This window comes from Magnolia sinica, chromosome 11 (assembly GCF_029962835.1).
Source record: "Magnolia sinica isolate HGM2019 chromosome 11, MsV1, whole genome shotgun sequence".
NCBI classification, from domain to species: Eukaryota; Viridiplantae; Streptophyta; class Magnoliopsida; order Magnoliales; family Magnoliaceae; genus Magnolia; species Magnolia sinica.
Window position 1 is genome coordinate 84309016 of NC_080583.1, and position 72089 is coordinate 84381104.

At 40.6% G+C, this 72089-nt stretch overlaps 3 protein-coding genes across 3 annotated transcripts; 2 read left to right on the forward strand and 1 right to left on the reverse strand.

Moving 5' to 3' along the window:
* Window positions 1-5805: 5805 nt before the first annotated feature.
* Window positions 5806-30505, forward strand: LOC131219579 (transcription initiation factor IIF subunit alpha). Its single transcript, XM_058214803.1, has 9 exons — window positions 5806-6054; window positions 6676-6834; window positions 11757-11902; window positions 12465-12835; window positions 20503-20618; window positions 25407-25550; window positions 25971-26177; window positions 26345-26554; window positions 30175-30505. Exons 1-9 carry the CDS (start codon window positions 5884-5886, stop codon window positions 30265-30267), a joined length of 1617 nt encoding a protein of 538 aa, XP_058070786.1. The 5' UTR covers window positions 5806-5883; the 3' UTR covers window positions 30268-30505.
* Window positions 30506-41968: 11463 nt separating this feature from the next.
* LOC131219580 (indole-3-acetate O-methyltransferase 1) lies at window positions 41969-48183 on the forward strand. Its single transcript, XM_058214805.1, has 4 exons — window positions 41969-42160; window positions 43402-43815; window positions 46354-46629; window positions 47764-48183. Exons 1-4 carry the CDS (start codon window positions 42047-42049, stop codon window positions 48115-48117), a joined length of 1158 nt encoding a protein of 385 aa, XP_058070788.1. The 5' UTR covers window positions 41969-42046; the 3' UTR covers window positions 48118-48183.
* An 8971-nt stretch (window positions 48184-57154) lies between these two features.
* Window positions 57155-64942, reverse strand: LOC131219581 (65-kDa microtubule-associated protein 1-like). The gene is made up of 10 exons (XM_058214806.1): window positions 64921-64942; window positions 63298-63393; window positions 62975-63178; window positions 62063-62320; window positions 61719-61934; window positions 60708-60863; window positions 60300-60611; window positions 59406-59493; window positions 58220-58368; window positions 57155-57633 (listed from the first exon to the last, which is right to left on the reverse strand). The coding sequence occupies exons 1-10, from the start codon at window positions 64930-64932 to the stop codon at window positions 57319-57321; spliced, it is 1806 nt and encodes a 601-aa protein (XP_058070789.1). The 5' UTR covers window positions 64933-64942; the 3' UTR covers window positions 57155-57318.
* Between the last annotated feature and the right edge of the window lie 7147 nt (window positions 64943-72089).

Here is a 72089-nt window from a genome sequence, read left to right on the forward strand (position 1 = left end):
AAGCTCCATACGTCCAACCTTCCAAAGCAATTCCAAGAGCAACAAGTGTGGCCCATTTTCCCACCCTCTCATCTTTCATCCACACCATCAAAAGTCCATCATCCACCGTTAAAAGTTGAGCATAGAGCAAAGGAGTTCAAGGGATCAAGAAGGAGGCCAACAAGGTGAGTGATCTACCGTTGTTTTCAATTTTAAGGGCCACTCATTGTGGGACCCACTTGATGTATGTGTTGTATCAATGGAGGGCCCATAGTGGCGGGGTTCCTCCTCTCTATCACCGTATATATATATATATATATATATATATATATATATATATATATATATCTCTCTCGCTCTCTCTCTCTCTCTCTCTTTCTCTCTCTCTTTCCTTCCTCTTCCTAGAATGAAGTGGGCCCCACCAAATCATGTTAAATCGACTCCATTCATCAATGGTGAGGCCCACCACATTTACCGTCCGGTAGGAAGTCCCACCTGCAATATACATATATATATATACACACAATATATTATATTTATATTATGCTATTATATTGATATACACATATATATACATATAGTTGGTGGGCCACGTCCATGTGGGACCCACCACCATGCATGTGTTTATCCATGCCGTCCAGCGTCCCTGGACGCTGGATGGACGAGACTAACATGGAGTGTGTACATTGACGTGGGTGTGTAAAAAAAAAAAAGAGAAAAAAAGAAAGAAAGGTTACTTTTTGGGTGAACCATTTAGGTAGGCCCCACCTTGATTCATGTACTTAATCTAGGCCGCCCATCCTATTTCCCAGATCATTTTAGGCCTTGAACCGAAAAATGATCTCAATTCGAATTTATGGTGGGCCTTAGCATAGCAAACAAGTTTCCTAACATTGAAATATACCCCGATATTGCTGTACATCAGAAAACCATTCAATATTGGTCTCGATAGATTTGCATCGAGCCACAGGGGCCAATGGCTGGAGTGGATCTTGCTGATGCGGGCCCCATCTACTAAAAACCGTAGAAAATCATAAAATTAAAAAAAAAACAAATAAATATTTATAAGTGACCTTATAAACAGGTTGGACGTCATATAAGTATCACGGTGGGCTCCTGCTCACGTGACTAGCCACAGATTGGTGGCAAATAAATATTTTTGTGGGCCCTACCCCTGGTCGTAACCCGTGAACAGCCTGGACGGCAAACAAACATTACTGTGGGCCCTACCCTCCTGTGGTCCACGTGACCTTATGAATAGATTGGATGATAAATAAATATTACAGTGGGCCCTACCCTGGTCCACATGACCTTATGAACAGTTGGTTGGAAAATAAACATTATGTTGGGCCCTAGGTTGCTTGGAAAATAAACATTACTGTGGGCCCCGGTTTGAATGACCTTATCAATGGGTTGGATGGGAAATAAACATTATGGTAGGCCCCGCATGGGACCCACTTATGTATTTATTGTAAACCATACCCTCTATTAGAGTGGGCTCCATCATGATGCATGTGTTTCATCCAACTGTCCAACCATTTTGGAGATAATGTAAGGCCCATTGTTGAGGCCCATCTTGATGTATTGGTGGTCCTTGTTGAGGCCCACCTTGATTTGTATAGGGCCCATATTATGAGGCCCATTATGATATATGCAAGCCCCATGTGACTAGGCCCATGTTGATGCATTTGTGGCCCGTCATTAAGGCCCACCTTGATATGTACATACGAGACCCATGTATGAGGCCCATTTGATGTACTGGAGGCCCATGTGTCAAGGCCCAATAGGACGTACATAAGGCCCATTGTAGTGTGATTCCACCATTGTATATGTATTGATTTTATAGTGGGTTATACTTTGGGAGCAATGATGGTTTGACGTCCACATTGAATGGATAATATTGGTTAAATGTCCGCATTATAACTCTCCCTAAGGCCCATTGATAGGCCCATAGTTGTGGTAAGTAGGCCGTCTAGGCCCATCTCCGTTATACACAGAGCCCATCTCTTTATACATGTTTAGTATAGATCCATGATTCATGATCATTCGCATCATATGTATGCCTGATGTGAGGAGTGACCGATCATAGCATATGCCTCCGGGCGGATTGTTTATGGGCTCCCTAATAGGCGGAGTTACCCCATATGAGTGCATGGTACACGCAGGACTGTTGCATGACTGATAGTGTGACTTATGCACTTGCATTTGTGTGATTGTAGTTACTGTATGCCGTAGCGACATCAGGGCCATAGCCTCCACAGACACATTGTGGATGGTAGGATTGGATACCGAAAATATTTGGTTCTAGCATACGGGCGTCATAGATGTCCCTGGGTGAAAATCCCTAAACCCGATGGTATCAGAGGATGACTCCAACGTCGAGACCGAGTGGATACACGAGCGCGCGAGGGCCGTATACCAGTAGGCCGCGTCTCCCACTGTGTCGTGGTCGGTTGGAAAGGGGTGTGACCTTACCCGCCTGAGTGAGGGGGCAATTTCTAGGTTGAGTTTGACCAGCTTGAGGAATTGGTCTGCTATCGACGAGCCGGACCCGATATTGGCAGGCGGATAGTGAGGTCTCTTCCACCCTCCTAGTTGTGCATTCGGATAGGGGCGACAAGCTGGCGTAGAGCGTACTTGACCCCGGTGATTATCTATACTGAGAACCGCACTGATTTGATGTTTTAGTGAGGAGCTGCATTGATATGTGGATGAGGATTGACATGCTTGACTTGCATTTTGCATCGCATGGCCTTGATGTCGTCGATCGTATTCATGATTTGCACCGCATGGCCTTGGTATGGCTGATTGCAGACATGTGTTCATCCACATGATCTTGCATTATTCTGACATTGCATTCTGAGCACGCTTATATTGTGCACACACTTACACCACCCCTTAAGCTTTCTATAAGCTTATGCACGATTGATACGTGCAGGTGACGCCAGGTCGCAGCCATAGCATAGCAGCAGCAGGAGTGTGCAGTTGAGACCTTTGGAGTTTTGCTATCTTGTATTTCCCTTCAGACGCATTGTACTTAAAGTTTTTGATCATAGTGGATTTTGTGATGATGTTCTTATGGTTATTGTTCGTGGATTATGCTTTTGGTTATGCTCATTATAATTGAACTGATGATTTGAAATCCTCCTTGTAGCATCTCAGGATTGGAACCTGGTGTATAGGTGCCGGGAGCTGAGAATGGGGTACTATGGAGGCTGTCGGCGCCAGATTCGGCGATCGAAAATTTTGTGAGCCCGGTTTCCGAGTTTGCGGCATGACATAGAGCCCTTAAGATCCCGGAGATCTTTTTTAGATCACAGACGTCCGAGATCTCCAAGATCCTGACTTTATTTCTCAAGATTTTTAGGTCATTCGCTTCAGATAAGACCAAACGTAGTTGGGAACCGATGGGCCCACCGGATCCTTAAGAAAGGTCAGATGATAGATAAAGCCTCGGAGGCAGGAGGTCGTACCGAGCTATCAGTAAGTCTGTATTATCTCAATGTTGAGTAGCATTTAGCTTCCGAGCCTAACAATTCTCATCAAGTCGTTGTTTTAAGAAGTTCGTCGAATGTCATGCTGACCTATGGTCGTGCCGACCTATGGTCATGTTGACCTACAATATTGTTGGCCCTTTTTCGCCAGTAATTATCTTCCAAGTAGCTTGACTCATTGGTCCATGCTGATTGTTAATTCGCCCTCTTGTCACGGGTTACTCTATTTTTTCCATAATAATAATGATACCTACTAATGAAACTTTGATAAAAGCCCATAGTAATATTTACTTGCCAACCAATCCATTCAAAAGATTAAAATGGAGTTGGATGAACCTTAATAAGGCTCGTAGTAATATTTTTTTAGCTTCCTAACCCATTTAAAAGATCTCGTGCATTTAGATGAATGGATTATACATCAGTTTCATGAAAAAAATTATGACCCTCGATGAGTTTTTAACAACAAGCATTTAATATCCATCGTGGTCCACTTGAGCCTTGCGTCCTCCTCATTTATTGGGCTTATACCTCAATTGATGGGCCAAAGTGGATGGACAGTGGGGAATACACATCCCATCCCATTCAATAAAGGCACGAGCGTCGAAGCGCGGCCCACCTGCACTCCGGCACACGTGCTTACATATCATCAAATGTACCACACCGTTCAGCTTTTATGCCTACCGAACAGGTCTTTTCACACCTTGCGTCGACTATAGCAGTCAAAACAAATGTACCCCTAGATCAAAATTGTTTTAACGATCAATTCACTTCTCTTTTACTGTGGCCCATATGACGTCTCCACCGGCCTGATATTTGAATTATAAGATCTAAATATTTTTCCCAACCATTTGGAAAATCACGATCTATCACACCGGTTCCATACTGACAAGAATACCTGCGTGTGGACCGTAACTTTCCACACGCGCGTTGAATTACTGAATCTCCTGTATCTCCCGGCGAAATGGAAGGCGCGGATTGCGTACTGCCTTGTCTCTACGGACTCGGTCCTGGCAGGGACTCTGTGGGGACCACCGTGGTGTATTCGTTTTATCCACACCGTTCATACGTTTTGAAAGATCGTTTTAATGCATAAGCCAGAAAAGGAGGCAGATCCAATGATCAAGTGGGCACAAAACAAGAAGCAGTAGTGATAATTTTCCACCGTTGAAACCTTCCTAAGGCCCACCGTGATGTTTATTTTCCATCCAATCCGTTCAAGTTCACATTGGACGCAGGGAAGACACAGATATTAGCTTGATCAAAAAATCATGTGGTCCTAAGAAATTTTCAACGGTAGGCGTTCAATACTCACTATTTATTTTAGTGTAGCCTACTTAAGCATTGGACATGTCTCTTTTATAAGATCTTGCCTTAAAAAGATCCATTAAAATGGACAGACGGTGTGGATAAAACACATGCGTAACGGTGGGCCCAAAGAGCCCCTGACAGCATCCAGCCCGTCCTCACGTCACGGTGTAGGAGAAGGGATGCTCTTGTACAACAAGCAGGGCAATCGCTTATGTCCAACCATCGGATAGTTTCTAACCAATCATGCGTATGATAAAAATTTTCAGGCCATCAGGATCATCTATGAAAAAATCATATCTTTCTGCTCATTGGGTGGGCCATATCATAGAAAACGTTCAATATCCATTTATATAATAAAAACATTGTGTGGTCCATATTTTAATTTTTTCGATATAATTATTTAGGAAATAATTCAAATGGAAAGAAGAGTATTTTTGACGGGATGGATTTCATGTACACTGACAAAATACCAATTATCCTTTAATTGGACGCTACATCAGTGGTCCAGCCGGTTGGACACAGCATCTCTCGGAAAAACCAGGGAAAAGCTTTGATACTCTGACAGCGTCTGATAGATGATACGCAGGCACTTATAAACCACACAGAAACTCCATACGAGGCTTACAATGAGTCAAACTAAACCGTCCAAATTATGGATCCCAGGTATATCATGAACAAAAGGTCATGATTTATTTGATCATCTGACGATAGGATTGGTGGACATCCAACGGACGGTTAAAAATGGAAAGCATCAGATCGGCCTATTTAAACAAGCAAGTGTCCTTAAGTGAGAGGTCAGGATTGATTTTAGAGAAAGTGGGTCCCACAATCTAGTCTGTTAAATGATTTAACCTGAGGTAATGGGTCCCACGTGTACAATGTCCAAGTGCCTGCATATCAACGGTCAGACGTGGCCTGAGTATCGTATAATTCTCCCCCAAAACCGATTCTCTTCTTAAAACCTCTCTCCTTCGTTCCTGCGTCTTTCAGTTTTCTAGTTTTCCTCGGAAAATCTCCAAATCCTCAGAAAATCCCAATTCCTTCTATCCTATTCCTTCAGAAAAAAGGAAGAAAGAGAAGAGGAGAGAAATCGAAGAAGAAGATGTCATTTGATCTTTTCCTGAAGCCGTCGTGCGGCGGCTGCGGATCGACGACCGATCTCTACGGCAGCAGCTGCAAGCACATGACCCTCTGCCTCTCCTGCGGCAAGACCATGGCCAAGAGCCACACCAAATGCTACGAATGCGGAGTACCCATCTCCCGCCTCATCCGCGTACCTTCTCTCCCCCCTCCTCCCTCTCTCCCTCTCTTACTAATTCCTAAATTCAAAGATTTAATTCCAATTCTGCACTTGGCGGAATCTTTGCATGGTGCGATCTGGAAGGCGCAAGCCGAAGAACCTCACTGATTGGATGATAATCAATTGTTGGATTGAATATGGGCCGTTGAACAGTATCTATTAACCTTCTCTTTTATATATGCGCGTCTCATTGTTAGGATTGTTCAATGGATGCCATTTTCGATCTGGGTTCAATCAGCAATGGGCCTGGCGATTTGGACGGTTCAGATTTTGTTGTTCTCGCTTGACGTGTGTACATTGGATGCATCGCTGTCATGTCTTTTATATATGCCCGTTGGATTGTAGAATTGTTCAATATGGGTTCCATCAGTGATGGGACATTTTTTTGATGACGTCAGTGTGTCCCCGCCCCATTTTAAGCTGAGACTATTCCCTGTGGATGCACACAATCACCCGCAAACATGGGCATTGGGTAATCCCAGGGAGGGGAATCAAACTCATGTCTGTGGGGATGGGGGAGCACAAGCGATGCGTGTGTGGTGGATGGATCACTGTGATCACTTTTAAATTCAAAATGTTGCAAATTCTGTGCAGGAGTATACTGTGCGAGCGAGTGGAAGCACCGACAAGACTTTCTATATTGGAAGATTCATTACAGGCTTGCCGAATTTCTCAAAGAAGAAGAACGCTGAGAATAAGTGGTCTCTTCAGAAAGACGGGCTTCAGGGGCGTCAGATGACGGATGCTCTGCGGGTACTTGTTTATCCAGTTTTTGTTTCTACGTTGATTTGAAATAGTGGCCAATAATGTCTGCTATAGTGATGCCCACTATCGTTAATTTCTCCATTTGGGATTGCAATTCTCCAATTTTTAATTAATTTGATTGCAATATTGTTGAACACAGCGTTGATTTGCATGATTCAAGTGCATTTGTGGCCCACCATGATTGCCATTTGTTGAGATTTGTTCCAAGAAGTGGCACATCCAAACAGTATCTTAGATAATGGAAAAGCTTGAGAATTCCACAATTACTACAAGTCTTGTTAGTGGTGCTGAATCTGTTTCCTTGTTGGGTGAATTTTGGACCGTCTTCTCTTGTGTTGGAGTGGAAACTCACCTGCTTTTCATTGATGACTCTATGTTTTTTTAAAAAAAGGCAACGAGATTTTATTAAAGAGAAACCGGAAAAAAGAAAAGACAAAGCACTGCTGAGATAGCAGAAACAACAAGAGAAAAACAACAAGCCTAAAAACAACAGATTAAACTTGTTCAGCCCAACAACATTAGCCGCCCATTCGATGACCAGATTTTTAGCTCGAGATCCCACAGAAAGAGCCGAAGCGTGAATGTCATTAAAACACCTATTGTTCCTCTCCTCCCAGACTGCCCACCAAATGGCCAGGATGGACATTCTCCAGATCCTGGTTTTATATTTATCCGTCTTGAAACCATGCCAGATGCTAGCAAGGACGAAGCAGTAAGCGGGAGACATCCGTTGATGTTGAACCTATTGAAGAAATCCAGCCAATTTTGGCCGATGAACGGGCAATGAACCAGTAAATGATCGACGGTTTCTTCGTTTGCCATACAGCAGAGGCAGATATTAACAAGCTGCATACCACGCTTCTTGAGGTTATCTACTGTGAGGATTCTGTTTTTGCCAACAAACCATCCGAAGCAAATATATTTAGGGGGGGGGCTGGGTATTTCCAGATGAAGGGGGAAACAATGCCCACTGGAGTGGGAGAGGGGAGCAGGTAAGAGTAAAGGGATTTAACCGAGAACACACTAGATTTGTCCCTATTTCAAATCAACTTATCTGGAGTGGATGGATCAGGAACCATATTAGCGATACAGTTCAGCAGCCCCACAAACTCATTAACCTCCCAGTCATGAAGGTTTCTAGTACACTTTACGTCCCACACAATTCCCGCAGCAGTCTGCTCGTAGCATCTATCGATCGGGATGTTCCTGTCAGGGGCCAGACTGTATAAATTTGGAAATTTGTATTTCAGCGGAGTATCACCCACCCACAGATCTTCCCAGAAGCAAATAGATGACTCTATGCTTATAAGGTCAGTTGGATCATGATCATGAAGATAGAGATAAGGTATATGTCCTATAAGATGGATTATTCACTGCAAACTAAGTTTCCAGAACTGTTGTTTTTCCTTATGTAGTAAGAATAGTTTTTGCTTGGTTTTACTTTCTGCTGTTTGAAATGGAACACCACCCAAATGTAATTTGACCTGTGAATGTGTTGCCTTGAACATTAAAGTATCCGGCACTATTGTCATTGTTTTGGAGGGCCTTACCCTCAACATATCTTTTTTTTTTTTTTTCATGTGAGCTTGTATATGAGGTAAATGCTTACAAAAGTTCCTGGTTCCTTCTTCCTAGAGACTTGCTGCCGCTTCTGTAATCCCCATGATGCTGATTTGAGAAACCAATAATAGAAGGAAAAGGAAAAACATGGACTTATTGCTTCCTGTTGTTGAGATCAATGTGGAGGGTGGGTCCCTTGATGAAATAATGTTGAAGAGAAGAAAATAGTCAAAAAACCCTTTTGCAGATAAGATGGAGCCTGTTTCTCTGGTGGGAAGACAACTAGGGCTTTCTATAGGTGTGGGTTGGGTTTATATTGAATTTCCATACATTCAACCTACTTTGATGTTGCCAGAGTAACCATAGTTGGTGTGTGTCAAACATGTTAAAAATTGCCATTCAGACCCTTACTTCACCCCCCATGATCTACCAGTACACTACAGCTCTCCCTCTGCAATTTGAATATCTTTTGTTGTTCACAATACCATGCATATCTGAAAATAAAAACTCTTTAAAGCATCTTTTTTTTTTAAAAAAAAAATAATAATAATTTTTTTTATAATTTTTTATTTTATTTTATAAATGGATGACTGGGATTTTATTAAGGAAGAAAAAAAAAAAAAAACGAAAAAGCAACAAAAGAAGGGCCTTAACCTAATAAGAGTTGAGACATCAAATGCACTTTAGAGGCCAACCAACTGCAAAAATAATAGAATGCTTTCCAGCAAAGCCAATCAGGAAACTATCTCCTATAGCTTTAGTACAAACATGTCTCTCTAAGCACCCTGTTTAGGTAACACATTCTTCAGAATTTACCTCATGGTGAACATGAGAAAAACAGGCCACAATGTGATTGCACATGTGACAGATGTGTCAGTTGTATTTGCCAAACTACAAGGGCCCCTTTTGGATTTTGCCCACCTGACCACATTACTGGAGTTCCCTTCAATAGTTATAGGGACAGATGAAATTCCATTGCTACCTTAACTTTTTTCAAAGTATCTTATCGATGCAACAAATCACTAAGACAGTTCTACAACAATTATACCACCTTTGAACAAAATACTCATAACAGATCAATCGAGTTATAGACTGACAAAGTTTCATGATCACTAGTTCCACAACAATACATACCACATGTGAACCAAATTATCCTCATGACAGATCAATCAGATTGAGTGGTAGATTGACAAAAGTTTCATGATCACTTGTGAATAAATTTCTCATGAACGTTGCAATGTAGGAAGTGATGATTGAGATTTGAGGGGCTCCGCTTTTCTGCACTTGATGTGCATGTTTGGAGTCATTATATTCCTCTTCCAGAGAATGTTAGTTGTAAGAATCTTGTTTGCCATGGCAATCCATATGAAAGTTTGCACTCTTGGAAGGATGAAAAATTTCCATCCTTTGTAAACGGGGGGACTCGCTTCTCACCAACATAGATTTATAAAAAGATTTGAAGAGAGCTTTGCCATTTTCAACCAAGTGCGTACTCTCGTCTTCCTTGGCCAGATTGATATTAGAAGTGCACAACATCCTTATAAGGCTACGAAAATCTTCCAACTCTTCTTTCCTAAGATTCCTAAGATAAGAAAGTTCGGAAGTGGTCGAAGGATGGAATCTTTGACTCAAAAGTCATTTCTTCTGATTTGTGCCAGGTGATGGATCATCTCCTTTCACTAAAGCATTGGAGGCTCTAAGTATCCTAAGGTGCGAGCATTCCCCTGGTTGGCAATGGGCAACAAATTGACAATCTGAAGAAGAGGCCCATGTGTTCCCCCAATGTGCAGTCTTTGCTCTAAACAAGAGGCACATGCTGTCAGCTGTTCACCAATATGCGTATTCTTTTTTGGGGCAATTGGGAAGTGGTGGATCGTTTGTTTCTCCATTAAGGACTTTATAGGAGGTTTGTTTTGGGGTTCATTTGCATCTATAGGAGGCTTTTGTGGAAGATATTTCCATGTGCTATTTTGTGGGGGTTGTAGAAGGAAAGAAGTGATGGGATTTTTAAAGTAAAGCGGCCTGGTGGAAAGTTTCAAGGAAAAAATTGGCTATTTGGTGGTCGACTAGTCATTTCCAAGAACAGAGTTTAGGGGATTATTTGGTTTTGAACACTCTCCTGGTGTTGAAGCCTAAAGGGGGTCCATGGAACAGAGAGCAAGGAGGTAACTGGCCATCTGCAAGCACAGAGTTTAGGAGATTTTCACTTTCAAACATTCTCCTAGAGCTGAAGCCTGAAGGTGGTCCAAGGAATAGAGAGCAACAAGGTGGATGGAGTAAGTGAAGTTAAGCCTATAGTTGCACGAAGTGTGAAAGGAAAGTGGCAAAAAATTTGGTTGCGGAGCAGGCAAGTGTCTATTTCAACATGTTGACAAGTCAAAACAGCTAGCACACGAGTCTAAAGTGTAATTTGAAGTGGGAGGCTGGGAGTGGCACCTTGATAGAAGTTCTTGCAAGTTACAACTAAGTTTAAGCCCATGTGGGTGCCAAATCCTGCTAATTTCTTCAAGCCTAATGTTGATGGTTGCTCGCAAAGTTGTTGCTGCCCCTCCAGTGTTGGAGGGGTATCAAGAAATGATTATGAGAACTGATATCAGTTTTCTCAGAGTCATGTGTTGATGGGGGGCTCTTAATGCAAAGATCCTTGTGTTAAGAGAGGGTCTTAGTATAGTCGTTGCATCCTTCCAGGCTTGTAGTAGATATGCTCTTTTTTTTAAAAAAATAATTAAATTTTTAATTTTTTTATTTGAAGATTTTCATTAAAAAGGGTTCAAGCCCATGTCCATACCGTATTCAACATTGAGGTCTCGGATTCTAATACATATCTATTTAAAAAAAAAATCATATAAAAGGTTGTTCATTAATTTTTCAATTTATTGTTATCTATTCTACTAGAAATATCTAATTTCTAGTTTTTTTATCCTTTTTTTTTGGTAACGCGATAATATTTGACTGATCCTTTTGCTTCCTGAACTCTGAATATAATTTCCATTGGACAACTAGATATTGATGATTGATGAAATGCTGCTTTCAGATGCCTATCCTTTTTTCTTTTTTTTTTTGGTGGATACGATACTAAACAAGTCACAGTTCTTGCATTGTTAAAAATGGACTAGAAGCAAGGTAATCGTACAAAACACTACTAATGGGACTCGTTGACATGGATGTAGTGCAAGTTCTGACCATTTTTGCATGGTTTGTTGAAGTAGATGTGTGGTTCTCTTTTCGTAGTTGAGTCACCTGCATATGCTAGTTTGACTGCAGCTAAGAAAACCTCGACCCCACATTTTCTGTATATTTCATTTTATTTGTTTGATATTTCACTGACCAGCGTCCATGCCAATATCTAGGAGAAGTACAAGAATAAGCCTTGGCTTCTGGAGGATGAGACAGGTCAATATCAGTATCAAGGTCAGCTTGAGGGCTCACAATCTGCTAATTATTATCTGCTGATGATGCAAGGAAAGGAGTTTGTCGCTATCCCTGCTGGCTCCTGGTATGCCTAACCAACACATGCCAGCATCCAAATTATTTGCCATGGAATTTTTTTAGCAGTTCCTATGCTCGTCTATCTTTCATCTGTTGTGTCGTTATCTCTGCCATCTCTGAGAATTTGTTTGTTAAATGGTACCGTCAATATCAAACTGTGGTTCATTAGGTTTCATTCTCTAATTTTGGTGGAATTCTTGTATGCTGCAACACTAAGCTAGTTGATGATCCCAATTCAAGCTCTCTATCCTTATGCATGGCAGCATATGGATTTGAAATTCCTTATTGCCATAGATGGTTGATAATTCGATTTGGGAGCTATAATCCTTTTTTATGTGTGTGGTTTTTTTTTTTTTTTGGCGGGGAGGGGACTGGTTGATTTGGTTACATTCTCTGATTTGGTGGAATTTATCTTTGACACGCTAAGCTAGTTGATGATCCCAATTCAAGCCCTTTGTCCTTATGCATGCCAGCACTTGCATTTGAAATTCCATATTGTTGTACACAATAGAAAATTTGATCCAGGAACTGTAATCTTTTTCTTTCTGGGATGGTTGTTTCATTTGTAGGTACAACTTTAACAAAGTAGCCCAATATAAGCAACTTACATTAGAAGAAGCTGAAGAGAAAATGAAGAATCGGAGGAAGAGTGCTGAGGGATATCAAAGATGGATGATGAAAGCAGCAAATAATGGACCTGCTGCCTTTGGTGATGTGGAGAAGAATGATGGCAACACTGGTGGGGCTGAGGGTGGTCGTCGCAGAAAAGGAAATGGTGAAGACGAGGAAGACGCTGCTCACTCGGATAAGGGGGAGGAAGATGAGGAAGAAGAGATGTCAAGGAAAAATCGGTTGGGGCTCAACAGAAAAAGTGGGGATGACGATGAAGAAGGTCCAAGAGGAGGGGATCTTGACTTAGATGATGATGACATTGAAAAGGGTGAGCAGCTGTCAATTTCATACCTTATATATATTAATATATATTTATAAGAATCCAGATATTTTTCCTTTCTATATTATTCTTTGATGCATCCACACAGTATCCTTTACTCATGCCAGAATAAAAAAGGCATCTGTTATCTGTCCAGTTGCTGGACAAACAAAAAGCTTTTGTGCTTTATTGCTTCTGCAAGAAAATGATGAAATCTGCGGCAATGGAGGCTGCAGGCACCTGAACCTTGGTAGTGACAGATCATTATTATCTTTTCTAAAAATTCATTAGTGGCTGTTCTTTTCATTTACTTACTAGTTACTATTGCTGGTGAAAGCATGTATGAATTTTATGCGGTTACTACTACTGCCACTACCACCAACTACTATAGTTTTGGGAAAGAATGTCGAATAATAGAGGGGTTTGATGGCTTCTATTTTTAAACACAAGCCATCCATGCTAGGGCACATGAGATAGATGGACCCAATGGATACATCTTGATACCATGTATACTCCACAGAGGTAGCTCTATACCATATTTTGGTTTTCGGGCTCTAACGTATCCATCTTCCCTAGTTGCATGGCCATGAGGCAAATTCTTGTCAATCCAGTGCATTGTTAGCCATTGTAAATTTCTAGTTGTACACACCAATTAAATGCCAGTGGTGATTCAACATGGGGCCAGTTAGATGAGGGGTGGAAACATGTCAGAAATGTAGGCATACATCACATGTCAGAGGTCCAGCCATTCATCGGGTAATGCACACTGTGAAGATATTGAATATGAGAAGTCAGGGCATTACAGTCGTCGAGTGACCCACAAATGTACATTGAATTTGGATGGTTGGCTCGAACCTCTAATAAATGTGCCGTATGAACAGATCTCTGACACGTCTTCTTCCTCCACATGAGGCTCCTCCATTGAATCATGACTTGGTATAATGCGTTGAAGCTCTTCTAGACTTCTACTCTTCTAGATCACATGGCTCCAAACATTTTAAAAATGGCAGCGACTCTCCAACTGTGTGCATGACTTAGGTGTACGGCAATCCAGATCGTCCAAATTGCTGTTTCAGTTGCGGATGTAGTACAAACAAACAATGCATTAAAATATGCGAAAGTAACCATCTGATTTTTCCCTTGAATTTGAACCAGTTATTAGTTATAATCATGTAGTACAAACATGTCTCTCTAAGCACCCTGTTTAGGTAACACATTCTTCAGAATTTACCTCATGGTGAACATGAGAAAAACAGGCCACAATGTGATTGCACATGTGACAGATGTGTCAGTTGTATTTGCCAAACTACAAGGGCCCCTTTTGGATTTTGCCCACCTGACCACATTACTGGAGTTCCCTTCAATAGTTATAGGGACAGATGAAATTCCATTGCTACCTTAACTTTTTTCAAAGTATCTTATCGATGCAACAAATCACTAAGACAGTTCTACAACAATTATACCACCTTTGAACAAAATACTCATAACAGATCAATCGAGTTATAGACTGACAAAGTTTCATGATCACTAGTTCCACAACAATACATACCACATGTGAACCAAATTATCCTCATGACAGATCAATCAGATTGAGTGGTAGATTGACAAAAGTTTCATGATCACTTGTGAATAAATTTCTCATGAACGTTGCAATGTAGGAAGTGATGATTGAGATTTGAGGGGCTCCGCTTTTCTGCACTTGATGTGCATGTTTGGAGTCATTATATTCCTCTTCCAGAGAATGTTAGTTGTAAGAATCTTGTTTGCCATGGCAATCCATATGAAAGTTTGCACTCTTGGAAGGATGAAAAATTTCCATCCTTTGTAAACGGGGGGACTCGCTTCTCACCAACATAGATTTATAAAAAGATTTGAAGAGAGCTTTGCCATTTTCAACCAAGTGCGTACTCTCGTCTTCCTTGGCCAGATTGATATTAGAAGTGCACAACATCCTTATAAGGCTACGAAAATCTTCCAACTCTTCTTTCCTAAGATTCCTAAGATAAGAAAGTTCGGAAGTGGTCGAAGGATGGAATCTTTGACTCAAAAGTCATTTCTTCTGATTTGTGCCAGGTGATGGATCATCTCCTTTCACTAAAGCATTGGAGGCTCTAAGTATCCTAAGGTGCGAGCATTCCCCTGGTTGGCAATGGGCAACAAATTGACAATCTGAAGAAGAGGCCCATGTGTTCCCCCAATGTGCAGTCTTTGCTCTAAACAAGAGGCACATGCTGTCAGCTGTTCACCAATATGCGTATTCTTTTTTGGGGCAATTGGGAAGTGGTGGATCGTTTGTTTCTCCATTAAGGACTTTATAGGAGGTTTGTTTTGGGGTTCATTTGCATCTATAGGAGGCTTTTGTGGAAGATATTTCCATGTGCTATTTTGTGGGGGTTGTAGAAGGAAAGAAGTGATGGGATTTTTAAAGTAAAGCGGCCTGGTGGAAAGTTTCAAGGAAAAAATTGGCTATTTGGTGGTCGACTAGTCATTTCCAAGAACAGAGTTTAGGGGATTATTTGGTTTTGAACACTCTCCTGGTGTTGAAGCCTAAAGGGGGTCCATGGAACAGATAGCAAGGAGGTAACTGGCCATCTGCAAGCACAGAGTTTAGGAGATTTTCACTTTCAAACATTCTCCTAGAGCTGAAGCCTGAAGGTGGTCCAAGGAATAGAGAGCAACAAGGTGGATGGAGTAAGTGAAGTTAAGCCTATAGTTGCACGAAGTGTGAAAGGAAAGTGGCAAAAAATTTGGTTGCGGAGCAGGCAAGTGTCTATTTCAACATGTTGACAAGTCAAAACAGCTAGCACACGAGTCTAAAGTGTAATTTGAAGTGGGAGGCTGGGAGTGGCACCTTGATAGAAGTTCTTGCAAGTTACAACTAAGTTTAAGCCCATGTGGGTGCCAAATCCTGCTAATTTCTTCAAGCCTAATGTTGATGGTTGCTCGCAAAGTTGTTGCTGCCCCTCCAGTGTTGGAGGGGTATCAAGAAATGATTATGAGAACTGATATCAGTTTTCTCAGAGTCATGTGTTGATGGGGGGCTCTTAATGCAAAGATCCTTGTGTTAAGAGAGGGTCTTAGTATAGTCGTTGCATCCTTCCAGGCTTGTAGTAGATATGCTCTTTTTTTAAAAAAAATAATTAAATTTTTAATTTTTTTATTTGAAGATTTTCATTAAAAAGGGTTCAAGCCCATGTCCATACCGTATTCAACATTGAGGTCTCGGATTCTAATACATATCTATTTAAAAAAAAAATCATATAAAAGGTTGTTCATTAATTTTTCAATTTATTGTTATCTATTCTACTAGAAATATCTAATTTCTAGTTTTTTTATCCTTTTTTTTTGGTAACGCGATAATATTTGACTGATCCTTTTGCTTCCTGAACTCTGAATATAATTTCCATTGGACAACTAGATATTGATGATTGATGAAATGCTGCTTTCAGATGCCTATCCTTTTTTCTTTTTTTTTTTGGTGGATACGATACTAAACAAGTCACAGTTCTTGCATTGTTAAAAATGGACTAGAAGCAAGGTAATCGTACAAAACACTACTAATGGGACTCGTTGACATGGATGTAGTGCAAGTTCTGACCATTTTTGCATGGTTTGTTGAAGTAGATGTGTGGTTCTCTTTTCGTAGTTGAGTCACCTGCATATGCTAGTTTGACTGCAGCTAAGAAAACCTCGACCCCACATTTTCTGTATATTTCATTTTATTTGTTTGATATTTCACTGACCAGCGTCCATGCCAATATCTAGGAGAAGTACAAGAATAAGCCTTGGCTTCTGGAGGATGAGACAGGTCAATATCAGTATCAAGGTCAGCTTGAGGGCTCACAATCTGCTAATTATTATCTGCTGATGATGCAAGGAAAGGAGTTTGTCGCTATCCCTGCTGGCTCCTGGTATGCCTAACCAACACATGCCAGCATCCAAATTATTTGCCATGGAATTTTTTTAGCAGTTCCTATGCTCGTCTATCTTTCATCTGTTGTGTCGTTATCTCTGCCATCTCTGAGAATTTGTTTGTTAAATGGTACCGTCAATATCAAACTGTGGTTCATTAGGTTTCATTCTCTAATTTTGGTGGAATTCTTGTATGCTGCAACACTAAGCTAGTTGATGATCCCAATTCAAGCTCTCTATCCTTATGCATGGCAGCATATGGATTTGAAATTCCTTATTGCCATAGATGGTTGATAATTCGATTTGGGAGCTATAATCCTTTTTTATGTGTGTGGTTTTTTTTTTTTTTTGGCGGGGAGGGGACTGGTTGATTTGGTTACATTCTCTGATTTGGTGGAATTTATCTTTGACACGCTAAGCTAGTTGATGATCCCAATTCAAGCCCTTTGTCCTTATGCATGCCAGCACTTGCATTTGAAATTCCATATTGTTGTACACAATAGAAAATTTGATCCAGGAACTGTAATCTTTTTCTTTCTGGGATGGTTGTTTCATTTGTAGGTACAACTTTAACAAAGTAGCCCAATATAAGCAACTTACATTAGAAGAAGCTGAAGAGAAAATGAAGAATCGGAGGAAGAGTGCTGAGGGATATCAAAGATGGATGATGAAAGCAGCAAATAATGGACCTGCTGCCTTTGGTGATGTGGAGAAGAATGATGGCAACACTGGTGGGGCTGAGGGTGGTCGTCGCAGAAAAGGAAATGGTGAAGACGAGGAAGACGCTGCTCACTCGGATAAGGGGGAGGAAGATGAGGAAGAAGAGATGTCAAGGAAAAATCGGTTGGGGCTCAACAGAAAAAGTGGGGATGATGATGAAGAAGGTCCAAGAGGAGGGGATCTTGACTTAGATGATGATGACATTGAAAAGGGTGAGCAGCTGTCAATTTCATACCTTATATATATTAATATATATTTATAAGAATCCAGATATTTTTCCTTTCTATATTATTCTTTGATGCATCCACACAGTATCCTTTACTCATGCCAGAATAAAAAAGGCATCTGTTATCTGTCCAGTTGCTGGACAAACAAAAAGCTTTTGTGCTTTATTGCTTCTGCAAGAAAATGATGAAATCTGCGGCAATGGAGGCTGCAGGCACCTGAACCTTGGTAGTGACAGATCATTATTATCTTTTCTAAAAATTCATTAGTGGCTGTTCTTTTCATTTACTTACTAGTTACTATTGCTGGTGAAAGCATGTATGAATTTTATGCGGTTACTACTACTGCCACTACCACCAACTACTATAGTTTTGGGAAAGAATGTCGAATAATAGAGGGGTTTGATGGCTTCTATTTTTAAACACAAGCCATCCATGCTAGGGCACATGAGATAGATGGACCCAATGGATACATCTTGATACCATGTATACTCCACAGAGGTAGCTCTATACCATATTTTGGTTTTCGGGCTCTAACGTATCCATCTTCCCTAGTTGCATGGCCATGAGGCAAATTCTTGTCAATCCAGTGCATTGTTAGCCATTGTAAATTTCTAGTTGTACACACCAATTAAATGCCAGTGGTGATTCAACATGGGGCCAGTTAGATGAGGGGTGGAAACATGTCAGAAATGTAGGCATACATCACATGTCAGAGGTCCAGCCATTCATCGGGTAATGCACACTGTGAAGATATTGAATATGAGAAGTCAGGGCATTACAGTCGTCGAGTGACCCACAAATGTACATTGAATTTGGATGGTTGGCTCGAACCTCTAATAAATGTGCCGTATGAACAGATCTCTGACACGTCTTCTTCCTCCACATGAGGCTCCTCCATTGAATCATGACTTGGTATAATGCGTTGAAGCTCTTCTAGACTTCTACTCTTCTAGATCACATGGCTCCAAACATTTTAAAAATGGCAGCGACTCTCCAACTGTGTGCATGACTTAGGTGTACGGCAATCCAGATCGTCCAAATTGCTGTTTCAGTTGCGGATGTAGTACAAACAAACAATGCATTAAAATATGCGAAAGTAACCATCTGATTTTTCCCTTGAATTTGAACCAGTTATTAGTTATAATCATGATTAGCCATCCATTTGGTAGCCGTCACTCAGAAATGCTCCATCCATGATTTGCCTAACAACCTGGATGGTTTAGATAGCTGTAGATGAGTGGCACGTGACAGATGGGATGATACAACACCATTTTGGAAATTTTGGTGAACTATCACTTGGAATCTGGCTCGCAAATCACTCATCCACCTTTCACCTCACATAATGCAAATTTAAGACATATCTAAATGGGGCCATTTGTAGAGATGGTTTAATAATCACAACTGTCTAAAGTCCGGGCCCCTCCTTTGAAGTCATGTGGTCTAAGAAAAGCAGCCTATTCAATCATCAGGGAAGTCACAATGTGTAATATAAATTGATAGTTAGAGAATTGATTTCTAGCCCTCTAACTGTTACTGCCTTGTGTGGTCAACCCGAATTGTGAAATGGCTGGATTTTCTGGTTGGAAGATCCAGTTTGCACCTTTTGATGAAAAAGTCAAATTTGGCACTTGCATTCCATATGCACCTTTGTTTGGATGTGGAGGGCACCAACATGTGTGATTGACCTTTGGTGTAAATTTTGAAATGTTGAAAAGATTAAAATCTATTGAAGGGTACTTTTGTCATTTTTCTGAAAGGATCATTTGACGTTGTTAGAGGTCAATTGAGAAAATCCTTGAGAATCTTGAGAGAAATGACATATTATCTAGTTTATGGGGATATCAAATAAAACAACCCTAGATATGTAGTCATTCCACAGTGTTCCCCATAATTTTGTTTCCATAAGAATTCATTAGAGGGGCTGTCCTTTCCATCTACTTACTACTATTGGTAAAAAGGTTATATGAATTTTACACAGCTATTGCTACTGCTACTACTACTACTATGACTACTGCCACCATGTTCATAAACATTGTTTTTTGGTGTCAGACGTAAGCATGGCATCATCATGTACGACATGACTTTTGGTATCTGACATGCTTGTGGCATTATTATATACGACACTCAAAATTTAGAAATGATTTCTTACAGTGGCCAAATTATTTATACATCTGCTTGCCACGGAAAGGTCATTAGATGCCATTTGTGTATTATGGAACTTGCATATTTGGAAGGGGTTGGAATGTTTGAGTGTTCTGCTTTAGGTAAACGTGGCACCTATATATACAACACTTATCAATTAGGAATGATTTTCTTACTATGGCTACATTGTTCATAGTTAATACAACTGCTTGCCTGTAGTAAGGGGCATCAAGTGCCATTTTTGCATATTAAAGAACCTGCATATTTGGAACAGTTTGGAACTTTTTAGTTTGCAAGTAGGAATGATTTTCTTACTATTGCCACATTGTTCATACAACTGCTTGCCTGCAGAAGGGTCATCAAGTGCCATTTGTGTATTACAGAACCTGCATATTTGGAAGGGTTCGGAACTTTTGAGTAGTTTGCTTTAGGTGTTGGTTTTCACCCTACCTGTGGAAATAAGCTCAAAACAAGCGTCACTTGATTTAATATGTTGAACATAAAATTCTTTTGTATGAATCTGTTACATACGTCACCATTGATCTTTTATATTACATCCAAATTATCCCAAAGGCTGCTACTAGTTGCTCTATAAGACAAAATAACAAGGATTTCATCTTCAACTGAGTGCCCTATTTCGGATTTTTTGTTGACTGTTATTCCAACCCTTCCCAGGCGACGACTGGGAGCATGAGGAAATTTTCACTGATGATGATGAAGCTGTGGGTAACGACCCGGAGGAACGGGAAGATTTGGCTCCTGAGGTTCCTGCACCTCCAGAAATCAAGCAGGTTTGATTGGGCAATAGCTTTGCAACATGCATGTTTTAAGATTCTTAATTTGTGAATATGCTATTTGTGGCTTTTTTCCCCATCTCGGAAACACAAATTTGTCTGAAAACCATCTTTTCAGGCAGTATTTGATACCTTTGTAGATCTCCATTTTCATAGAAACTGATGCACTACCTGTCATTATTGTAAAGATATTGTTTGTGCTTTTCAAAGGGCGTGAGATATCATATCCCGTGATCTATATTTCGTGAAATCAACTCTCCATAGTGTTCTGAAGAGTTTTTCTAGTCGGCCATGCTAATCTCAAGCCCTACCTTGCGACCAATTTGTTTAGCCAATATACACTGGGTTTTGTGAAAGTTATAGCTTAAATTCACAGTTAAGGCATAAGTAAAATGTTCCTTATGCGGAAGGTGGTGGCTTGTCACTGGGATTCGCTGTCGAGATTTACCCCATACATATTTTGCAATTGCAATCTGCGGATGTTAGTTTTGTTTGTTGTGACACTTCTGCGCTCCAAACGGAAAACCTTCAAGTCGGTTCACAGATGGTTGGAAATGATATGTGATCCTCAGGGCAAGTGCTTTGGTAGGATTGAGAATCCATTTGGATCTTGAAGACTGCTCCCCATCCATCACTGGTGCAAAAATATCCTCTTATGTATCTGGGTCTCGTTCTTGGGGCTAAACAAAGATTTTTGGCATCAAAATGGTGGAAAAGCTTCAAAAGATATTAGTATTGTGGATGTGCATCCTGATTTCATTGGGAGTCATATTATGCTTGTCAAATCATCCTTAGCCAACCATTTGGTTGTTTATGTTTCCCTTCTCAAGATTCCAATCTCCATAGCAACAAATTAGGAAGAGCCAAAGGAATTGCCTATGGTAAGGCAAGGACAGGTTTTGGTGTCACTGATAAAGAGAATAATTATAGGCAAGGACAGGTTTTGGTGTCACTGATAAAGAGAATAATTATCTGCAACCAGCTGTCAACCAACTTAATCTACAACCCATTTGTACAAACATTTTCCCCTTAGAAACTAATATTTAGAAGGCATAAAAATTGGGTCGAAACATTCAACCACTTGTAGGCAATCGGTATTCATTGATAAAGTGGGTACAGGTTCAATAATCAAAGGAGGCTTGGGAATCAATAGAGCAAGGGACAAGAATTGACCCTTCTCTGTTAGCGGTGGCAGCATTCTGGTTGTGAGAACAAGATACTTTGGACGAAAGTAATTATGAATAATATTGGGGTTGGATTGTCTATGTCTAGGATGCCTAGGTCAGCTTGTCGCCGGTCTGTTTCTGTTCTGGGTTTCTGTTTTTTTGGGATTGTATTCTTTCCTTGCGTTTCATGAGTTTTTTTTAAAAATAAAATTTCCTGTTATCTCTGAAAAAATAATATTGGAGTTGGAATCTTAAAATAAATAAATATTGGAGTTAGGGAGAGATGTTGGAACCTATGGATGAGTAGAGGAAGTGACAGGGGATTGAGGGTGTGGAAGGAGCCTCCCTTATGTAGATTGTGAAATAATCTTCCCTTCTTCAGTGGGCGTTGGTCTTTGAAAGAAAAAGTTGCTGATGTTTTCCTTGTCCTATTATGGGGCATTTGAGAAGATGGGTGTTTTGTATATTCGAATGATAAAGTTTCTCTGTTGCATAGGGTCATAGCGGGGTTTAAGATCTACCTAGCTCGGAACAATTCATTTAGTAATTGTGGTTGACTTAAGGTCAACTTGGCTAAATCCGAAATCCTGGGTGTCAATTTATCCTCCTCTAAGTTGGATTGCTTTACCTCTTTGCTTGGGTGTTGGGTAGGTTCCTTCCCATCTTCTTACTTAGGTTGTCCTCTTTGTATAGGGAAACCTGCTAAACACCCTTGGGACATAGTCATTGAGAGGATGGAGAGAAAGCTGTCTTCATGGAAGAGTAAGCTTCTCTCTTTGGGAGGGAGAATTAGTCTCATCAAAGCATCTCCGACTCTCTGTTGAATCTTCTCCTCTATTTTTTGTCTCTGTTTCTATGTCCTAAATTGGTTATTGACAGAATTGATTAACTTAGGAGGGATTTCCTATTGCATGGTACGACTTTTGGTGAAAATGGAAGGAAGTCTAGTCCCCTTGTTCCGTCGGAAGATCTGTGATCAAGAGATTGGATGAAGTCAACTTGGCCTTGTTGGGTAAATCGACTTGAAGATTTGGGAAGGAAGAAGACAGTTTCTAGAGGTCTATCATTGTAGCTAAATATGGTACAACTGCTAAGGGATGTTGGATCAAGGAATCATATCCCTTTATCGCGGGTCTCATATTTGGAAGGCTATCACTAAGGTAGCCCCGTTTGTTCATGAAGGGCAGATGTTCGCCATCGGAAACTGATCGCAAATTAGATTTTGGGAGGACTATTGGTGTGGAGAGGTCCCATTTTCTTTCCCTTGCTGCCATTTCTTCTATTCCAAAGATCTCAGTTGTTGACTGTTTTTGTGGTTTAGAGGAATCGGGGGTGTGGCTCCCCCCTTGCTGGCGTGACCTTTGGGATGAGGAGGTGGATCAATTGGTTTCCCTCCTATCCTGCATACAGGGGATATGACTGGTTTCGGGGATGAAGGACACTTTGGTTTGGAAGGACCACCCTTCCGAAAACTCTTCAGTGAAATCCCTTTACTCTAGGATCTCCTGATCGTCTAGCCTGAGGAATGATCGTCATACAAGGAGGCCTGTGTGGTATGTGGGTGCTCCTCCGAAAGTGGCCTTCACCTGGTTATCTGGAAGGAATCGCATTCTGACCATTGATAACCTTTGTAAACAATTGATGATTTACCGCCATGTTTGCCTGCTTGTTACAAGGATGTGGAGTCAGTGGACCACATTTTCATTCATTATTCCTTTGCTAGGGAGGTCTGGAGCAGCGTTCTTCAGTTGTTCAACACCCTCTAGGTTATTCCAAATTCTATTGAAGCGTTGTTTCGCTCGTGGCTTGAGGTTGGAGGGAAGAGCAATAGGAAATCTAGGTAGAGTTTGTCACTCTTAGCAGTTCTTTGGAGTATTTGGTTGGGAAGGAATGATTGATGCTTCAATAACAAGGCCAACGCTTCTTCTGGGGTTTTTGGCAAGGGTGATTTCTTTTGTGAGGGGGTGGCCACCTTGATTTTTCTAGGTTGGGGAGCTGAGAGGCTGTTGTATTCTAGACTTCCTTTTGGTTCTTTTGTTTTGTTTTGTTTTTTTTTTTTTTTGTTTTGTTTTGTTTTGTTTTGTTTTCTTTTTTTTTTTTATTTAAATTTTTTTCCTGGCCTTTAGCCCTAGATAAAATCAGTATCTTAAAAAAAAAAACAGTGGCTGACTTATTAGCCAAATGGAAACAATTCTCGAGTCGAATTATCGAAGTGCTGGAGTTATCCAATGGCTGATGGTTGGAAGTTGAATTTTGATCTAGGATGGATGATAAAGAAAATTTTGCCCACTACAATTCAAAGGGTTGATTTTGTAAGATTTTCTCCCCCCCTGCAAGAGAATACTTTATCTTCATTGCCATACAACATCTATGAAGAAATATATAAAGATTCAATTATTCTAAATTAAGAAAAGAACAAAAAATACTACACATATGGACCCAAATCTCTCTCTTCGTTTTATTCTCGTATTCTTGTCTCTAACTTATTTTTTAGATCTCCCCAGATATTAATGTATCTTATTAAAGATTTAGATGCCACAATGTATTGATGTATCATATTGAAGATTGTCTAAGACTCGAATATCTTAAAATAGAGAACCAATATGACTTAAAATCCCTCTAAAGATCCTTTGAAATCTTTACTAAATAAAGGCCTCAAAGAATCACGCTAGACCCATTCAAAGGATACTCATCTCTTAAAAATGTCTAAGCATAACACAACATATGGGGTCCACATGTTTATTGCACACTTCTTCATTCTTGCATTAGAGTTTTAGGGGTTTCTCTATCCCTATTGGGTTCATCTAGTGTGAGGGGCATCCTTGGAGAAGTTGGGGGAATATCAAAATTGTGTTCTCGGTCCTGCATGGGTCAGCGTCTTAGCAATCACAATGATGCCAAGTCTGAGTCTCTTTGTGAGGGGCTTTGGATATTTTCCAATTCTTACCAACGCTCATTAGTTGCGGAGGGAGCCTTGCTGAATGTTTTGAATTGGGCGTCGAACAAAGCCTTGGAACTTCAGAAACTAGCATTCATTATTGATGCCATGCAATCGAGGACATTGCCGTTAGGACAAAACATCTTGTTTACCTTGATCTCAAATGATGCAAACTGTCTGCTCTTGTCCTTGTGAAAGAGGGGTCCAAGCAAATGTCGATTTGTATTGGGATTCTTTCCCTTGGACGTAGCTCTTTTTCTCTTTGTTAATAAAAGTCATTCTATATGTTAAATTGCGATGTAGGCTGGTAAAGTTCAGTTTGTGTTGAGCTTGCTTTCCAAAATAAACAAGGTAAGATGCTTGTAGCATTTTCACCAATTAAGATTTATGATGCTTTTTGCCTCCTCTTTTTCATGTCCCTTTTGGTTCATATTAAAGATGTCAAACACATCTATTTTCCTTCCTTTTCAATAAATTAGTTCAACATATCATTATTCCTGTGCCTTCAAATTGGGGTAATTTCCATATTTTCATGGGTTTTCAAACTGGTACTGAGTTTCATATTCTACAGTTGAAATTGCTATGCTCCTAGTATTGAATAATTTTACACTTTTTAACTTGTTAGTTTCAGGGGTTCTGGGTGCTTTTGTGGAGGTTCATATGATTTTCTCTTGCTTGCAGGATGAAGATGATGAGGATGAAGGCGAAGAAGGGGAGGGAACTCAGGGAAAGCTGAGCAAATCTGGGAAGGAGTTGAAAAAGCTGCTTGGACGAGCTGGTGGACTAAACGAATCTGATGCTGAGGATGACGACGACGATGATGATGTAACTTCTTTTGTCCCTGTATCTCAATCACTTGCTCGCATATATTATTGACTACCATTATTAATGAGAAAATGTATATGAAGACCAACGTGAAAGTTATTCCCTTAAATAAGTTGCTGTCTTTGCATTTCATCGCAGAGGTAACATTGTTGAGAACTTAGAATGACAGTCCGTGTTGCCTATGTTATTAGGGAATCTTTAAAAAACTGGTAGTTCACTAAAGCTTCCCTGTATCTGCTTTCAATCAGTATGAGCTTTTAATCACTGTGGAGTTTTCAGTTTAATTATGCACTGAAAGTTTCAAGAGCTTAATCAAGTTGAAGTTAGAGGATGGACATCATCCACTGGCTAGTGTTTTATGTACGTTTTTGTATTTGCTTCCTTTTTTGATCCTAATGATTGTTGTTTCTATCCGCACAGATGGATGATGAGATTGGCATGTCCCCTGTACTTGCTCCAAAACAGAAGGATGCACCTAAAGAGGAACCTACTGACAACAGCCCCTCTAAACCAGCACCTGCTCGAGGAACTCCTCAATCCAAGTCATCTAAGGCAAAGAGGAAATCAAGCAGTGATGACGCAAAATCAGCTAATGGTGCACCTTCAAAAAAAGCAAAGGCTGATAATGTATGTCATCACCTGTTGGACAGCTAGATTTTTTTCTTCCTTCATTTGTACCCCCTCCTCTGTCTTCAGAGATGATCCTTCCTAATTATGCATTGTGGAAGAACCACACGTGGTGTCTATTTTCTCCTTTCTTCTGGACTATTCACCAAGTATTTGTTTTGGTTCAGGACTCGAAGCCATCTGTAAAAGATGAGGCCCCCTCTGCTTCCAAGAGTAATGTACCTTCGAAAGGTTCATCAACCTCTTCGAGAACTGGAGCAACACCATCTGCAGAGCCTGTCACTGAGGATGAAATTCGGGCTGTTCTGTTGCAAATGGCTCCAGTGACAACACAAGATCTTGTTGCGAAATTCAGGGCAAGACTAAAAGCCCCACAGGTACACTTATATCTTTTATTTTATGTTTGATAGGATAGTTATATGACCTTCCGTGCTTTATGGAACGATGGGGAGTTAAGGAACAACATGTTGATAGGATAAGCATAGCTGAAATGAGGATGTTGAAATGGATTAGTGGCAAGAAGAGGAGGGATGAAATTAGAAATGAATGCATTTGAGGGAACTTAGGAATAGCACCAAATAGGTAATAGGATTAGGGAAAGTAGACTCAAGTGGTTCGGCCATGCAGAGACCAAGAACTTTACTGGTTGTGAGTGAGTTGGTTCAAGTTGAAGGCTCCAAAAGGGCAACAGGATGGCCCGGAAGGATGTGGGACAGGTGGAGTTGGTAAAAAAAGACTCAGTGATCTATGGTCTGACTAAGGATATGGTTCTTGATAAAGTTGAATGGCGGAACAGGATTTGTCTAGCCAAACCCCAACTAGTTGGGTTACAGCTGGGAGGAGGATGATGATTTACGCTGTTATAAAATAATGTGTTTCCTGCTGTATCATTCAAAGATGATGTCTTTATAACTGTCATGATAATGTTGTCATGGAAAACAATATTATCCCCATTAAAGCTTGCATTTCACATTTGAGTGTGAATGCTTATTGAATTCATGGATTTAAAATAGGATGCTATGCATTTTAGCTGTAATGTCTGTAAAGTAGTGAGACTCAAAGTGAATGTGCGGCTCTCCTGATAGTATATACACATGTCAACTTGATGAGGAAAAGACTGAATGCCAATTATTATTTTTACGGCAGTACAAATTAATGAGTGACCACTGTAAGCTCGCACCAGGGGTTGGCATTGAGCCTGTACCTTTTTGCATTGGTTATGGACGAGTTGATGACATCATTCTGATTGACAAGATGAGGGAGGGAATAAACACAAAGCTAGATTTATGGAGGGGTGCTTTAGAATCTAGATGATTTAAAATTACTTGGACTAAAACGGAGTGAATGGAGTGCAATTTTAGTAACGATAGGAGCAAAAACTGAATTAATTAAATGTTGCTGACCAGAAGTTTCTCAAATGACCACTTTCGATACCTTGAGGTAACTCAAGAGAGTGGAGAGATTGAGAAGGATGTTGCCCATATAGTTCAAGCTAGATGTAAAAAATGAAGATGTGCCTTTGGAGTCTTAAGTGATCCTTGTGTACCACTTAAATGGAAAGGGAACTTTTATAGGATAGCTATAAGATCAGCAATGCTTTATGGGATTAAACTGTTGGACAGTTAAAGAACAATGAGCTCATAGGATGAGTGTAGCTGAAATGAGGAGGATGTTGAGATGGATGAGTGGCAAGATGGGTAAGGATGAACTTAGGAGTGGCACCAGTAGGTGATAAGATGAGGGAAAGCATACGTAGTTTGGTCATGTGCGGCGGAGACCAAGAACCGTGCCGGTTAGGAGTTGCTGGTACTAGTTCAAGGCTCTAAAAAGGCAATGGAGAAGGCTCAAATGGACGTGGGCGGAGGTAGTAAGAAAACACTCGATGACCTTATGGTCTAATTGAAGGTATTAATTGGGATTCATGTAGCCAATCCTAATTAATTGAGTAAATTTTAGATGGTGATGACGACAAATGAAGAGACATAATAATAAATGCAGAGTGGACGAATATGCTATTGGATTGAGAATAAGTCCTGTAAAATGTAACCAGTGAAATATCTATCATTCCTGTTGTGTTGTAGAAGTTCAAACCAATCACCCCCCTAGCATCGTTCCTAACTTCTCTTAGGGGCCGTTTGGATAGAAGTAAATGGAGGGAATTGAGAGTAAATGAAGGTAAATGGTATTTTAGCTGTGTTTGGATGGAAGTAAATGCATGTAAATGAAATGAAATGGAAGTAAATGGGCTTGTGAATGAAATCCTATCTACAAGAGAGGATTTGGAAGTGAATGGGGTGAAATGCCTTTTTGAGCTCCCTTGGAGAGTCGCGTGACTAAACAAAGGTGGCGCTACAGACATGTCCACCATATACATGACATACTAGTGATGCTCCAAACCATTAAAATACTGGCTACATCACTAAAATCACACCAATAAAAAGATCCAAACCGTTTAAAGGTTGGCCATCTAAATGGACGGTTAAAAAGCATTGGTAAGTTGCTTGTTCGTGATCCTTATATTTGTGGCCCACCCGATTCAAGAAATTTCTTTTGGGCTAAATTATATATTTCAATGGGCTTATTACACTCAATCTACTAAATTTCACATATGTACACTAATTTGAGATATTAAAGCTGTTTTTGGATACCACATGTTACTGTGAATATATTGAAAAATTACTGTGAATATATTGAAAAATTCCAATGCATTCCAAATCCTCCCATTTACTCCTATCCAAACAATATATTTGGATTTTATATGCATTTCATTTACTCCCATCCAAACACATGCTGGGTAAGCCATTTACTCCCAATTCATTTACCTCCAATTTCATTTCCCATTTACCTCCATTTACAAGCTCCCAAACAAGCCCTTATAGATGTTCAGAATTATTCTTTTCGAAACATGTCTGAATAAATCTGTCCATTGCTTCTTATATGGCTTTTTATTGAGATTTAATTACTTGTATTCAGCTTATCACTAAGGAAAGAGACCATCACATAAGTTTGCTTCTTTGGTGGAAATCATGGTGACATTCTCATGCTAACATGAGTGTTGCTGGAATACACAGTTGCAACCCAAATGGAGTAGGATGGCGGCAACCTTACTCTTTCACTAATACTCACTATACTATTCAATTTGAGTGGTGGATACACAGACCGACAGTTGTGTACGATGCTTATTCGTATGTAGTGAACAAGAGCAGAAACCGCAGACCAAATGGTTTATGTTACCCCTTGTTTGTCAAGGGACTTTGACAAGTCCTACCAAGAGCTGGGTTCTCCTATGTGGATTTTCAGGGACTACAGTTGACCACTGCCAGAATTTCATTGTGCCTGTTGTATATTGTTTCCCACCAAAGAGGCCATGGAAAAAAAAAAAAACTCCATTTGGTGACATGAAGACAAGATGTAGTTAAACACCAATTACATAATCCAGCAGTGCATACTTAAAGAGGACACAAGTTTTCATAGTACTCGGTACATGACTTCAGTTCCCTCTGTTAGAGTGTTGCAAGAGTTTGTTTTTCCACCCCTTTTTAAGTTTTGTTCAGAATCGTTTAAGAAAGTTCTGAAAACCATCTGAAGAGGCGTCAGCCACCTTCATCCATAGGTGGCCTTAAGGATGAATGGACATCTTGTTTGGAATTCTCTACCCTGCTAAATCAGTGTCATGAGCTTAAAACAAAACACTGGCTTTGGAGCTCAAATGTCACCTCTTATAGTTTGATTACGGGGTATTCCTGGATCCCCACTAGCTTTATTGTTAGGTTCATTGGTCCAGCTCAGTGTACCATGTTCGGAGAAAACTGTGGTGTGAGAGCTGCACAGCCAGGATTTGTCCATATGATCTCCCATTTAATGTTGTAGAGAAAACCGCTTCTCCTTGTTTTAGAGAATTCATTCATACCAGCAGCAGTTACTAAACATGCTCCTGACAGTCTATTCACAGAAGTGTTCTCTTGTTTTGTTAATCCATAAAGATTCAATTGTGCAGGATAAGACGGCTTTTGCGGAAATTCTGAGGAAAATATCTAAAATACAGAAGACAAACAATGGACCAAGCTATGTTGTGTTGAGGGATAGATAAGTTGCCCACATTTGTAATCTTATTAACCTTTTCTAACGGTTGTACCCATAATCATAAAAAGTACAATTTGTATAATTCTCACTGGGTTGAATTCAGTCGGAAAAGGGGAAAAATGAAGGAAAATATGTTGTATTGGTGCCTTAGAGCAGGTTCCCTTGAGAAACTGAGTTTACATATTTAAGCTTGTTTGGTCTTTCTTGTCTTTTACGGATCAAAGTAAGGGATTCTATGCCTGGAAGTTCTTATCTTATGCTCCTTTTTTCTTGAATTGATATGTTCACCCTATGATTTGTTCTACATTCGGCCCTCGGATAATGCTAAAAATGTACTCTTCTAATATTAGTATCATTCCTGTGTTCACGTGTATTGCACTCCTACACACACTTCCTAGTCAGTTTGGCTGGTTAACATTTCGAAACAGATGGTTGCCCACTCCTGCACCTGATTTGCTGCCGCTTTCATGCACGCTTATGTTTATGAATTTTTATTCCAAAGTAAAGGGAAAAATATATGTATGTATGGAGGATTCCGAAAGTTGCTCTTTTATTCAAAAGAAAACGGAAAACAGTAGGATAACAAGACAAACAAAATCTCCAACTCCTAGATCAATAACCCAAACCAGTGAGTCCCTTGGATGCTAGCAGCAGTGGCCCGTTCTGAAACCATCCTTTTAGCTTCAAGGAATACCGCGCTTGGGGGACACGTCTAGTTGTTAAAGGAATGAGCGTTAGGTCCAAGCCAGACTTACCTTCCTAGCTTTTGATCTGATATCCCCACCATGCCAAGCCTCAGGAATGACTGAGGCATCTCATCCTGAAATATTGGGAGAAAGAGCCCCTAATTCCTCATTTCTGAGAAACGCAGAACATCCATTTACGATAAAACATATCTCTCTTCTGCACTTGTGGGGTGGGGGATGCGGTGGGGGAGCATACAAAAGCAAGGATCCAATGGATTTGTATTTTGAGCTGAGTAAATTATGATCCGAAGGAGTATCGACTAGCAACCCAACTGTCCCAAGGGCCCCTGCAGAGGTTGATCTGATTCAAGTCTCCTAAGAGAAACGGAAATTCACTTCTCTTCATCCTTCAAATTCCCCTGTGGACTCGGCACTACCCTAATGTTCTCAAGTACCATGAATTGGGAAATGTAGCCATCCCTGTCTTAAGGATGGATTGAATATGCATGGAAGCCTTTCCTTCAAAGGCAAGGCAAGTCTCCATACCATCTGTTCTGCCAGAAGTTGATCCGAGTACATTCTGTGATCTCAAAAGAAACTTCTTTAGAGAAAGCTCCTCACGACTGAAAGAATTGCTTTCCGAAAACGGCAGCCATGGGAACCAGCCCTCTTCTGTCGCCTGATACTTACATACAGTAACACGTCTCCAAAGGCTATCCTCCTCGTCCCTGAATCTCCATAGCCACTTATCTAATAATGCTTCATTCACTACTTTCAATTGTCTAATTCCCACTCCCTCATCGGCAATCTTGCAACCTACTCCCATCTCACCAGGTGAATCTTCTTCTTTTGCTTTCTGAACCTTACCAAAAAAAAAAATTCTCTATGAATCTTTTCTAACCACTGAATGATACTATTTGGGCACCAAAACAAGGACATAAAGTAGATAGCCATGCTAGCAAGAGCTGCCTCGTGAGAGTGATTCCCCAAAGAAAGGTAGCAACTCTTCCACTCTGATAATTTCCAAAGAAAGGTAGTGACTCTGCCACTGATAATTTCCTTTCCATTCCTTCCATAGTCGAATTCCATAAATGTTTGGGATTCTTATTATACACAGCGGCAGCGCCAAAAATTTTCGCATCAGGTCTTCTGCACAACCCCACAACTATTTTCTGTCAGCTGGATTTATACTCACACCCCTTCGAAGTATTTACAGAGCTAGGTCCATGAGCTGAATCCCACTGTGATTTTGCCTTGGCAACCCACTCATCGTGTGGTCTTACACGAGTAAGAGGAAGATGGGCTGTTAGAAAAATGATTAACCAACAGCCTTTATATTCAACTTGCACACAGAGCCCACTTGATGAATGGACCATTTTAATCTTTGGGTGAGAACATGTTGACAATGCAGCTGGACCTGATGAGCGACCTGGCTCTCACATCCATGCTGTGTTGGCGTCGCCTTGATAGTCTCAGGCATCAGGGACTGTATTGCTTTAGCATCTCTTCTGTACGTATATACATGTATATACACAAACATACCCACCCACCCACCCACACACGCACACACATATGTACACAACTTAGCTTCAAATTAGGTTGGGACCTTGACAACCTGATTGGAACTCGGGTTGAGTCAATCTTGTTTGAGTTGATCCAAACCCAAGTTGCAACCCTAGTGCCGATTCAGCTTAGCTAAAGTATTCCAAGCTAGTCTCATTTAAATGTGGACCTATATTCATTTGTTTCTAAGGGCCCGTTTGAATTCATGAAAAACATGAGAAAGGAAATAATATTTCTTCTTATTTTCATGAAACTGCGAAAAAGAAATATTGTTTTCTTAATTGTTTTTCAACAAGATTTGTTTTAACATGCTTCCACACACCCCGCACTCACACTACAATAGGTACTGGAACCGGTATCCTTGTGTTAAAACTCTTGTCAGTCTACCACCAAGGCATGATTAAGGACCTACATGTGCTAGATTAGAACATGTTGTACATGTTGGATGCTTAGAGATGAAAAATGGCACATGTGGCATGCACGGCGTATGTGGGCACTTTAAGTTAAAATGCGACACGCATGGTACGTGAGATGTGCGTAAAATTGTATATTAGCACATGTGGCACAAGACATACATTAGCGCATTTGACATGTGGGCACTAAAGCTAGATGATAACACTTGTGTACATTGACTAAAGATGGACACAAGATAAGATGGATGGTGACACAAGATAAGATGGATGGTGGCACATGTGGTGTAATGGCACGCTTGAGATATGACTAAAGATGGATAATGTCTGGCGCAAATGTGACACATGTAAGGCAATTGAACATGGATAATATAGATAAAAGCGCAAATGAAGAGTGTGATGGTCCATATGCAGGCATTAAGGAACTGTACATGTGGCATACATCAGCGTATATAAAACTATCCACATGTCACAATTTGTGTTGGCTGGTGTATATCTGAACCGTACATGGACCCCACCAAGTGAATTAGGTTCAAATTCATGTACGAGATCACATATCAAATCTAAGGTGGGCCCTGATTCTTTAACATTAGAAGAATTACCTTATATAAAGGTAGTTCATTTTTTGGACAGACAATCAATCCATGATATTCATTAACACTCAGGCCAACATAAATCCATTTCGAAATCTAAAATATTTCTTTCGATTCAATCCATCTCTAGTTGGGTTTTTAAATAAAAAAATATAAATAAATAAGGGATCGAATTGAAGAAGAATAAAAAATAAAAAAACAGGATTTATAATTGAAATCCATTGACCTGACCTAATCCAACCATCCAGATCCTATTATTTTAAGTCAGATTTTCATGTATCCATGGATCTTGATACCCAATGTCTGCTACATTCCAAACTGTGGGCCCCACCATCGACAGTGCCTGAAAATTGATCTCATTCAATAATCGTATACTTCAGACACTCAAAATTTCCTTTCCAACCGCCCATTTGACACCTATCAACTAGACGGTTAGGATTGCCCAGTAGTCAACGGATACATCAGTTCCTAGCCCACCCACATCATGTCGCTCAATTTAGACGGTCTGGATTTCTGTGTTTAAACCCCACATGCATAAACATCCCTGTGGCAAACGCACACTACTCTCCTATCCGTCATAGAATATACAGTTCTCCTCCTCGGTGTTGTAAATCCAATCAATCCCAACCATTGAATAATTCAAAACCCTAAAATCCATGCAAGTGTGGCCATTCCCAAGACCACTCAAGCCACGTTCTCCATTTTCAATACATCTAGGTGTACGTAGATTGTTGCGTGCAACTTCCACCCTAGAGTCGTATGGCTGATAGAGTCTACACGCCTCGTCATCAGCACCGTTGATTACGGTCTCCTTATGTTTAGTTAATATAGTTAATATTCTCCAACATACGATGATGATGTTGTAACCACTACCGACCAGCTTGATGGCCCACATTTGAACGGTTTCAAGTGGTGGTGGGGCCCACTATCGGAAGGCTTTCCATGAATGCTATCCATTGACCATTCAAAATGCATTTTCCTTTTTCTTTTTTTGGAAATTATTTTGTAGTCATGCGGAGTGGGAATGATCATACACATGCACTTATGAAGTGTACACCTGGTATATATGTAGATCTATCCTAGCCGTCAAAATGCTGGGACTCGGTGTTGATGGCTCATGAAAGAAAAATTAGAACGATCTGACGGTCTAAAGTATCTGATTAATGGAAATTCGCTTGCTGAGTCTGAATTTGGTTGTCAGATAAATGGGAAACTGAAGGACGGTTAGGATTAATCCATTCGTTGCGATTTTTTGGTCGTCTTCGATTAGATGTTGGGGGCCCAAAATTTGAATGGTTTTGATTGAGGTGCATATATCTCACGTGGAATGCATGCCATGCTCTTGTGGAGTGGTATAGGGTGCCTTTGACGAAAAAGGTTAGTAACTTGATACTCTGGAAGAGTATGAATCTTTATACGCATGAACTCAAAAAAGTACACGTGTCATACATGAACTCAAATCACAACCCTCAAATAAGATTAGTTTAACATCGCTACCATCTGCTCTGTAGACCCTTGGTTATTGAAATACAACCGTTGGATTTTTTTCATTTTTAACCGTCCAATAAATGTCTAGAAATCCGATGGTCAGATAATCAAAATATTTCTGTTCAAGATACATCTGAGCTAGGCCCATAGTTTGAACGGATTAATTTGAATTACTTGTTTGCCACGTATGCAATTTCTAAGTGCCTGCGTATCATCTATCACATTATTCCAGAGTGTCAAAGTTCTTTGTCTCGTCAAAATCATCATGGCCCACACAAGATTGATATATGATATAGAGATGGCTTTTCAAAATCAAGATGGCCCACCTAAGATTGAGATAATCAAACTATTTAATCCATAACTAAGATGGATTAGTTTCAATACATCTTATTTTATTTTTTAGTAGTTAGTACGAATAATACCCGTGATCAACCAACGGTGGGCCCCACACATCTAGATTAGAGATTTTGAGACAATGAACAGTAATCGCATGACTACCAATATCATATGCATATGCACTTCTCCACATGCTACCATGGCACACATGCAAGATCTGCACCGTTCATCATACCCTCCATGCCATTGATTTTCCTTGGCCAAGAAATCCAATTGATATGATCACCAGATGGGATACCCGTTTACGAATAAAAATGGACACTTACGGGTATTGGTACGTGTTCAATGTACATTTTTCGTCCAATTGATAGGTGGATCAGGCTCATTTTTTAGATGCAGCTCAATCACCGAGTGTCCCAAGTAATGAACGACTCGGATTTCACAAGGACTCGCTATATCTGGATGTACGGCTGCAAATAGCATCCCTAATATCCTACAGCGACAAACTTCGCAATGGAATCAATCGCAGCCGACATGAGCACACCATATACAGAGTCTTTGTGAAAACAGAGTAATTGTAGAGTCCTGCTTACTACAGCAGGACAGTGCACTGAGAAACATTAATCGTGCATGTATGGACATAATCTGTTCATCCAAACCGTTGATCTGATGGAAAACAAAGCTGATTAGAGTTATTTTGAAAATATTCAAGATCTGATGGTCATAAACTTCAGATCAGTGTCCAACAAAAGGAGGGTTTTGGAGACACTTCATATTCAATGAAAATTAGTTCACTGATCAAATGGTAAAAGAATTCCAACGTAGGAGATGATTTTAGGGTTTCTCAGCCACAAATAGGCCCATCGTTTAAACGGTTTGGATCATTGAAATAAGTACTCACACGTATGCAATCTTGCGCAACGTGTAAACAGTACTTTTGCTAATTAACAAATGGTCTACGATAACAGATATCATGTGTTTTTTCAACATTTCTTAAATGGTGGTGGCACATTCGTTGTACACGTGGCATAACTAATGAAAATCACGACCGTCCAAATCATGACTCCCGTTCCTGGATGGAGCACAGTTCGAAAATCTCATTGAGCGAGACAATAATAACCGTCCGATCTCCGACATTCAAATATCGGACGGTGAGCAGCCAATTTCAATATCGGATGTCGGGTTGTGCTCCATCCAAGAGGCCCACGGCTTCGGCTGTCAGGATTACCAGAGCATCTATGTATGCCACGTGTACGGTGGATGGATCACCACTGTTTAAGAAATAGTGGACCATGCGCGTATATAGTCCATCACGTGAAGACAAATCGCTACCGTTAAAAATTCCACGTCAGCAACTACGAACCAAATCAACTCCGTGTAAAACGTAAAAGAGACCTTTTTATCAAAATACTTAATATCCGTTCATCAGAGGTTTGCACGTTAGAACCGTCAACACTTTGTTTCCTAAAATGTTCTCACTCGTGTGGAAAATCCGAGCCGTGAAAGTGGTAGAGCACACTAGATACTATCACCGTAGCAAAAATCAGAATGACCCAATCGACAGACAGGCCACACTGTTGAAATAAATGGAAAGCTGATGGTTCTAATCCAACGGACAACGTTTTCCATTCTAATCACTGGATTGTTACAATTTTGGCCCCAGGTGATCTTTATGATGTGGTCCACATTTTTCACGGCTCGGATGTTTTATATAGTGACACATCAGCAGGGAAAAAATGGATTGTATGTGAACATTTCTCCATGCTTAAAATGTTGGAATTGTATGGGGGAGATTTGAACCTCTTTTAGAATTCAAAGGGTCTAGACATAGGCCGGTGCACTCAAATGTTTGTTCGCCACCAACTAATAATGGTACACGTGGACAGAAATCTGAACCGTACGAATGGTGGGCCCATCATATATTGGGGCATAAGAAATATATCACACTGATCAGAAAATCACAACCGTCCGATTTCTGCCACTAAATTTGTTCGGTGACAATCATCCCTTACCGATCCATTGGATGGCCCACTGAGTATGGTCCATCCACGATCCACCCCACAAATTGGACGGTCCATATTGGTTGGTGCTTGCTACAGGTAGAGTGGATGGTTGACACAACTAAATGCCTACCCTCCAATGACATGCACTGTTCTCATCTTTCAATTTTGCATAAGTGAGTCCCATAGTTCAGTGATCTAGACCGTTGATGTGATGGATCCCATCTCGGGAAATCCATACCCCAAACATCTTCCAGATCAAACGACCATATCCTTCAATCAAACCGAAATTTACGGTTCAATCTCAACAGGTGAAATTATACTTTCAAGTTCGTCCAATCCGTGCGATTTTTGAGATGCAACCAATCTACAATAGGGCCCACGATGTGGACGGTTTTGATTATCGTACATGTAAAAACAATATAAGAGTCTAGCCCTAGTTTTAAAATATTCAAATAAAGTGAGAAGAACGGCCTAGGATCACGTGAAACGGCGTCTATCACGCCGTGAAGACCACGACGTTAAAAAAAAGCACTTGTATGGGAGAAAGGTGAGAACAAAATCCCGGGTCTCTTGTATCCACCGTTCAACCAGTCTTCTTGATGATAGATCCTTCTCCATCATAATCTGATAGATCCTCTCCCTTAAACCGTCCACGTCACAGAAAATGTTGGATCTGTACCGTAGATCTAGTAAATCCCATCATGGATGATCAACGGTTAAAAATCTGCGCTAAATAGATGATACCACGCATCCAGTGGCTGGTCTTCAAATGGACAGTGAATGGGCAAAAAATTTAACGGCTGTGATTCATTTTCGGGAAGGTGAATGCAAGGGATGGGTGTGATTTTCTTATTAGTGTGGGTTTTTTGAACTATGGGCCATCCTTGTCATAATCAGGTATGTGGATGGTCAGGATCTACAGTTTCCTACCAGCTTTACGGTGGATGGTGGGGATGAAGTATTATGATAGGGGCCGATCTATCATGTCATGTCCCAAAATGCTTGACTCAAAAAAGACAAGAGTGTTAGAAAGGAAAAGGTGAAAAGGCCTTGATTTTAGGGTTGATGTTTGATGGATGGGAAAAGAACAAGTGAGATTTCTACCGTACACATGGAATGTATCTTGAAAACGAACGGCACAAATGGTGGGGCCCACTCTAGATTAAACATGTCCCTATAATGGATATTCATTAGACAATCCGTACCTCTGATCAAGGGAAGTTTGTCCGTTGAATTTGGACCGTTTAATACTATTTTTCTTTTGGGATCGACCAATCGGCGACTTGGGTCGGCTACCGCAAAATGGGTGGTTCAGATTCGAGGTAGATGCCACGTGTACGGTTGGGGAAATTCCCCCTACACCATGTTGTATAAAAATACAGCACCTTATTATTTCTCTTGTCTTAATCAATCTCGCTAATCCAAATTGCTTCTAAAAGTACCTACCTCATCACTTGCAAACGTATTTGTCTCTGGTTTGTGTATGCACTTTCATTCATGTGCATGCCGGTGTATGATTGCGTACGCCCGTGTAACAATGAGAGAGAGGGGCAGATAGTAGATACGTGGAGGGTTTCATGCATATCTCATGCAACGTACGGATTCTTGCAGTAAGGTGGAACCGTGGAATTCGCTACAACACCTGTTTTATGCACCCAAGAGTCTAGGGCCCACCTTGTTGTATATATGATATCCTATCCGTCTATCACGTTTTATAATGGATTTTAAAATCTAGGGACAAAAATCAGATGAACCCATCTCTCATATTGACCACACGATATGGAACAGTGGGAATGAGATATTAAACTTAGGTTTTTGGTTGGTACCACCATGGTGTGTATCTTTTCTAAGAACCCACTTATCAAGTTTAAGTCACTAAATTGAAGAGAATTTACAAAAATTCACCTGATGGAAAGCTCAGGTGGGCCACACTGCTTGAAGTTAGCGTTTTTGTGACTAACCGTACATTTTCCACATTGGTGTGGCCCGTTTGATTTCTTTTCTGACTTCAAATTTTTTATATACGATCCAAATAATGGATCCCACCGGATGGACGGAGTGGATTTCACATACGTGGTGGGTCCCGTCTATTTTACGCCCTGTGTGTGTTGTAGGCGATTCTCGTACACTCGCAGCTGATTTTCAACCGACAACTGATTACCTACAAGCAGAGCGTGACAATTGTCGGTACCGTACAATCTATCCTGACAGAGTACCACTCATGTAAGAAATCTGTACCGTTAAAATGGTAGGTCCCCGTCATAAACATATCTGGTACAGAAATCAAGTGACTCCAGCTATCATGTGGGCCATATGTTGGGGTCAGCAGACAGCCGACGCTTTGACTCAGCATACAGGGATGGCCCACCTAGTGAACGGATAAGGTTAGGTGGGCCCTGTTGTTTTGATGGTAGTGATTTCCTAAAGGGTGACATGCTGGCTGTAAAGATAGGCCCGAACCATAAGTTGTTGTACAGCTGCCTGTAGGTAATGAGTTCTCTTTTCAAGCCTGACACCTCTGTGTGATGGATGATACGCAGCAGTTAGAAATGACTCCGAAATTGCTTACGTGGCATATAAAAAATTAACAATAAACCGTCCAAATTATTGGAAAAAATCCAGATATATGATGGACAAAAAATTATTATTATTTGATCATCGAATTATCAGATTGCTAGATTTTTATTGGACGGTTACAATTGAAAAAATTTCAGTGGTCTTATTTTAAAAAGAAAGTATGAATCAGAGATTAGAATTGCTCGTGCAACTTGAATTGAATGGGTTTCATAATATGGTCGGTTTGATTTGGGTAATATAGGCTACGTGGACCATTTATAAGTGCCTGAGTATCAAGCATCATACGCAGCCGGAGTATCAAATAACTACCCTGGCCAGTAACGCTTTTTAGAAATAGCAAATGGCAGGAAAAGCAGATGCCGGGAAAAATATCTGCAAATACATTGAGTATTATCTGAAGGAGGTCTGTTGTTGGTTGTGATGGACCCATTTCGGTCCATTGCAAGACACGTGGCACCAAAATTAATGAATCTAGACCGTCCATCTGGTAACCTCCTTAAATAATAATTAGAAATCTCAAAAATTTGACGAATCTAGCCATCTATTTAGTATTATCTTTTTCTTAAATGTGGAGCGTTTATTCTTTCTATTTCGTCCGACGGATCATAAAAGTTGAATCATCTGATCTGAGCCGTTGTTGCACTGTAATATCTCTGTGGAGACGACCATATGGAGGATCTTGATTTAATTTCCATACTTCAATGTCTAGTAAGAAGCGATTCATCGCGATAAACCCACGTTAAATTCATCTGATCTGAGCGGGTGTTGCATTGTCCTATCTCTGTGGAGCGAACCATACGGAGAATCTTGATTTAATTTCCATACTTCAATGTCTAGTGAGAAGCGATTCATCGCGATTAACCGACGTTAAATTCTCGCGAAGAGTCAAAACACAATGTCTCATATGATAGTTCACCACCATTTAAAAACTGATAGTGTAATTTCCGCCATACTAAATGGCATACTTTTAAACATATCTAGACCAAGTGAGCACATGATGATAACCATCCGATTCTTGCCGTTGAATTTAGACAACTTGTTATTTCTCTTCTAACCGTTGATTTGATTTCCACGAATTGGACGGTTAGGATTGTTCAAACAGTATGTTTCTCAAGAAATCATCCATCCATGATGTACCCCACAATTCAGAAGGTCCAGAAAGCAGCACGTGAGTCCCTCACACGTAAGGAGGATGAGTCACCACCGTTTTGAAAAATGGTGGTGAACTAGCACTGGAGTCTACCGCCACCCACAGTAGTCTTTTACACGGAAACGGATTGGCTACTCCCCCTGCCACCAGCCAATGGCTGGTGGTCGGTGCTCTGTGGGCCCCACAATGATGTATATGTTTCATCCATGCCGTCCATTTATTTTTCTAGATCATTTTATCGTACTACAACAAAAATGAGGTATATGCCAGTCTCAAGTGGATCACATTACAGGAAAAAGTGTTGAATGAACTTCAACCATTAAAAAATTTTTGGGGGCTATAAAAGTTTTGGATCAAGCTGATCATCTGGGTCCGTATGACCTAATCAACAGATTGGATGTCAAATAAACAGTACGATCGTCCTTAAGAGGATTTTAATGGTGGATATCCAATCGCTATTGTTTTCCTCTGGTGTAGTCCACTTGAAATTTATATTCCTATCATTTTTGGTACAAAGCCCTAAAATGATATGCAAAAATGGATGAACGGAATGGATGAATCACATACATCATGGTGGGGGCCACAGCGCACCGACCATCAGCCACGGGGCTGGTGGCAGGGGGAGTAGCCAATCCGTTCCCCTTTTACACGTGGTGAAATAGGTATGTAGGCCCTTGCGTAGAAAATGGACCATGGAAATCCGGCGTTAATCTTGGGCCTACTATAGGATGTGGGGCCCACTTAGATGTGGTCCACCCCCCACCTTTTACTTATTCTAATCTAATAATGGCAATGCTTCTTTTTCAGTGAAATGAACACATATTCCACCAACAACAAACAATGACATTATAGTGGTTTTTCTCACCACCCTCACCATTATATATACCAACCTCTCCTTTGCCCATATCCTTCACAAAAACCCTAACCCTAACCCTAAAAGAGAAGAAAAAAAGGGGCCCACCACAAAAAAAAACACCATCATGGCCACTCTTCAAGGAGACAATGTGGTTGTACCACAGATGAAGCTTGAAAGGTTGCTAAGCATGAAAGGTGGCAAAGGAGAGACAAGCTATGCAAACAATTCACAAGCTCAGGTACTACCATCACCACCCTTGATTTTGGATACTGATGATGGGCCCCATGATGGATAGATCGTCCGATCGGACGATCTTATCCGTCTGATTGGGTGCCCACTTAGTGTCCACTATTGGGTTTTTTGTCCACTTTGATCAGATGGGTGGGATCTTCTTATATGGGAGATGATCTCATGGTGTGGTCCATTGCATGATGGGGCCTCCTCGATCAATGGCTTTGGTTACCATGAGGTGGGCCCCACCTGTATCATTGTTTATACCTGATGTTTACATGTATCAAGTATACGTTGGTATATGCATGCTCACAGGACCATGGAGAGAGAGAGAGAGAGAGAGAGAGAGATTTTGGCTTTCTGTTGATGAGCCCCATGATGGATGGACCGTTCGTCCCCCATCTGACGATCCTAGCCATCTCGTTCGTCCCATCGGACGATCGACCATTGGGTTTTATCTGTCCACTTTCATCAGATGGGTAGGATCTTCTGAAAGGGGAGATTTTCTCAAGGTGTGGTCCATTGCATGATGGGCCCTTCCTGATCAACGGCTTTGGTTATGGTAAGGTGGGCCCACCTGTATCATGGTTGGTACCTGATGCCTACATGTATGAGGTATACGTTCGTATATGCATGCTCAAGAGAGAGATGAGTGGTACGGCCATTGCTACTATAGCTCCATTACTAATTAGTATGGTTGTTGTTGTGATTATTATTTTTGCTGTTCTTGCTTAGCAGTACAAGTTATTGATGTTGTTGTTGTTGTTGTATATGCATGCCCGAGCGAGCGAGCGAGCGAGAGAGAGAGAGAGAGAGAGAGAGAGAGAGAGAGAGAGAGAGAGAGAGAGATGGGGGGTATCAGTGCTACTATAACTAACTCCATTATTAATATAGTAGTTTTTGTTGTTGTGATTATTATTTTTATTGTTGTTGCTTAGCAGTATTAGTTAATGATGTTGTTGTTGTTGTTGTTGCCCTAATAATAGGGGTACTTGTTATTGTTGTTGTTAGTTTTTAGAAAAGCAAGTAATGAAATTAGACTCTTATTACTAACTCTCAGGCAAAGTACTAAAGAAATAGAAGTATAATAAATGCTACGAAAACTCTTATTATGATTGTTGTTAGTGTTAGAAAGATTGGTAGTGTTCATATACCACAATAGTAGTTGTTGCTGTGGTTGAATTTCCTCTTCATTCAAATAAGATAATCGATGTTTTTCATCGTGGGTGTTGATGATTTTCTAATTAGGCCCGACATGCTCGATCAATGCTTCACCTCCTCGAAGGCACGCTCGATGCGATGTCTCTCCCCCCACCGACAGACACCTTCGCAGTCGCCGACTTGGGCTGCTCTTGCGGCGGCAACACTCTCTTCATCATCGACGTTATCATCAAACACCTGATCAAGCGCTTCGATGCGTCTGGATGCGCACCACCTGAGTTCCAAGCCTTCTTCTCCGATCTACCATCGAACGATTTCAACACACTCTTCCAGCTTCTCTCTCCCTTAACCATTAAAGGCAGCCTAGAGGAGTGTCTCGCCGCCGATGGGGCCCGCTCTTACTACGCGGCGGGCGTCCCGGGATCGTTCTACCGTCGATTATTCCCGGCCCACTCGATCAACGTCTTCCATTCAGCCTTCTCCTTGCATTGGCTCTCTCAGGTTTTGTTCTTCACCTTAATTTGATTATTGTATGTTAATACACGTTTACATGCATAATACCTTCATTAGAAATATTATTACATGTAAGTGATTGTATGTGATCTTTCACGTACATACATGCCAACGTGTCACACGTGTAGAATATCTACACGTGTAGAATACCTTCAACTTATAGCGAAAATTGGGATGGCCCACTTATCATGTGGTCGCCCTAGTACACTGATTTGTATAAACGGCTGTCACTTGATTTTGATGTTTGAGGCCGACTTCATGAGTGGATTGTTCCTTCTTCTTTTTTTTTACTCGTGAGGGGTGGTCATGATGGTATGGCCCACCTTTTTCACCGTTCAGATGTTCTACTTATGAGGCCTGTCGGTGGGAAAGAAATGGCTGCATGGGAAGTTCACATACAGCTAGCTGCTCGTATGGAGATTTGCTAACGAGTCCTTCCTATCAACACGCACGCACACGTGCCAATATGGATGATGCAGCGGTCCACACGTGAGAAAAATGTAGAATTGCACACTAAACCTTTAGTTTAATCTGTGTGGGCCATCTGATTCTTGGATCAGCTTCGTTTTGGGTAAATTTGTTCATTCTGATGAGGCTCACCAGATGGACGGGTTGGATGGAAAATATACCCCATGGTCAGCCCCAGACACAACGTACGGTTGTGATCTTCTCCCAATTCTCCCTGTGGTGTGGCCCATGTGAGCCGTAGACCGGTCCGAATTTTGGCCTCGGCACCTAACACCACGGGGCAGATCTGATGGACGGAGTGGATGCCACACAAGCAATACGTGTGGGCTTGACAGAGCACGGATGTTTTACTCAGATGCGTGCAGCAGCTGTTGTTGTAGAGTACTTCCGTCTACATGCACCTTTACACGTGGCAAAAAAGTGTCACACGGGCTGGAACTTCTGTTCAACTGGGCTTTATATTCAAAGGCTAGAAGTTCTAGGATCTACGGTTTGGATCATTTGAGCAGTGTGATGTATGGTATGCCATTAAATCAGTGGTATGGGCCACCAGATGAGTGGTCTAGAATTGAACATTTAATCTACCTACATGAATGGAGTCTAAGTGGGTGACATTGGATATTTCTCAATTATAGGGGGACAAATGTCGTAAAGGATTAGGTTAGGGGGTTATATTTTATTTAAAAGAAAAACACAGGTTGGGTAGATTCTGTTGATCAAGATCTAATTAGTGATCATTTCAAGATATTTCTCAATTATAAGGGGACAAATGTCATAAAAGATTAGGTTAGGGGGTCATATTTTATTTAAAAGAAAAACACAGGTTGGGTAGATTCTGTTGATCAAGATCTAATTAGTGATCATTTCAAAAACCATCATGTATTTTATGATAATTTAAAACACCTCCCTTTTACGTTGTTGCAAAGAGCTACCGTCCGTTTTGCATGCACAAGGGGTCCACGGTTATGTATAGATTGAATCCAAACCGTCCAGCGACGTTTATATACTGTAAAAGTTTAACATCCAAAATTCGGGTTGATTTAATCAACAGGTGGGCCACACCATGGAAAACAATGGAAATAATCTATAAACCTTCAAACTCATATGGTGGGCCACCTGATGATTTTAGTAGACTGATTTTTTAGGTGGCCCATTTTCATGGTCATATTACCACGTTGAACGGCTTTGATGATATACATGCAGTAAGACAGGCTCACACGTTTTGTTGCATACGTGATAAGGAAAAATGGTTAATTGCTCAAAGACAGCGGAAACCTGTGATAAATCTTTAAAGTAAAGGGGGTATTTGTAATATTCCAAAGCGGAAGGGTAATGATACGATGTCCCCTTCCTATCGCTATATGATATAGACACGCTTCTCTGTCGACGTGGCAGGATAAACTTCGGATCTGGACCTTTCACCTGGCGGACCATACCTTGGACGGTTGGATATGCCATCTCACATCTCTCCATGGACTGCTGGGCTTTGACTATTTCTTACTTTGCATGGATCTTGAAAATCGATCTCATCCACCCATTAGATGGCTCACAACTGTACGATGAGTAAGACCGTCGGTTGTCCATTGTTTATAACAGTGTGGCCCACCTAAACAACAGATCATCCTGATTTTTATGTCAGGGGATCTTCATCGTGGGGACCACCGTTTGTATGGTATGGATATCCTACACAAATTTCAAATTGGCGGGAAACGTAGGCCCGCAATTCTAAGAAGTGGGGCCCTATAGTGAGAAATTACAGCAGTAGCATGTAATTCAAAATCAAACCGTCAAAATATGTGGGCCCCATGTAGATGGATCTTCTATATATATATATATATAAAATGTTACTGATCGGGATATTTAATGGACGGTTGAAATGAACTTCTGTCCACTAATCAAAGGTTAAGATCATCCAATAAATCTGATTTTGCGAAATGGGTAATCAATGGTGGGTCCATTGAGTTTATCTATGCCACGTGTACAAGTTTTGAGTGTTTGTGCGTATCAACCGTCCAATTCAGACTATATATAGTACTTACTGTGTATGTGTGAAAACAGGTGCCTGAGAGCGTGATGGACAGCAAGTCTCCTGCATATAACAAGGAAAGGGTGTTTATACACGGAGCTTCGGTGTATACGGCGCAGGCATACAAGCAACAGTACCAGAAGGACTTGGCGGTTTTCCTGAGGTCACGGTCGCATGAGCTGAAAACGGGAGGGTCTATGTTTCTGGTTTGCTTGGGCAGAACTTCGGTGGACCCCACAGATCAAGGTGGGGCCGGGCTTCTATTCGGGACCCACTTCGAGGACGCTTGGAATGACTTGGTGGAAGAGGTACTTGAATCAAAAACTTAGGTGTGGTGGGCCACACCATCATGGGTGGATGGTGGAGAGGCATGGAGTTTAACGTTTGAGTTGAATTTTAACGGTTGGATGGTGTGATCTTGATTGGACGGTCGTTGTGTGCTGGGAAGAGAGATTGATTGGTTGGTTGGTGGGCATCACACCTGATCGGTTTGGATGATACTTCCCTGCATGCGACGACTGTTTGATCAGGTGGGCTATGCTGTGTTTGAGACCGGTGGCCTAAAATCAGGAGTAGAGCTGGGCGCGGGATGGCTCGAGTCGCCTGACTCGACTCATCCGACTCGTTCAAACTTGACTCGATCCGAACTGAATGGGTGAGTTATCCAAATCGAGTAAACTTTGCCCAATGTGAACTCAAACCGAATCAAGTCCGAGTTATCCAGCAACTTGACCTAAAATTGGATCCAGTCAGAATCGACTCGATTTGAAACTTGACTCAGCTTGGATTCGAGTATATATATATATATATAATAATAATAATAATAATAAAATCATAATTTCTGAGTATATCTAACCCTACCCGCAGCACCCAACCCCAAGCCCGGCAGCCACCGACCACTATCACCACCCTCCTCTCTCTCCCTCCCTCCCTCCTCTTCCAAGCCCGACAGCCACCCACCACCATCACCACCCTCCTCTCTCTCTCTCTCTCTCTCTCTCTCATTTGGTGCCAGCTTGACCCAAATCAGTACTTTTGACGTCGGACTCTATCCAAGTTAGTCCAAGCGAGACCCGGACTCAGATCAAGTCAAGCATGCTGGACTCAGTACCAAATCAGGTCGAATCAGGCCTATTTCAAAACCGGATTGAGTCAGGTCAGCCCTAACCCGACTCCACTCAATGCCCGGATATTCATGAAGGCCACACAGATATTAGAAAGCGGACATCCTGGCTCAACTGGCATGATCCAATGGCTAGAATCCATCCTGTCAATCAAGACCGCTTATCTATGATAGCCCACTAAATGAACAGCTTACACAATGTGGCCCACTTGAAGAATGGCCATGATCTGACACATATGAATCCAAAATCGTTGCGTGTGGGCCCACAAGTGGGGCTTTGAAAGGCCCATACACTAACTACACACTGTGATGGATGCAGGGTCTAGTGGACGGCCAGAAACGCGACCACTTCAACATTCCGGTGTATGCAGCCAGCCTACAAGATTTCAAGGAAGTGGTCGAATCCGATGGCTCATTTTCGATCAACAAGCTTGAGATCTTCCGTGGCGGTAGCCCATTGGTGCTGAACCGTCCGGATGATGCCGCCGAGGTGGGCCGCGCCCTCGCCAACAGCTGCAGGGCCGTGTGTGGCGTTTTGGTGGACGCCCATCTCGGCGATCAGCTTAGCAATGAGCTCTTTGATAGGCTCGAACGGAGGGCCACGATCCATGCCAGGGAGCTGGTGGAGCATCTACAGTTCTTTCATATAGTGGCCTCACTTTCTTTAAGGTAGTAAAATGGACGGCTATGATGGAGTGATCACTACCGTAGGACAGCTTTTCAATTGATGCATGTGTTTCTTTTCTTTCCCTGCTTCCCATCTAGGGATTATCAGGTCCAGGTGCACTGGTGCACCCATTATGTACAACTTGGGCCCATGTTTAAGTGATCCGGACCATTGATTTAGTGGAGCTCACTATGGATGGGAGATTCCCTAAAAATCTTCCAGATCGGACGGCTATCGTTTAATACAATGATGTGCTGAGGAAAGGACAAGGATTGGATGGCTGGGAAAATTCGATCTAAATGGTTTTTGGGACATTAGCCATCCACGCTGGTGACCATCAGAACAACGGTCTGGATCAACGGAACATGGGCTGACTTGAATGGTTCTCTTTCTAAGCATGTAAACTAACATGTGACATGTAATATATTGCAAGGAAATATAGTTGCAGTGGTTTTTTTAAGACGTTAATTTCCAAGACCCGAGTTTATAACTCGACTCAGTATTTAATAATAATATTTAAATTATTAATTTCTTTCAGTGGGCCCCACTTGACAGATCTGGACCATACAGTTCAAATTCCAGGCCTAACCACTGCCGTGACACGTGGACGGCTGTATTTCTACATCTATTTGTCCTTTGAAAATAAGAGTAATGATCCACTACTCTCAAAGCACTATAAGTTATGGTGCCCGTAGTTGCGTTGGGATTCTTTGACTGTCCAATCAACCGATCTGGGCCGTCCATTAGGTCCAGTACAATTTTTTGGGTTACCAAGAAAGAGTCACGCCGAGCTGACGATTCTAACCATCTGATTGACTTCTTATAAAATGGACAGTCAAGATCATTTTTCATAAATTAAGGCCAATAGATAATTTGACCCGTCTATCTGATGAGCTTGCTGTCCACAGATTTCTTATCATATCAAATCATCCTGATCACTCATCCATGTCTGTATGATTTTTGCATTAACACCCATGAAATATGTGATGAATCCAATGAACAGGATTGATCAATCAAATGGACGGTCCAAGTGTCCCAATGCAACAAGGAGCATTGTAACTTGAAATGATCTAGAGAGAGAGAGGAGCAATGACCTAGCCGGACCCATTTACTAATCGGATCAATAATTCTATACCAAACCCAACCCATGACCCATTACCCACTAACAAGACCAGCTGACCCACTTAAAATTCATCCAGCCTAACCTAACCCGAATCGACCCAATATGGGTCTGGCTCGACGAACCCTACCCAATCCGCCCCAACCTAATTGTTCTTTTTTTAAAAACTCAATAAGAGCCCAAACATGAAGTAGATCTGAAACTCAAGTGGACTACATCGTTTTGAGAATTGAAGGCATGTTGTTAAGAACTTTTTAAAAGCTATAAAAATTTTACATCAAATTGATATTTGTGATTGACCTTTATTATATATGTGTGACCTTACGGACAGGTTAGATGACAAATAAACAATCTTCTAATCTTTAAAAAGAAAAAACATTTCAATGGCAGCAGTTTTACTACCACTCTTCCTGTAGTGTGTATAGAGGTGTACACGAGTCGAGCTTGGCACAGATCGGCTCGGCTCAACCACTTGCTGACCTCAGCTTGAACTTGACTCAGCTTGGTCCTCAAGCCTGACTGGCCACCTCAACTTAGTTTGGTTAGCAGCTGAGGAAGTTCGAGCTGAATTCGAGCCAAATTCGAAACGAGTTTGCCTATGCAACATTTTTACAAACACGTAGACTACACCTTCAAAATCTCACTGTATGTAAAACAGCAGCAGTAGTTTTATAAGTATTTCATTAAACACCTTGTAAACAACATAAAAATAAAGAAAAAAAAAGTATTTGTTTCATATATGTACCTTCCTTGCCACCAACTACACTTCGCTGAGTCATTTCATCAAACACTTAGTGAACAACAACAATATCAAGTAACCGAGTCACCGAACTAGTTTGATCTGAGTTCGATTTGAATTGGGTTCGATCTAAGTCGAGTCGAGCTTGGGCAAGCTCGAACTCGGTTTGAAATTTTTTCGAGCTCAAAAAATCAGCTCACTCGCACTCGAGTTGAATCGTGTTTTTTCGAGTCGAGTGAAGTGAGCTAACCGAGCCTACTCTGCTCATATAAAGCCCTAAGTGTGTACCACTTGAGCTTTGGATTTGTCTCAATTTTTTAGCTAATATCTAAAATATTCTAATAAAATAGATGAACAACATAGATATCTCACATACATCATGGTGGACCCATAGATTTAAGTCAATAATCTTTTTTTACCAATTTTTGAAGTGAAAATGCTCACATAAATAAAACATGTGTAAGGAGTAATAATGACCCATTTATCACCCATTTCAAATGAAAATAAGAAATCAAACAACCCCTTAAAAATAAGAAAGAAAAATCTTATTAAAAAACAAGGGATTCTGTAAATATTCCATGAGAGAGAGAATATCACAACACAGCATCATGCACCTCCCTATTTCAAGGATGCAAAAAACATAAGAAAGCTTGCATTCAATACCTTTCACATCTCATTCACATAAAAAATAATAATAATAAAGGCCCAAGGCCAGGTCCAAAAGGAGTCTTTTTGTACTCATTCTCCCACACCATACTCAGGTGACCAGAAGATGATTATATCAGACTCCTCAGGCAATCTAAAGCTTACCCTCTTCCCCTTCACGTTCCTACTCTGGCTCCTGCTTAGACAATGGTTCAGCCCTTGATCTTGGTGGGCCCCACCTCCTTCCTCCTCATTTGGGCTTCTCACCCATGGACATACCCTTGTGGAAGATTGCTTGACCACTTGAATTTCACTCCCATTCTTCAATTCTCTCCTTATCGCTCCTGGAGAAGCCATGAACCACTCCTCCAATGTTACTTTCTTCACCACCTTTGCTTCTCTCTCCTCTTCCTGGTTCAACTCCTTCCTCTTCCCACCACTCCTTAAGCAGTCCATCTTCATCAGATCTATGACGACCGAGGACGTGGGCCAGCCGGGTTTCTTTTCATCTAGGCCGTCGCCATCCTCCGGCAGCCGATCTCGGCCAGATCGCAATCGCCTGAGGCTGCATACTTGTGCTCCCATCTCTTGATCTAATTAGGCGACTTTCTTTCTCATATCATGATAGCATGATTTAATGGTTGGATCGAGAAATGATCAGTATCAACGCGTCGAAACGGCTTATAAAGTAGCGAGCGGATCAATCGAGAGTGGGGACGTGCATGAACACATGGACCACTGCTTAGGTAGTATCTATATTAGCTTAAGAATGATATGTTTTGGCTGTTCATTGTCTAAATGCAACATTGCTTGATTAAACTATGATTTATACATGGATGCTTTTGTTAGTGGATCTAGTGATTGTTTAATGAATTTGTTTGAACTTTGAACCCCTACAACTATCAATCCAGACCAACCAATTGATGGGCCATCATCTTATGGATAGCCCAATAACTCGAAGTTTGAAATGGTAATTTTTAACGGCTCGATCAATAGATTCTTTTATGGATTGTGTGCTCTTTACTTTTCTTGACCATCCAAAAATGGGTGATGGATCGGATGGTCATTAACTTTCAATCAGACAGTGAGCCTTTTGGTTTTTGGTATAAATCATTCAAGATTCCGTACGCTGATTGGATGGTTCAGATCCATTGTTAAAGTGCACAAGGTAACGGTCCATCGGATTGGTACCATTTTCTTAATTGCATCCGGCGCGCACCGTATCCAAAACCATAACGTTCTCTTTTATTTTCTGACGTTTACTACGTTTCCTTCCGAGCTTTTTCCATCGGTGTGCCTCACTTTTAAGCCACCATCCTCTCTATGCCTATCTAAACTTACTTTCCCAACCTATGGCCCTCATGTACGGACGTATTTTTTCCAGACCAAAATGTCCCTACTTAAACAGAAATTGCAGTTTCTGAAGAAATCTATAGCTACGGATTATAACCGTAGCCAAAGTCAAACACGAAACTCACCAAGCCTAATGTGATCTTGAACGAGCCTATCATGAAATTCATTGAGTCTAACTTAAAATTCACCAAGCCTAACTTGAAATTGACCGAACCAAATATGAAATTCACCGAGCCTAACGTGAAATTGAACAAGCCGAATATGAAATTGAACGAGGCAAACATCAATTTCATGTGAAGCTCGATGAATTTCATTTGAAGCTCGGTCAATTTCACTCACTTCACGGTCAACTTCACTCACTTCGCGGTCAATTTCAGTCAATTCGCAGTTAATTTCACTCACTTCGCAGTAAATTTCACTCACTTCTCGATCAAGTTCACTCACTTCGCGGTCTATTTCACTCACTTCTCGGTCAATTTAACTCACTTCGCAGTGAATTTCAATCACTTCGCGTTGAATTTCAATCACTTTGCAGTGAATTTCAGTCAATTTGCGGTCAAGTTCACTTACTTCGCGGTGAATTTCACTCCTCGGTCAAGTTCACTCACTTCGCGATGAATTTCACTCACTCCTTGATCAAGTTCACTCACTCCGTGGTCAATCTCATTTACTTTGCAATCAATTTCAATTACTCCGCAGTCAATTTCAGTCACTCCGCAGTCAAATTCAACGAGCCTAATGTGAAATTCAACGAGCCTAACGTGAAATTCACAATATTAACATCTTCTACAGTGATTAAGTACATGGGTTTAAAGTTTTTAAGTTTGAGTTGAGAAGAATGTCGGGGTAACCTAATCGAACTAAAACTTAATGTTTATAGTAAAAATGAAAATAAAATGGGCTTTCAATCATCAATCTGATGAAATCTCGCAAATCTGTTAGGTTGGTTGGGTAAATCAGCTTCTCCTACCCCAAAATCATATATGATATGTCAAAAAATTCATTCCGGTTTGCAACATACAACTGTTTTAAGGTTGGATAGACGGCAACAAGTCGGGGTCTACCCCGACGGTAGATCACGGCGGGCCCTATGAAGTTTTCAACGGTGGATGTCATTATCACTAGGGCTTCCTGTGGTGTGGTTCACTTGAGAATTGGGTCTATCTAATTTTTTGGAGTATGCTCTAAAATGATATGTAAAAATTAATGGACAGTGTGGATAAATCCATAAATCACGGTGGACCCCTCAGAACCCCCACCTATTCGAAGATCGAGTACCGAATCCGCGTGGGGGCCACAAAAGTCTTGTATCAAGCTGATATTTGTGTGGTCTCTTCATCCATGTCTTTGTGACCTTATCAACAGGTTGGATGGAAAATAAACATTCCGGTGGGGCCCATGAAGATTTCAATGGTGGAGATTCAATCACGACTGTTTCTTGTGGTATGGTCCAATTAAGTTTTGGATCTGCTTCATTTTTTAGATCACGCCCTAAAATAAGCCTTCAAAATGGATGGACGGTGTGGATTTCAGGTTTGTACATTCCAGGTTGTGGTCTAGCATGATCCCCTAAGGGCCCGTTTGGCCAGGTGGATTGGAAGGGATTGAATGGTAATAAGGTGGATGGCATGGATTTCTAGGTAATGATGGTGTTGTCAGGAAATTGTCTGGAGATCCATGGGATTGCTATACCCTAGATTGCTAAATCCGGTCTGTTTGGCACGCCCGGCTAATCCCGGGATTAAATCTTCTCATCCCTTCCAATCCCTCAAACCAAACACGTCCCGGGCAAATTTGAACAGTTTAGGGTGGATTGGATGGGATTTAAAGGTCATGATGGTGTTGTCAGTGGATTGTCTTAAGACCCATGGGATTGGGATCAGATCACTGACTCTGTTTGGCACGCCGGCCAACCCCAGGATTTAACTTTCAATCCCTTCCAATACCATCCAATCCCTTCCAATCCGACCGCCAGACGGGCCCTAAGTGGATCCGAGAATCCACCCAAACCACGCCCCCTGAGTCCTGACGGAAGGATCCGAGAATCCGCCAACTTCCAACCGTTTTCTTGGTTTCTATCATTTTGACTAATGACTGGGCCATTGCATGGTACGTCTACACCCAACTGGACAAAAGAACATCGTGATTCGTGATTAGAGATAGACAGCTGCCCTGAGTCATTAGATACAGCTGCTGCATCTGATACAGCCACTTCTTTCTGATCACCTACTACCCACTCACTCATAAAGTATTAAGTATCTGATCCACGAAAAAGGTGGGACACACCATGATGAGAAAATTCTGTGAAATTCAGGTTGATACATACATGGAGTGGGACACAAAGTTAAAAGCTTTGGATAGTCGATAGAATGAGTTACTGTGCTTTTGTGGCCCACTCATTGAGTGAATAAGACTGATTTTAATATTATTTGATCATCATGCCGTGGCCCACCTTTTGAACGGATCAGATTTTCTATAAATATGATGTTTTAGGGGGAAAGAAATGGTTGGGGTCATATATAGCTGTTGTATCTCATCCCTTCCTTGTTTTGGCCATAACCACCTGTACTTTGGGAAAGTAAACACAGTCCTGTTTTGTCCTTGAGAGATTCACTACACGCCTATACAAGCGAGCGCATCGAGAATCATGAGCAAAGCTGCAGCTATTATAAGATCCTAGCCATGGGTCCCACCACAAGGAGCACTTACCTAAGATAAGGCTAGTCTGCTTATTAGTGGAAGTACAATTTAAGAAATAGCACAAGGTTTTCTTCCCATCATCTTGTTTCTAACATATGTGGCCTATTTGATGAGTAGAGTAGACCAAGTTTTTGGCAGGGGCCCATGGATGGCTTGGATCTCGTTGTTTGGCACATGAGGTTGCATGTATATATGTTCACGCCTGTCTTAGCACATCTACATGGATCAATGAGATGTCTGCACTACCATGTATGAAATTTATTCGCTCTCCAAGGATATCTTTTGCACATGACGCATAACCAGTCAAAAGCATAAATGAGATTGCAGTGAACAATATATAGCCATCACGTAAGTGACACATGTGGTCGAAGCAACATGCTTAATAAGTCTACAAAGACCTGTCAAGATAAGAATTTTAGCACAATCCAAATATGCTTGGTCAAGCCGTCTCACACAATATTGACCAAAATTGGAAGACTTCCCAAATATAATCGGTGCTCTTGTGGTGCTACAAAGGATCGATAAGCAAATTCTTCACAAAACATAAGGAAGTCGAAGGCTGCCATGAGAAATCCAAGTCCGGTGAGATGATCCCATAACATCAAAGATCTCTACAACCACACTGGGAAGGACATCTAAAAACAGCTTCCTACCCTTAACCTTTGAGAATCCCAAAATCAACAAACTACTGTCATTTTGAGGACCATCTTCTTTAATTGTTTCTCCACACAGAAAATTGCATGATTTATCTTTCATTTATTTCTACGTTTATCTTGTTTATTTGCTACTTGTATTGAACTTAAGATATAAATCAATAAAATCGACATTCTAGACTTTAGTTTTTTTTTTTTTTTTAATCAATTATTAAACAAATGAGAAATACAAGGTTTACAATCACCACCCTTTATTTTTTTTTAAAAAAAAAAACAAATGTTTAACACAAGGCAAAGGGTTTGCATTCAAAATGCCCCACCCTTTATAAATCGCCTGCAACAATTGGTGGCTAAAAAGACAGTTAATCATCATGAATCCGATCTTAATCGGTCGACCAAACTCAAGTTGAATACGACTCTACACACTAGCATTATCCTAATCACACACGTTTAAATACGAGCCTCCGTTAACACGTGCCTCTCATTCGATTGAAAGGTGAGCAGTATGCACTGGATTGGTACTCCAAAAAATATTATAGTATATAATATACTAGAATATGGAAGCATTTAGGTCGGTCGTAAAAGGATTTTATGATTTGGAGGTTTGCTAATCCCAGAGGGCCACGTGCGGCAGCCCCACTAGACGCCACCGCACCGGTGCATGATCCAAAGCCGTCTGTCACGCGGGCATGATCATAAAGATTCTTTACGCCGAAAATCAGGCCGTCTGTTGAATAAGTGGGCCACAATTATCTAAATAACTGGACGGTTTGGGGAAATTGGCCTATCTTTTTAGCGGTACATCTCTTTAATAACCGAAAGCCCGCATCATCAGCGGGCCAGCTTAAGTTTTGGGCAAGGACTTGTGCTTGGATCTCTAACCTGTGTGCCGCACGGGCACATCTGGTGGCGTGCGGAGGAGCTTCCTTGTACGTGCCTTGTACACACGTGCTAGATCAGCAAAAACTCTTTATCCTTTGGGATCCTAGCTGGTCACCCCAGCTCTCCCTATGCTGGATGAGACGAGATAACACAAGTCATCATAATAGGACAATCATCCTAAGCCTTGGATTAGACAATTTTTAAGCGAATGGCTGGTAAATGGAATTTAGGTGGCTTGTTTTCAACCATCCATTTCTTTCTGCAATAGCCCTCCAACGGAATGGTTTATGATCGTCCAATCAGTACGGGTTTTATGGCCCATCAAAGATATGGCCTGCCCACGGACCATGCACGAGCGCAATGGGCCACTGAAAAAAATTGCACGGACTCGTGTATGGCTGAGTTTTAAAACATTTTCCATGGTGCACTCCTATTTTCAGGCCAGACCTGGGTTTGGAAATTTTTTCCATGGTCGAGTCCATCTAAGAAAGTCATGGTCAAGCCCACAGCGAATAATGAACCTTGAAGGCCTAAGTGGACCCATGTAGACGACGGTCCAACCAGAACAAGGCCAGTTACAACAGGCCTGAGGACCCAGTATTAAACTGCAGCAAGTCAGCTAGGGGCCTGAAGGCCCAGTGAGGGAATTCATACTGGGGCATCGCCTAGTTATAATCCGGGCTGCCGCTCGTACATGAATCAGGCGGACTGACTGCAGTGGGCCAACTTTTCAAATGACCAGGCAATTCCAGCTGCCCTGGTGAGAGTTTTGCTGTTAGAGGCAATCAATCAATGTAAAGGCCCACTGATCAGAAGATGGGGAGTGTAGCTGAATTCCCTTGCTGGAGGATATGACATGACCTATCCACATGGTGGCCCACAAGATCAACAGTCGGAGTTCCTCTTCCCGAACACACCACTCGCACCAGTCCCATAGCAAAGAGCTGAAGCTTCTCCCACCTCAACGCGGAAATTATCATAAATAACGCTTGCGAAAAGCTTATAAATATTCCCCACTATGCAAAACATGGTTCCCCTAGTTTAGGAACTAAACCAATACAAATATCACAGACTGAAGTAAAACTACTACATTATGTCCTAAGTAATAACAGCTGTCAAGGTGAAGCTGGAGATTGGTCGTTACCAGACACATGCGATTCTGCATCCTCTTTTGCGATGGCGACATAGTTCACGGGAGCTGTTGGCCGGTTATTATTGTCCCTCTTCCCATCTTTACTTGACCGGACACCGTTGCTGCCGTTCTGATTTGCGTTCAGAGAGAGCCTACGGTTGGGTGTCCCATTGGATGCCCCTCCATTGGCACGTGGGCCCAAGACCTTCTTCGGCCCAAGCGGCCGGTTCGGGCTTGGCCTTGCACCAAAGATAGCTTCCTGCTCCGTGTTTAGTTGTTCATGGAACCGCTTCTGATCCTGAAGATGTCATCACCAAAAGTAGAGAAATGAGCTTGGAAGACTGGATTTTGCATTTACATAACTATGAGCCCATTTGGATGCACTTCCTCAAAAGGGCATTTCCAAAAAAAGAGGTTTCATGCCTGCATTTTTGGTAGCGGAAAATGAGATGGGGGCTTGCAATGTGCATCAAAACACCCCTTTGGAGGGTGTGTACAAACAGCCCCTTGTGTCAAACATACTATGGAGCACGAAACCATGCATCACGTGCCCATTGTAGAAATGACCTGATCCATGCTGGTCCTTTGCACAATAGGGATGCCTAGTTGAATGTGGACTCTTGTGGGAAACCATATGGACAACCTGAAAAAGTGCTGTTACACTCATCAGGCAGGCCGCCCATGTCATTGAATGTAGACAGTTGTGTGGCCCACCTGATGAGTTTACCAGCATGATACTCGGGGCAGGTCATCTACACAGTGAGGCTAACCGGATGTGTGGCTCAGATGTCCTGCACATGCCAGTTTGACATGTGGATGCATCAATGGGAGTAAGTGGGATTAGCAAAAGCCAAAAAAGAAACAACCCGGGTTGCCGTATGTACCCTCATTCTACGCTTCTCTTCTTCTCTGTCCTGCCTGAGCAAGGCATATTCATCTAGCATGGCAAGCAGCGGAACGCCGTCATACACAAACGACAAGCCACGTTCCTCCTCCCATGCCCGAGTCTTGGCCACCAAGGTATCGACAAGAGCTAGCAACCAAGAAAACCGAGTAATAACACAATCAGAAATTATTGCCAACAGAGTTGATTGAAAATCAAATGCGCAGCTACAGACTTCTAATTTACTAGTTTTAGGTGTGAAAGAGAATGAGCAGCAGTGAATAAATGAAAAGAAAGAAAGAAAGAAAAACAAAAAAACAACGTAAGAGCACATTTGGAATTCGGATGCGGTACTGACTTGACATGTAATTTCCTTCCATAGCCTCCAACATTAGATTTGGAAGAAACATAACTGCAATTTGGAATTTGGTCCATGGAACTGTCCAATCAGGTAGTGGGCCTAATGGACCAATTGGTATTGGGCTCACATGGTCCATGCTATCTGTTCCATATATTTGTATTTTTCTAGAAAAAAGAAAAACATTATTTGGCAAAAATAGGTACTCTTATTTTCGTAGCCTCTTATCAGGGTACTAGACAGCCCTGAATGATATGAAATTGATCACCGTTTGAAATCCTATCAGTAAGATAGAAAACAAACTCAAGATCATGTGATTTCTTGCATGGATCAAGCAAGCTTTGGCTGATTTAAAGGAAGTGATTATGAACGTTTTATTTTATCAAGATAGTGTTTGTGATTAGAAAGTAATGGATGGTTAGGATTAGACTATGGTTTCTTTTGCTTCACGAAATTCAAATACACATATAAATACTCTTTATTGTGAATGAATGATGAATGGTGAACGGCGAATAAAAAGAAGTTTTCTTTGCTTCTTTTTTTTTCTTAATTCTCTGCTGGATCAATTTGGGGGCTATATGCTCCTATCAGTGAAGTGATTCAAGAGGATACGTATTATCATATACTGATTGTATACTTGTTGTGGATGAATGATGAATGGTGAATGGAAAATAAACAGCACCTTTACTCCTGGAATTTGCATCAAAATCTATATACCTGCAATGCAAATATTTGTACATGCATACACTGAAATTCACAGCTAGCCATCTGGACTGTGATTTTTGTGATGAAGAACAATACAGGTAAGATGCTCATGTTATGGAAATACCTGGAATTTTGTTTACCAAAACGCGAGCTTTCTCTGCACGTTTGAGGTTCAGGTGCGCACCTCTGCTACTGTTATACCTGTTTTCATCCTGTTCCAACAAAGCTCACTTCAGAGTAGCAAAAAGCTTAAGTGGATGAATTAACAGTGAGAAGAATCCATGTCTTTGGAGAGAATGGACTCTGAAAACGCATATTTGCTTTGTATTATTTTTGTTCGGTGTATTGACTAACATCTCCTTTGCTTTGATTACAGAAAGAAATGAAAAAGGAGAGAGGATTTGCATTTTGCACATAAGATCAGTAACTGTGCAGATGAAATAAAAGTGAGAGGAATGCTTCTTACACACAAAATCGATAAGCATTCAGGACCACATGCACATCAGAAGAGAAATTCATTATGGAACCTCATTCCTTGATGGCTAGACTGCAAGCGTAATGATATGTCAAGGTATTCAAATGTATTAATGTCTATGCGTTGTATGCGTGCGTGCTTGCACTGCATGAGCAATACTAACGTTTGCACAAACAACAGTTCCAATAGCAGTTTCTAGACATTCAATATGTAGATAAAGAGATCAATTAAGAAATTTTATACATTATAAAAGATATGAGAATGAGAGACCTTTTCTGCTTTTTTAGTATTATTAATGACATGAGATAGATGCATTTGCAAAAGAATGGGATTTGAAATAAATGAATGGGTACCCGATTGTCGTCTTCAAGCTAACTCTCTTTCTAGACATTCAATATGTAGATAAAGAGATCGATTAAGAAATTTTATAAATTATAAAAGATATGAAAATGAGAGACCTTTTCTGTTTTTTTTTTGTATTATTAATAAGATGAGATAGATGCATTTGCAAAAGAATGGGATTTGAAATAAATGAATGGGTACCCGATTGTAGTCTTCAAGCCAACTCTCTTCTTCGCATGCTAACATCCATTTGTCAACCTTCTCCAATATTTCTTTTCTGCTGAGGGATTCTTCTTTCGCTTTGACTATCTGATTATCCATGTCAGCTAGTAATTCAGAGGGTTCAACATTCCCAGAATCAATCAGAGCCATTATTCTTTCTTGGGCAGCCTCTGAATCGATTTCTATATGAGCACGAGCATATATCTCTTCAAGCTCTGTTTGCTTCTTAAGTGCAATCTCCTTCATCTTGCTTGCCTTCAACTGATCCAGCCTTTCAACTTCCACCTCCGCCTTTGCAGCACATTAAAAAGAAGGTGAGGTACAACAATTTGAATTCACTCATGTCTAATGTTTTACAAAATCCATAGACCATTGCAATTATCTAACCTGCTCAATCAGGTCAAGAGCAAGGGCCCCAGGGACGGTGACCTCATCAACAGAAGCTGACATATTACAGGTAACATGATCAAACAAACTCCGCTCCTCCATAGGAGTATCCATTAGATTCCAAAGATCTGACAGCTGCGCCGTTAGCTCTTGAAGCTGAAAAGAAGTTTATTCTTTTAGTTAATACATCCATCGATAATTGGAATTCATCTAATTTAAAAAATGCAAAATGTGGTGCATTATTTTTCCAGTGACAAGAATCAACAACAATCCTAAAACAATGACAAGAGATAGGATCCACTGATAGATGATCCTTACAAGTGCAAATTTTGCTAAAATACTTCAAACAAGAGAATTAATCTATCCACAAACATCATACTATAATAAAATAAAATAAAAATAAACAACTGAAGACCACTAAGACTAGAGCACAGAAACACCAGGTTCCAAAAGCACTCTTAACTAAAACATGCTAACATTAAAAGTACTCTCATGATATAAGCTTCACTATCATCCACTGGATGCATAGCCACAAACAGAGAACACAAGGGTTATGAGTCTTACACCCAGATCCATAGCTCAACTGGCAGACTGAGTGGAGATACCTCATTTCAACACTTAAGGTCTTGGTATCGATCCCTAGTGGGGGTGGCTAACATGGAGTGTGTGTACTGACATGGGTGTTTACTAACAAGCTAACCCAAAAAAAAAAGGGTTACGAGTCTTCTAGTTTCAAAAGCATGAAACCTCCATAGAAGCTCATTACCGCATGGACTTTTTTGACACTACCATATTTGACATTTCTTCTTACAGAAAAAACCACAGAATGTATAGCAACAAGAAATCATTTTTCATAGGTTAAAAACAGAAAAAGACACACACACACACACACACACACACACACACACACAAAAACACACAGAGTATCAACATAATGAATAGAATTTTGCCATCCTTGAAAAAAAAAAGAACCTTGTCAAGCAATTTTTAGCAGATTGAAGAAACTATTACCTTTTGCAGCCTCTGCTTCTTGTCTTCTTTCAGTACTAGAACTGTCTTAGCCAGCCTGGATAGAGTGTCGTTGCTTATGCTCTTGGACTGTACACCGATAGAATCGTTTAAACTGGGATGTACCTCAGTAATGATGCTAAAGAAATCCATCCCCAGGACAGCGCATAGATCGTGAACTGTGCTCACGAAGTCGAGAACTTTGTGTAGCCGATCACTCTGCCAAAACAAACAAATAGAGAGAAATGACAAGTCATCAACACAAAGTAGAGGCAATAAAAACCATTCAATTTCATAAACTTCTAAATTTAAATACTTCGGATAGAGAGATTGCAAAAACAGTTTACCTTTTCTTTCTGAAGTTCTTGGAGTTGAGACTGAAACTCATCTAGCTTCTTCAAGGACAGATCATCCTCATCAACAATAGGTTTCCCCAGTGGCTCATTTGTTTTTAAATTCCCAGCTATCTCACCACATATTTTCTGAATCTGTGACTGTACATCAACAAACTCCCTTATTCTCTCCTCCTTTTGCTTCCATAGTTGCTTCAAAATAGGTACTATGGCTGCAAGTTGCTCCTTGATCGTACCTGTGGACTCGTCAGGCTGTAAACCAACAGAGAGAAGTCAGAAAGGAAATCCACCCTGGGGGAATCATCATAAACAAACGTGTTATTTAATCATACAGATTGTAATTGAAATGTGATGATCTTCATTAGTCACCTTTGGCCAAGTCTCATTGTATGCATGTATTTATCATACCATGAGAAGTTCCCTAGCAAAATTACACACAAACAATATTGCACGCTTCTACAGTTACACAACTGCAGATCAGTTATAAGTATATTAGCCACATGAATTGAAAAGCATGTAACATGTATGCCATACAGCAATGCCTTACATCATGCGATTAACCACACAGAAAATTTATTTCTCTTTTCCAAGTTTCGATATCAGAATAGTGTTAAAATCAAGGTTTTCAATAATGGTAACGAAGGCTGTGATGCCCACCGCCGTTACTGTTACGATATGGGCCGTAACAGCCACTACAGCCTTCTTCTTGTTCTTTTATAAAAAAAAACCTGTATCGGCCCCATAATGAACCATTACGGGCCATTTTCTTTCTGTAACAGCCATTATGGCCCCATAATGCGTAATGGTTCCCATCATTACCATTGTGTAACAGCCGTTATGTAAACAATTTAATACCTTGGTTGAAATAGATACAAAAACTCATTTAGCACAAAGACAATTACTTACTACTCCAGCAAAAGATTCTTCCCCAAGGGCAGAGAGAAGATGAGAGAGCTCAGACTTTGAATCAGCCAAGTCCTGGAGAAGTTGTGACCTCGACTTTGAAGCCTGGTCAACTTTCCTCTTGTAAACATCCAAGCACTCTTGCTCTAACTGTAGCAACATTTTATCCCGTTCCTCATCGCTCTCCCCAACCTCATCCCATATTTGCTGCCATGAAAGTTTCATCATTCTATCCGTTATTTTCCCTTTCCTAAAGAACGGTAATCCACGTTGCAAAAGTAATAATAACAATGAGAACTGAAAATCTAAATCCTTAAATGGCTGACCTGTAATTGCTGCAATAAAGACCCGCAAGTGACCTCCCCCAGTAGCAGATTCTGAGCGCCTGTGACCGTCATTAGACTTGCCTTGCAAACAACCACCTGCACCACAGACTGAGTTCAAGTGAAAAGGCTAAGCAAAAGCCAAAAAGTGCAAGCCAAAAGAAAATAATAATAATATAATAGGAATAAATCTACATACTCCATAGACCCAAAAAAGCACGGTGCTACCAGATTGATGAAACATACACACCTGTCATCATCAATCTAGTAGTAGAGATTGGATCAATTACAGAATCAAGAAAAGCTGTGGATAAAAATGCAAGCAAATTATCAATAAATGAGCTCTATGATAGAGCCCAGAATCACCCTCATAGGAGCATCTTGGCAACTCCTCATGAAAAAATTAGCCATTATAAACACCTAGAACCTATCAAATTGCTGCCATTTTGAAAAAAGAAAAACAACGAAATTCTGCATTGGATCTATTAGCTTGTTTCACAATGGCCGATTAATGAAACCCTTTGTTGCATCATACCATCAGACAATCCACATCGAAAAACAATGAAATGCCCTAATTTCATGCATAAGAGCAGCCCAACTAAGTGACATATCAAAGAAGTAGAAGAAGACGATGAAATAAGAAAAGCTCCTATTGCTTAAATACACACAAAATTTGCATCAGGACCTCGTTGAAATTATTTCTCCAATGCCCTCAAATGGATTTCAGAAATGACATGAAAATTCCCAGTTAGTGATGTAGTTAAACAGGCTCTTTTTCTAGCAACAGCCGATCTATTATAGCCCTTCGACTTGCATCACATTATTGAACAATGCACTTCCAGAAACACGACTAACCAAACTTCCTGCATAGAAAACAGCTTGAACTGCTTGCATACAGGTAAAATATCCACCAAACCTCGCAAAATTGAAACTATTTCTCTAACAGATCAAAAGGCAACACTCCAAGCCAAAATCTTGAAAATCAGAGCTTTTTCAACAGGTTAAAAAACTTAAAAAATTAAATTTAAAATAAATAAATAAATAAATAAAAAGAGGTCTGAAAACACGATCGTTACTTGGAAGATTACAAGCACCTGAGATACTAATCCTACTCCTCTCAAATTTCAAATCAAAACTGACACTGAAGTAATATAAAAATTTAAAAATTTAAAAAAAAAATCACACGCTCCTGACAGAATTAAACAAAAAGTGGGAAAAAAAAAAATTTCGTGAATTCAGAGCATATCACAAGCTCAAAGCCTCCAGAGCAGCAAGCAAGTCGATTTCAGTTCAGACATGACAGCAGCATTCAATCCTCAAAAACTCAAAATAAAATAAAAGAGGTAAAAAACGAATTCGACATAGGATTCAAACATAACTCCTTCAAAACAAGATCTTGAAAATCAGTCCAACGAATAAAAACACATCAAGAAAAAAGACTGTAACATTCCCAAGCTCCGCAGCTGCTGATCCCACTCCACTCAAACCAAAACCACCACTCAACCAAAAAATCACAAGCTCCTGAAAAAATTCAACACAAAAGCGAAGAAAATCAAGCATTCGGACTAAGATCTCAAGCTCAGAACCTCAAAACACAGCAGCAATCCAGCATTCAAGCATCCAGACCTCATTCAACATAAGATCGCAAGCAGAGCTGCTCCAAAACCATTAGATCTTGATTTCTTCGAAATCGCAACCGTTTCAACCGTGAAAAAAAAAAAACGGAGCGCGAATGCAAGATCGCGAGAAAGCTGAGATGCTTAAAAAAGAAAAGAACAGCAGCAGCATTAGGAAGAGGAGAAAGATCGGAGAATGCAATGCGTAGATTTATACCTGGAGCTGTATTAAGAGCTAGGGTTTTGGAGAATTTTTTCCTTCCGAGCAGATCTGAAGGTTTTCTTCTATCTTTGAAGTGTGGAGAGAGAGGAAAGGAGTCTGCTTCGTCTTCTTTCTCCCTCTTGGACAAAGGACGGGAAAATGAGATATGTGGGTCCCACGTGAAGTTATTTAGTAGTGTTGCCAAACCTACTCGCGAGAGTCCGACATTTTCAAAATCTCGAAAACTCGACTCAGTATCTAGCCGGGCCGAGTCAACTCGGATGAGTCTTTGCTTCACTTCCCAAAACTTTTAATTAGAACATGTGATGATTTATGAGACATTTTAGTTGTCCATTCATTCAGGAATTAGGCGCAAGAGTTGCATGTGGTGTGGTCCACTTAAGCATTGGATTTGCAGCATTTTTGTGCATATACCTAAAAATGATCTGAGACAGTGTCCATAAATAGATATATCACAGTGGAACCATCCACAGAGCTGCCCATTAGGGGCTGGAGACGGGCGGGGTAGGACGCAATCCTCATTGTGTTGCCAAAGCTTCTCACGAGAGAGACGGACATTTTCAAAAACTCAATAAGCCAACTCCACTCAGTATCTAGTTGGGTGCCTCGCTTCCCAAAGCTTTTAATTAGAACATGGGATGATTTATGAGACATTTTAACTGCCCATTCATTCATGGAATTAGGTGTCACCCATGGTATGAAAATAAGGTTAATCAGAAGATCTTATCTATTTGGATTGCGGGATTAAATGGTATCAAATTGCATTAGTGGGAGTTAAAAGCATTATACTGTTATTATACATTGATTATATGTATGGAAATATTATGGTATTTTGATTGTCCAATCTTATTTTTGGGATCTCTTTTTTTCTTATTCTTTTTGAGAAAACAATATATTAAGTGAAATTTGCATTAAGTGGACTATGAAAATGTAATCAATGGACCAAATTTTATAATTAATGATGATCACCTCTATGGAGTTACAGAGGGCACATGTGGATGGACCGCGTTGATAAAACACGTACCAACATAAGGCCCATAAAGAGCATGGATTTCAAAATCCACCAGCAAGTGCTCTTGAGATTGGATGATTTGATACTTATATTAATTCAATCTTTCTCATGTTTTTCAAATATTAGATGGAATTTACATTCAACCAAATGTAATTGCATATTATCTAATCTTACCTAATCCCATGTTCCAAGCAAGCAATAAAATAAAATAAAGAGTCATATCCTAAACTTCATTTCTTCCCATCTTATACTATGTTATTTTCACCTGTATCTACGCAGGGAAGAAAGCCTACTCATCATAACACAATAATGGCTTAACTCATCTACAGAGATTTCGAGGCTCGGCATTAAGTCCGCTCCACACTGACACCTCATTCCACTCCACTAACGCTCGGCTAAGTCTCTAACCTTTGCGTTGACCATTCGCCCTCTTACTCATTGCCTTCACCTCCTAATGATCGAGCGGTAAAGAATGGTGGAGGTAGTTGTTAACTTTGCGCATCATCACCATCATTGTCCTACTAAGCATAAGATCAATGGAATGGAAAATGGATAGTTGTTGAGTAAATAAACAAAATAAGTCCAATTATTACTGCGAACTATTTTTCTCATATACATATGCCTATATTACTTATAAATTTAAACTAGCACTTTGGTTTGATGATTCTAATCATTTGATCTATACCTCATGAAAATTTTGCGGCTGTAATGAACTCATGTCATTCAGGAGGCAAAGAACACCCACTCCTTGTAATTCTTAGTTGTGACTTGCTATTTTTGGCTTTATTGTTTCAACCATCCCAATTGACAATAATTCATCCCATGTGTTATTTAAAAGCTTAATTTGCTGGCTTTATTAACATTTATGAAAATATTAATTGAATTTTATGAATTATTTACTATATTTGAATATAGTTCAACTATATAAAGCGAAACATAAGCTCAACCGGTTGGATCACAAGTTATAGTTCACCTAATGGATAATTTCAAACTTATTAAGTTCGTGTGAGATCTAACATGTCTAATAGGTTGACCCTACTATGATGCTGAACTACAAACATCAGATCTATCCACTGAACAGGTGGGCCACACCATGGAAAAGAATTCGTAGCAGTTGATAAATAACAAAATACAAGTGTGGTCCATTTAATCAATGGATATGACTGATTTCCACATAAAGTGATTGGCGTGACAAGACCGACCTATTGGGTGGGTTGGATTTTTCACATACTTACAAAATTGAAACTTATCCGTTGGTTGGATGGGAGTTTAGAGTCCAAGCAATTGGACCTGAGCCTGTGTATCATGAAAAAGATCGTGTGCTTGACTCGTACTTTCCTCATTTTTGTTACGAGAAAACAGGGAATGACTTAGCCGAGTTTGAGTCGAGTCGCCGAGTTTTAGAAACCATGGGGTGGGACACTCCATCACGTGGCGCATGCGTGCGAGATCAAGACCTTTCATCAATGAGGCCAGACAGCTGCTGGCAACAGGCAGGCAAATGTCGTTTGTATACGGGCAGTGGAACAATCTCTTTCATGTGTCCGTTTCTTTCTACACTGTTGCACCGTTATGATGTGAGGGGTATTTGATACTCTGGTAGACCTTGGCAGTTGATACTCAGGCACTAGGAAATTGCACAGATTACATAAATTGACTCAAATTAAACTGACAAAATTGTGGATTCCACTGTATATTAATGCGATTCAAAATTTCGGATTGGTTTAAGATCTCAATTCGTTGAAACAGGACCGTTGGATTCTTATTATTCTTAACCGTCCAATCATTGTCCACCAATCTGATAATTAGACAATCGAATAAGTACAGTTTTTGGTTCACGATGCATCTAAATTGCGACCATAACTTGAACAGTTTAATATGAGTTGCTTGCTTTTTATGTACTTTCTAAGTGCCCGTGTATCATCTGTTAAGCTCCACCAGAGCATGATTTTTTTTTTTCCTCACTTAGTTGGCACGACGAATGTACAATTATGGGTGTACTTGAGCTGGCCTCAGCTCTACTCGGCTCAGCCACTAGCTAACTTTAGCTTGACTTGGCCCTTGAGCTTGATTGGCTGCCTCGGCTCATTCAATTAGCAGCTCGGGCGAGTTCACCGTTGAGGTATTTCTACAAACACTTAGACTACACCTTAAATCTTTTAGTAGGTGAAATAGAAGTAATTATTTTACAAATATTTTATCAAACACCCTCTAAGTAACATAAAAGTCAGAAAGAAACTAAGAAAAAAAGAAAACATTTATTTCACATACATACTTTTTTGGCTACCAGACACTTCATTGAGTCATTTTATCAAGCACTTGGTGAGCAATGTCAACGGCGAAGTAACCGAGTCACCGAATTGATCCGATTTGAGTTGAGTTGAGATGGTGCCTGATCAAACTCAGCTCGAACTCATTTCCAAGCTCAAAAACTCAGTTTGGACTCAGCTTCGAACCGAGATGAATCGAGCTTTTTTGAGTTGAGTCGAGTGACCTAACCGAGCTAGCTCAGTTCTGTACACCGCCAAGTACAATGCGACCATACAGACGGCCAGTATCCTGTGCATACCCACACGTGCGAAGAGTGTGGGAAATTTCACTAAATAGCCTAAATATGTCTAGACTCCATGCAGCCAGGACCGTCCGCCGTGGTCCATCCAGCATGTATGATTCGCATTGCCAGTCAATCAATTCCAACCGTACTCTCTCACATCTTTTCCCGAAAGAGAAATTAACGGACTTGATTGTTTTTTGCCTGTACAAAATATGGCAGGCCCACCAGATGAGCTGTAGGATACTAGGGATCACGTGCACAAGTCACGTGCGACTGCGAGTAGGTTTTAGTACCAAACCGCGATTAGCCTTGGAAGGGATTATTAATTGCAACGAAAATCCTGGGCTTTCGCGCCTTCGATTTTATTTGAGTGGAAATACGTAATTGGCCGGAGTCTGCTATTAAATTACTATTTTACCCCTGGAAGAATTATATAGTACGCAGCCCACATCTTTGGACGGTGCACAGTAGTTTTCAGTTCTGACAAATGGGCCTATTTTTATAATCGAATCCGTTGATCTGTTGAGGACCACCTTGGATGAATGCATAAAATGTAGTATTTTTTAAGATCATATCACTTCCATTGTCAGTACCCTTTCATTTGAATATGGACCGTTGTCTTGTCTTTCTTCTATCTATATCCCACGAATCGAAGCGATAAGATCTTACAACGGTGGGTCACACCATATCAATGGTCTGGATTACCGAACCACAGCCTCACTTGTAAGAATTGAAAACCGGTTTATACTGTATGCAGGTGACGGCGTACCATGTAATTTGTATTCGTGACTCGTGAGTCGAGTGAGTATACAGTATACTATCAGTCACTTGTTGCACATCCATACACTCGCGTAAAGAATCACTGATTGAAATAGGTAATGTTCAATCAGAGCCGTTTAAATTGTGGGCCCATAGTGTTGAATAGCAAATAATTTTTAATAAATGAATTAATTTTCACTATCAGATCGTTATATCTTCAAGAGTACAGAAAAAAAATGGTTAGGAAATTTTCAAATAAATTCTTATCAACAGAGCAGATATAACTTATGATATGTGGGACCCACCGTTTGGACGGTTTGGATTGAACATGAAACATGTCATGAGTGCAATGAATGCACGCCTGTGTATGGATAATCACGTGTGAATAGTATCGATGAACTTCCCTTGATTTTCAGCATTTAAAATCTATTACCGGAGATTTCACGGCGCGAATTGCCGTTGCGCCCCGTAATCCCCGCAAGCACATGAAGTTCCTGTAGCAGAAGCTCTGTGGGGCCGGAGAGATTCTGATGAGAAATCGCCGCCGTCCATCAGTTTCTCAAGCTCACAGTAAAAGAGGAATCCAGGCAGGTGAAAATACTGGTGGGCCACAAGATCAGGAACAGTGAGAATGGAACATCCACCGTTGAAACCTTCCCAAATCCCACCATGATGTTTATATGTAATCCAAACCGTTAATAATCTTATACCACTGGGATGAACTGTAACCACAAGTATCATCATGATCCAAAACTTCTGTGGCCCCCACAAAGTTTCTAACGGTAGATGTCCAATCCCTACTGTTTTAGATTTCATGGTCCACCTGAATTTTTTGATATGCATTGCTCGTGACAAATCCACTCCGTCCATCGATTTTCAAGATCACAGCAGAACATGAATCTCGGATCAAAAACTCAAGTGGGCCACACCAAATGAAACAGTGGGAATTCAAGCGTCCAAAACCTTTTTGGAGCTGACCATGATGTTATAAATAAATAAAATAAATAAATAAATTTAAAAAAAAAAAAGCTGACAATGATGCTTATTGCAGGAACTTCCTGTGCCAGGGGACAGACGATCCTGTCCATTGATAAGTGGACCCACCAAACGGATTTCTCAATGGGACCCCATATAGCTTCTGCCAACAGGAAAAGGCATTGTAAACGAATTAGTCCATGGCAAGTGAAAGATGGATATGTGACGGGACTCTCGGGTAGGTGGATTTAGACCGTCCACGTGGAAAGTTAATTCAACTTGGAGTTGGATTTTAGTAGGAACAGCTACTCTCTGTAATTCAATATATACAACTTGGATGCTGACTGCCGATACTGATGGAGTTGGATGTCATTGTCACTCAAAGTAGTGGGATATTATTATGCAATCTGCCGCTATCTGATGGAGCTAAATTGCCTATATACTTACCATGACAACTTTTAAATGCGCTTACGGGGCCCACCTTAACCCCCCTATTGTAGGCTGAGAATTTGATATTTTCAATATATATATATATATATATCGGAATGCCCTACCAACTTTTTTGAGAACGTATCATACATAATAAGTCTAAAAAATCTGAATGGTCTGCATGAAGCAAAACCTCATGAAACCCACTGATACCTTTTTTTACTTTGAACCAAAACTTTGGTGGGTCATGAAAAATGAAAATAGTTTCTTTCCTTGATTTTCAATTGTCTTTGCTATGGCCCACCGGAATCTTAGATTGGGGTGAAAATTTGTCCTTAGGGTTTCATAGGATTCCGCATCTTATGGACCGTTTGGATTAGACATCCATCACACGTGTAAGAAGGTGCGCATGTGCGTAGGTGTGTAGGTGAGCATGCCTCTCTCTCTCTCTCTCTCTCTCTCTCTCTCTCTCTCTCTCTCTCTCTCTCTATATATATATATATATATATATATCTATAATTTTATTAAAAAAAGAATGAAAAAAATCAAAAAGATTATGAACAAGTTGAAGAATGTGTGATCACGCTATCATTAAAGTGTTATTTATCATTTTTCAAAGTAATTAAGATTGCTAATAAGTTACAGGAAAATAGCTTATAGGATACAAAAATCCTACATATGATTATGCATTTAGCAAGCATGAAGAAACCGCTAATGGATTTTTGTAAATATAATTTGTTGGCAAATGAAAATATAATGGAAAATTCATGAATTAAAAAGAAAAAAATAAAATAAAATGGAATTTAGCTTTGTCGAATTAGACCACTACACTGGTATGTTCTTGCTGGCTTAGACCACTGTATTGGTCTGGTTCTTATGAACTTATTGGCTTATGTTCGTATTAAATTTGTTGACTTGATCAGAGAATTCTTAAAGCTTTGTTGGTTCATATGAGAAAATGAGTCAAATGTTTGTAATGTTAAGATGAACTGGCCAAGCTCAATTTATATAAATTCGGATAGCTGGACGTTTTGTTCCAATGTCATAACTACAATTAACCATTTTTTAATGTTGGTGAGAAACTAGCCAGTATTTGACGGTTTCTAACCATTTTGCATGTGAAAAATCAATTGTAAGCTAGCTGTTTAGACACAGTGGCCAATCATTTATGACCATTTTGTTAGCCACATATAATAGTTTCTACATGGTCTAATTTTCTACTGTATA

Coding starts and splice junctions, on each gene's coding strand:
- LOC131219579 (XM_058214803.1), top strand. CDS start 5,884: ATGTCATTTGATCTTTTCCTGAAGCCGTCGTGCGGCGGCTGCGGATCG. Junction 6,835..11,756: donor AGATGACGGATGCTCTGCGG/GTACTTGTTTAT, acceptor GCCAATATCTAG/GAGAAGTACAAGAATAAGCC. Junction 20,619..25,406: donor CACCTCCAGAAATCAAGCAG/GTTTGATTGGGC, acceptor TCTTGCTTGCAG/GATGAAGATGATGAGGATGA.
- LOC131219580 (XM_058214805.1), top strand. CDS start 42,047: ATGGCCACTCTTCAAGGAGACAATGTGGTTGTACCACAGATGAAGCTT. Junction 43,816..46,353: donor CCTTGCATTGGCTCTCTCAG/GTTTTGTTCTTC, acceptor GTGTGAAAACAG/GTGCCTGAGAGCGTGATGGA. Junction 46,630..47,763: donor GGAATGACTTGGTGGAAGAG/GTACTTGAATCA, acceptor TGATGGATGCAG/GGTCTAGTGGACGGCCAGAA.
- LOC131219581 (XM_058214806.1), bottom strand. Junction 60,864..61,718: donor AGAAGCAGAGGCTGCAAAAG/GTAATAGTTTCT, acceptor ACTTCTTTTCAG/CTTCAAGAGCTAACGGCGCA. Junction 59,494..60,299: donor GGCTTGAAGACTACAATCGG/GTACCCATTCAT, acceptor TTGTTGGAACAG/GATGAAAACAGGTATAACAG.